Source organism: Bos taurus, chromosome 1, assembly GCF_002263795.3.
Source record: "Bos taurus isolate L1 Dominette 01449 registration number 42190680 breed Hereford chromosome 1, ARS-UCD2.0, whole genome shotgun sequence".
Lineage (NCBI taxonomy): Eukaryota > Metazoa > Chordata > Mammalia > Artiodactyla > Bovidae > Bos > Bos taurus.
In genome coordinates this window covers 143830636-143900662 of record NC_037328.1, presented here as the reverse complement: position 1 = coordinate 143900662, position 70027 = coordinate 143830636, and the positions used below count along the sequence as shown (strand labels likewise).

The 70027-nt window shown below is 52.3% G+C and overlaps 2 protein-coding genes across 4 annotated transcripts; one reads left to right on the top strand and one right to left on the bottom strand.

Annotated features, from left to right (window-relative positions):
* Positions 1 to 25890: 25890 nt before the first annotated feature.
* Positions 25891 to 49921, bottom strand: RRP1 (ribosomal RNA processing 1). 3 transcript variants are annotated; one of them, XM_059880332.1, is made up of 13 exons: positions 49520 to 49921; positions 37912 to 37994; positions 36460 to 36517; positions 34874 to 34959; positions 34390 to 34451; positions 32687 to 32816; positions 32527 to 32591; positions 32178 to 32359; positions 29208 to 29287; positions 28464 to 28561; positions 28331 to 28350; positions 27347 to 27457; positions 25891 to 26411 (listed from the first exon to the last, which is right to left on the bottom strand). In XM_059880332.1, exons 1-13 carry the CDS (start codon positions 49560 to 49562, stop codon positions 26179 to 26181), a joined length of 1251 nt encoding a protein of 416 aa, XP_059736315.1. In that variant the 5' UTR covers positions 49563 to 49921; the 3' UTR covers positions 25891 to 26178.
* Positions 49922 to 50276: 355 nt separating this feature from the next.
* Positions 50277 to 53728, top strand: LOC512805 (cystatin B (stefin B)). The gene is made up of 3 exons (NM_001037461.2): positions 50277 to 50453; positions 52868 to 52969; positions 53393 to 53728. Exons 1-3 carry the CDS (start codon positions 50388 to 50390, stop codon positions 53519 to 53521), a joined length of 297 nt encoding a protein of 98 aa, NP_001032538.1. The 5' UTR covers positions 50277 to 50387; the 3' UTR covers positions 53522 to 53728.
* The last annotated feature ends 16299 nt before the right edge of the window (positions 53729 to 70027 follow it).

Here is a 70027-nt window from a genome sequence, read left to right as displayed (position 1 = left end):
CCTCTGTCGTCCCCTTCTCCTCCTGCCCTCAATCTTTCCCAGAATCAGGGTCTTTTCCAATCAGTCAGCTCTTCGCATCAGGTGGCCAAAGGACTGGAGTTTCAGCTTCAACATTAGTCCTTCCAATGAACACCCAGAACTGATCTCCTTTAGGATGGACTGGTTGGATCTCCTTGCAGTCCAAGGGACTCTCAAGAGTTTTCTCCAACACCACAGTTCAAAAGCATCATTCTTCGGCACTCAGCTTTCTTCACAGTCCAACTCTCACATCCATATGACCACTGGAAAAACCATAGCCTTGACTAGATGGACCTTTGTTGGCAAAGTAATGTCTCTGCTTTTTCATATGATTTCTTTAGCCGACCAATAACGTGACATTAAGCGCCTACTGAGCACAAAGCCTGCTGGTCACTGTCTCCGCCAGTGCAGGGCCGTTTAGGGAGCCTGAAACACGAGTCACACTGCCAATACCTCGACTGAATTTCTGCTCTATTTTTTTTTACTTTCTTTAAAAATTGGTTTTCATTGGAGGTTCGTGGCATTGTACAGGAGACAGGGATCAAGACCATCCCCATGGAAAAGAAATGCGAAAAAGCAAAATGGCTGCCTGGGGAGGCCTTACAAATAGCTGTGAAAAGAAGAGAAGCGAAAAGCAAAGGAAAAACGGAAAGATATAAGCATCTGAATGCAGAGTTCCAAAGAATAGCAAGGAGAGATAAGAAAGCCTTCCTCAGCGATCAATGCAAAGAAATAAAGGAAAACAACAGAATGGGAAAGACTAGAGGTCTCTTCAAGAAAATTAGAGATACCAAGGGAACATTTCATGCAAAGATGGGCTAGATAAAGGACAGAAATGGTATGGACCTAACAGAAGCAGAAGATATTAAGAAGAGGTTGCAAGAATACCCAGAAGAACTATACAAAAAAGATCTTCACGACCAAGATAATCGCGATGGTGTGATCACTCACCTAGAGCCAGACATCCTGGAATGTGAAGTCAAGTGGGCCTTAGAAAGCATCACTACAAATAAAGCTAGTGGAGGTGATGGAACTCCAGTTGAGCTATGTCAAATCCTGAAAGATGATGCTGTGAAAGTGCTGCACTCAATATGTCAGCAAATTTGGAGAACTCAGCAGTGGCCACAGGACTGGAAAAGGTCAGTTTTCATTCCAATTCCAAAGAAAGGCAATGCCAAAGAATGCTCAAACTACTGCACAATTGCACTCATCTCGACTGAAGCGGCTTAGCAGCAGCAGCAGCAGCACACACTAGTAAAGTAATGCTCAAAATTCTCCAAGCCAGGAAATATCAATAACCTCAGATATGCAGATGACACCATCCTTATGGCAGAAAGTGAAGAGGAACTCAAAAGCCTCTTGATGAAAGTGAAAGTGGAGAGTGAAAAAGTTGGCCTAAAGCTCAACATTCAGAAAACGAAGATCATGGCATCCTGTCCCATCACTTCATAGGAAATAGATGGGGAAACAGTGGAAACAGTGTCAGACTTTATTTTGGGGGGCTCCAAAATCACTGCATATGGTGACTGCAGCCATGAAATTAAAAGACGCTTACTCCTTGGAAGGAAAGTTATGACCAAACTAGATAGCATGTTGAAAAGCAGAGACATTACTTTGCCAACAAAGGTTCGTCTAGTCAAGGCTATGGTTTTTCCTGTGGTCATGTATGGATGTGAGAGTTGGACTGTGAAGAAAGCTGAGTGCCAAAGAATTGATGCTTTTGAACTGTGGTGTTGGAGAAGACTCTTGAGAGTCCCTTGGACTGCAAGGAGATCCAACCAGTCCATTCTGAAGGAGATCAGCCCTGGGATTTCTTTGGAAGGAATGATGCTAAAGCTGAAACTCCAGTACTTTGGCCATCTTATGGGAAGAGTTGACTCATTGGAAAAGACTCTGATGCTGGGAGGGATTGGGGGCAGGAGGAGAAGGGGACGACAGAGGATGAGATGGCTGGATGGCATCACTGACTTGATGGATGTGAGTCTGAGTGAACTCCGGGAGTTGGTGATGGACAGGGAGGCCTGGCATGCTGCGATTCATGGGGTCACAAAGAGTCGGACATGACTGAGTGACTGAACTGAACTGAACTGAATACTTGCTTTACAAAGTTGGGTTAGTTTCTGCTGTGCAACAAAATGAATCGGGTACATGTTTATATATATCCACTCTTGTTCTTTTTTTTTTTTTTTTTTAAATAAGCTTTAAATTTCCTGAGGTCTGACCTGGCCCCCAGGTCTTTGTGGAAATGAACTCGTCAGGTGGGAGGACAGAGCTGCTGTTGTCCGTGGCTGGTTGGCTCGGTTATGACTCAAATATCGAGGCACAGCCGCCTGGCCTGTGTGTGTCGCATCCCCCAGGCAGGCCCATGACTGTGGGGGGCTGGAGGAGGGGGGCCGATGCTCAGGGCCCTCGACCATTCACACTGTTCCTCTCCCTGTGTCCCAGATGAGCTAGGATCAGAGGGACGTTCCTGGGCCCCAGAGACAATAATGGAGCCACAGAGCCAGCAGGATGAGCAACTGGGAGGCACTCGGACTCTGGGGAGGCAAAAGGCGCTGCACACATTGAGTGCCTGCTGTGTGCCCTTGGTGAGTCACCTCCAAACAGTCCCTTTAAAATGATCCCCAAAGATAAGCCTTATTGTGCTAAGGTACTGTTGTTCCCACTGCCCTGTGAGAACACTGGAATAGCTTGGAGGATGGGGCTGGAAGACCCCTCCTCCCTAGAGCTGAGTGACTGCTCTGAGATAGAAATGACCACAGGTGCGGGCCTGCAAAGGCGCTGAACCCAGAGCATGCACGGCCCCCCGAGACAGTGCAGAAGGACAGGCTGCTGTTACTAATACTATTAGGACCTCCGTGCTCCAATCGCCTGTTTCACAAACTCTCAGGGCACAACTAAATGCGTAGGATACAAGGGCAGGGATGCTGAATGTGAAGGGGTTTGTCTCTGATCACTCGAAGCGCTTTGGCCTCCAGGGACGTGGCTGCAAATGGTCCGCCTTGAATCCGGGATGAGGGGGTGCCTCGCTCAGGCTTCCTGAGCACCACACACGATGACCAGGCTGGCCAGAAATAGGCCCGCGCGGGCGCGTGGGCTCGAGGCGGGGACGTGGTAGGAGGTGAGTCATCTAGAGCTCCTGGCGCCAGCGCTTCTAGAAAGAGACATTTCAGGGTCCTTCTGGAAAGCGGTTTCCAAAGAGGGCTTTTGACCTGCCGTCGTTTACCCAGGACAGAGAGGAGAGACACTCAGGGCTGAACTTGAGGTAGAGGGGAGGCAGGAGGGGGCTGAGCCCTCCTTCCCTGCTGGGGGCCGAGCGCCTGTGAGCCAGGTGGGGCCCTGGGGCGGGGCCTCCTTCCACAGCCACGTCGGGGCTCCCAACACTATTGAGAAAGGATCCCAAGGAAGAGGGGGACCTTACTGAGGGTGTGCTTCTAAGGTTCCACATGGGGTCTCCGCAAGGGTCTTCACCACCCTCTCACCAGATCCCAGCATGTTGTCCAAGATGAATCTGGCAGAGGTCACCGCAGGACAGACCCACAGCCTGGAGGCCTCAGAGCAGGGGATTCCTCACCCTCCTTGTGGGCAGCAGACCCGGCTGGAGCAGACTTGAGGAGCCGGAGCCAGGCAGCCCCTCTCTCTGGGCCTTTTTCCTTGTTTGCGTAAAAGGAGCAGCAAGAGGAAGTTTGGAGGGTTCTAGAAGATTCCAGCCACAAGACCCTCTGCGCAGGGGCCGTGGAGCCTGACCCCTCAGGGCTGAGCGCTCAGACCCTTTATCATCAGAGAGCAAGTCACCTCTTGGCACCCACTTTCCAGACACCTGGAGAGTCCCATGGACGGAGGAGCCTGGTGGGCTACAGTCCATGGGGTCGCAGGGAGTCGACACGACTGAGCGACTTCACTCACCCGCTTTCCAGACACCTGTCCCTGGAACAAAAGAGCTGATTCTGTCCAAAACAACCTGAAAACAGGTCAGCAGGGACAGGGATGCTGGGCAGCGCCCCTTCTGGAGCTTGACAGTCGAGAGGAAACTGCTTTTGGAGACATTCTCAAGCCCGAACACAACAGTGTGTGGGGAACGCCCACTGCTGACCCCAAGCTGGGGCCTGTGGGCCTGGGCCTTTGAGAGAGGATGGGCTCCTTTACCCCCAAGTCCTCCTGGACCCAGAGGGTCCTAGGAGCCTGCGTTCTCATGGTAGAAACCGCCGTCAGGAGGCTGTCTACCCGTTTCTGATGACAGTGTTATCTTGCCCAGTGTGGACGCCCTGCAGTGTGGGTTGGGTGGTCTATCGACTCGATGGACATGAGTTTGCGCAAGCTCCAGGAGTTGGTGATAGACAGGGAAGCCTGGCGTGCTGCAGTCTATGGGGTCGCAAAGAGTCGGACACGACTGAGCAACTGAGCAACCACTGGCAGGGTACATTCTTCATAAACAAGCCCTGACTCCCAGTGTGATGGCGTTAGGAGTGGGGACGCTGGGAGGATGACAATGGCCTGCCCCTATTTGGTTGACAGGGGACCGGGCCTCCGCCAGGGCACTCTGTCACCACAGCCCGTGCTGGAAAATGGGGCAGTCTTGTGCCCCTCTGCCCTCAGTCCTGTCCCCTCGCCCCCTGGCCTGGCTGCTATCCAAACAGCCGCGGCTTCTTGCCCTGTGACCATCTGCAGCTCTGCCCGGTGACAGAGGTCTGCCGGGTCACCCCACACCTCTCTGCTGCCACTGAGGCTCCCCGAGACTGAAGCTGCCTCCCCTCCAAGCCGTGCACCCCCCCATGTCCATCTGTGCCCCCCAACTCCTGCCAGTCCACAGGCACTGCCCCTCCTCAGGGGCGCCTGCCTGCTGCCCCTGCCCTGTGGAGCGGTCCTGGTAGCCTCTCCCTGTGCCCCTTGCCCCAGGGTGTGGGAACCCACAGCCCCCATCAGCCATGCCCCTGAGGAGGGGGCTTGCGTCCAGGCCCCAGCCTCCCTGGAGCCCAGCCCAGAGGCGGGTCAATGCTGAGACAGCAGGAGGCCAACAGGAGATGAAGACAAAATGAACACGGCTGTTTTTTCAGAATAGCAGTCACTCCTAGCAACTGAGAAGAGATGGGGCTTCCCTGGTGGCCCAGAGGTTAAGACTCTTCGCTTCCAATTCAAGGGGCTTAGGTCCCATCCCTGGTCAGGAAACTAAGATCCCACAAGCTACGCAGTGCGGCAAAAGGTAAAAATAAAGAAGAAGAAATAGAGGGGAGGATGGGTATTTTTATTAGTAAACATGGGTGAATTTACTTAAAAAAAAAATTGACGTTGACATTATTTGAAATGTGAAGTTCAGTTCTGTGACCAGACCAATCTGAGCTGTAAGATGCAGGCTGCTTCCCTCCCAACCGCTCCTACTGAGGGCCATGCCCCCGACACCCCAGGAGCATCCTGGCCTAAATGAGTCAGGAGTGATAAGCCCCCACTTTATTCCACATTCTCCTCCTTTAGAGTTGTGGACACTTGGGCTACATACACATTTTTACCACGAAGTATGAGTTTGTGATGGTCTCTGGGTTTCAGGGAGCCCTGCTCTCCTTCACTCCAACTTCTAAGACCATGGAGACTGATCCCAGTTGGAAACCTGACCCAGCGTGGGGAGGGAGGGGCGTGAGCAGGGGGCTGAGTAGGTGAGGTGCCGCCAGGGCTCAGACCCACCCTCCAGGAAAGACTCACACTGCACTCCTCTGTGAGGCGGTCAGGGCCGGGGCCAGGATTCGGGGACAAGTCAGCCCAGCCCCCACTCTCAGGGAGCTTGTGCCCTTATAGGGAGACAGACAAAGCCTGTACTGCAGACTGTGGTTAGTGCCATGCACACAGCAAACGGCTGAGATGAACAGGGCTTGGGGCGCCTCCTCCAGTGTTCCAGCGAGGGTGCCTGCCCCTCACTGCCTGTCCACTCTCCATTCACTCGGCCTCCTTTTTAACACAGCCCCAGTGTTGGTGGTGTGGCTATGATTACAGCTCTGAAAATGTTTCTCAGCTCCCCTTGCAACAGGGTTTGCCAATGAGATAGAAGCTGAGACTTCCAGAAAAGTTCCTTAAAGAGGGCAGCCTCCACTGAGAAATGCTCTCTTCCCTGTTCTGTTCTCTTTCCTTCTGTTTGGAATGTGATTGTGATGGTTGGGGTTCCAGTGGCCATTTTGTGACATGAAGTGATCTTCCCAAATAGTATTTGAGAATCCAAAGTTTAAACAGAAGGTAAGTTCTAGAGCCAAGCACTGGACTTTTGATTCTAAAACCTATATTCCTCATCCCTTCCAAACCCTTTCCTCTCAACACACACACCTGAGATGGAAAATGTTTTAAGGGGAGCTTCTTGTGGGAAGGAAGAAACCTGTGAGTGCAGAGAATGCTTCTACTCCTGTGAGTTCAGCTTCAGGCAGAAGGAGCAGACAGATCAGATGACAGCAATTCTTGTTCTCCTGAGAGCTCTAAAATCAAACTCTCAGTTCTCCTCTGTGACTACAACCAGATAGAATTACATGGTGCCAGCAACTTATAAATAGAATGAAATAAATGGGGAGAAACGAGCAGATTAAGCCGCAAGCCACCAGGCGAAATCAGGAGGAGGAATTTGCTTGGCTGCTTTTTCTCGCATCCCGCGACACCGTGGCTGGAGTGCTCCACCTCTGCGTCTGCTGTGTGGTCCGCCGTGCAGCTCTGGCTCCATCCCACTCTCACGTCAGCAGACCCTGAGGTGGCAGTGCAGAACGAGGTGCTCGGGAGCCCCGTCTGCACTCCTGGGTCTGCTGAGGACCCTGAGTCGGTAGAGTGAGACAGCCCTCAGGAGACACATGTTCAGCGCAGTAGTCTGTTTGGTGGCTCCACATTCCTGCAGGAGAGGGTCCCGCAGAGAGCAGCCCCAGGCTGATTCCAAGGCAAGCGAGGCGGGGGATCACCGGCTCCACGGCCAGGTCCGCCCAGGGATGCTTCCTCCTCCAGCATCTTCACCAGGAATCAGATGCTCACTTGACTTTCCAAACACGCCCAAAGTCCAAAGTCCGCATGAAACAAACTGAGGAGGAGAAAAGATTCAAAGTAAGATATGCAATGCTTTGTCTCCGAAGCTGCCAAACTCCTGGGATGTGCAGGAGAGGCACAGCTGTGATCTGCTCCTGATAGTGGTCCGCCACACAGCAGGCGATACTGAAATACGTCAGCTGGGACGGCAGGAGATGTGCTGAGAGGCAGGAGCAGCTCAGCCTCCCTGCGACAACCCCCGTCCCGCACCCAAGCTCTGCCCAGAGAGACGTCTGCTAGGGCGAGTCTCAAGGAGCCCAGCCTGTGTCTCTGGTCTGTGAGTTTTCTTTTTTTTCTTCATGGAAGAATGAGGACTATTTCCCTCTCTCTTTTTCCTTTTTTTTCGTTTTTGGTCTGTGAGCTTCTAAGCATGAGAGAGAGCCTGCTTCGTGGAAGCCTTGGGCATGGGTGCCAGGAAGATGTCCAGATGCCCATGTGCAGTGACACCTGTCCTGGCCCTTGCTGTCTGCTTTTTTTTGATTATTATCACATTTTAAACTTTGAGATGTAGTAGACTGACATGCAGTTGTAAGAAATAATACAGATTGTGCTTTTGTTCTGCTTCCCCCGTGGTGACATGCTGCAAACGGCAGAGCACTCACACCAGGATGGTGACATGGACAGACACAGAGCCTCCCATCCCCATGAGCTCCCTCCCGCCGCCCTCATCTCTTCACTCCCAACCCTCCAGCCCCACCAGCTGCCAATCTGTCCTCTCTCCACAGTTTTGTCATTTTAAGGATGTTCTCTAAAAGGAATTGTATGTATGTAACCTCTGGGGCTCGGCTTTTGCTTCCTCAGCTTAATTTTCTGGAGGTTCGTCCAGGGGGCCATCTTTGCCAACAGTCTGTTCCTTTTTGTCACCAGTGTCTTTTGAATGGCCCATCTGTGTTTGGGGACACACCGGGACATTCGCGCTCCGGTGTAGGAGCCAGAGCTCCCTCCCTACCTCTCCCAGCCCCAGCAGCCTGACCCAGGCTGAGCCGGGTGCCCCAGGTGAGGCTCAGGTGGAGGAGGGGGCCAGCATGTGACAGGCTGTTTCTAGGCGCAGGTGAGCTCGGACAGCTTTTAGGGCCTCAGCGTCCAGGGTCAGGGTGGGCGGCAGGCAGCCAGGAAGTTTCCTGGCACGAGTGTGCAGCGCCAAGGCAGAGGCTAGGGGTTCTGAGGGCCTGGTCTCAGGGTTTGGCGTGTTGCTTTTAGAAGCTTCCACCTGCTTCTCCGGTCTCCCCACCAGGCCCTGAGCCCCGCTGTCCCTTCAAACATCCCTTTCCAGCTGAACCAGCCCGAGAAATGTCGGCTGCTGTCAACTGAAGACACTAATTAGGGCACCCCCTTCTCCAGGAATGAGATGGGGTGCGGGCCCCTAAACACACAGCTGGGGACAGAGCCCCATATGCGAGCCCACCCGGGTGATGAGAGGGGAGCACTGGATAAGGAGGCCAGCCCAGCTGTGCAAGGGTCACACCCCCGCCTCTCCGGTCTCCGTCTCCTTGGCTGGAAGCCAACACGCATCACACAACACCTGTCATGACAACACCTCTGTTAGTGGCCGAGCCCTGGGTCTGGCTGCACAGCTGTCATTGGAACAGAGAGCTTCTCCCCACGAGACCTCTCATGGTGGGTCTAGCCCCTGGAGTCTCCTACTGGGAACCTTTCTCCTTTCTCTGCCATTCACCCCTCCCCTTGCACACTCACAGATACACACACTTGCACACCCAGGCTCACCATCACACTCACACATATTTGCATGCTCACACTCACAAGCCCACATTTGGGGTCTGAGTTCACTTTCTGGGACCTTTATGCTCAAGAATGAGCTTGAGACCAGGAAAAAGAAAGCTGGCAGTCTGCCTGCTGTTTAACTGCTTCGTTTTTGTTTCTTATGCTGCCCTGGTGAGGCATCCGTCTGGTTTTTGTTTTGTTTTGATTTTACCTCTTAAGAAATGAAACCAATGACGCTGGGCAGGCATCTGGTGGCGGGAGGCACCACCCTTACCCTCCTCCAGCGGGGTTGGGGTGACTGCAGGCCTCTCCCCATCCACCCTGGGGGTCCAGACCCCACCGCGGGGTCCTTTCATCTTGCCCCTCCCATCCCACAAGGCCCAAGACCTTGCCAGGTCACTCCAGATTAGATGTACAAAGGACAAGAACCCCCAGATGCTGTGATGGGGGCAGGGGGGCTGCCCTGGGTCCCCCAAGGTCAGGAGAGGGCCCAGGGATCCTGCGGGCAGGGCCAGCCCAGGCAGGAGAGCCTTGCTCACTCAGGCAAAAGTATAAGTGGGTGCCCAAAACTCAGCAGCGGGTTAAACAATATTTTAATAAATCAAAATGGATCCCACCCCAATAACAATTATTATTGTTTATTAACAATAAACAAAATGTCAAAAGTTTAAGTAGGACATCTCAGTGGGGCAGTGGCTAAGAATCCGCCTGCCAATGCAGGGGGCGTGGGTTCAATCTCTGGTCCGGGAGAATCCCACATGCTGAGGGACAACTAAGCCCCTGTACCACGGCTACTGAGCCTGTGCTCTAGAGCCCGGGAGCCGCGCCTGCGGAAGCCGCTGCACCACAGCTACTGAGCCTGTGCTCTAGAGCCCCAGAGCCGCACCTGCGGGAGCCCCTGCACCGCGGCCTCTGAGCCTGTGCTCTAGAGCCCCGGAGCCGCGCCTTTGGGAGCCCCTGCACCTTAGAGCCTGTGCGCCGAAACAGAGGAGCCACCCCAGTGAGAGGCCCACGCACCCCAGAGAGGAGAAGTCCCCGTCTGTTGCAACTTGAGAAAAGCCCCCACAGCAACGAAGATGCAGCATAGGCAAAAGTAAATTGATTAATTTTTAAAATTTTTAAATAAAAGCAGAATCTGGCCCTAGCTTCACCAACCTTTTCACTCACCTCTCCTGACCCCAGCCCCAATCGTGGGCAGCTTGACCCCCAAAGCAGAAGAGGAAGGGTGACTCAGGGGCCCACGCGTGGCTCAGGGCTCTCTGGGCTTTGCAGCTGGTCAGGTCCTCCTGTCACCCACGTGGCAGAGGGCTTTGAGAAGTGAGTCAGGGTCGTCCCCTGGAGTCCTACAGCCGTTGCTCTGGGCATCACCAATACAGATGCACATGTGTGCACACACACACACATTCGCATCCACACATGAACACGTGTGCTCAACAGCCGGCCTCCAGGGAGCCCCTCCTCGCTGCCTGTGGGCTGGAGCAGGGGCTGCCAAGTCCTCATTAGCCAGAGCAGATTTCTGAATCCGGGTCAAAAGTCATCTAGGCAAGAACTGATGGAGGCCCAGGCCGCCCATGGGGCTTAGTCAGTGACGCTCTCTAACTGAGGTGTCAGCTATGGGCACTGACCTTCCGGCAGGGACACTTCTACATGTGTGTGTGTGTGCACGTGTAGGTGTGTGTTCAGCGTCTACTTCCCCGGCTGGACGTGATGTGCACAGGGCACAGCCTCTCATGCCACCCACCCCTCCACTCTGCAGCACAGAGTCGCTCACTCTGCTGGAGTGAAGGAAGGCATGACGTGGGCAGGGGTCAGCGGGGGTGTGCCTTTCTGTGCATTCCGTCCTGTGAAGCCCCCATGTTGCAGGGTGGACTACGGTCTACTGCTGGCTCTGCAAGACCTCCTGTCAACCTTGTGGCTCTTCAGGGCCGGGGGGGAAGGCAGGTGGGCTCCAGGGCCAGGGGTGCGATTCCCACTGGCCCCAGGGAAGGACGGCACAGACAGCACCACCCACATTGGCTGGGCTGCGAGCCCGTCTCGAGGCGGGAGCAAGGCAGAGACGGGGCTCTGTCCTTCTTCCCTCCCAGCCGCGATCCTCCGGGCCTGACCCAACCCGTCATGCACATTCATTACCATTGCCTTCTCACAGCTTCCAGCTCCGTCCACCGCACTGTTTATAGTTGACTGTTCTGGAGACACAAATGGCCACTGTGACTTGGCCTTTAAAATCCACTGAAGACACTGGGCTGAAACATTTGCCGGCGGACTTGGAGTCTGGAGGGAGGGCAGTAAAACTGTCTCTCTTCTCTGCAGCGCTGAGTGTGCTTTCATGTCCCAAGAGGCTTCTCCAAAAACACAGCGTATTTTAAATAAACCGCCCGCTCCTCCTCCTAACCCAGCATCCATGGGAGAGAAGCATCTTTTCCATCTGCGAGTTTAGGAAGGTCCCGGCTATTCCCACGTGGCCCCAGTTTCCCAATTTCACAGCCTCTCCTTTGTCCTTGGAGGGCAACCTCTGTTCAGCACAAGCAGAGTGAAAAAAAAATGATAAAACTTATCCACAATTGATCCATTATCCACAACTGCTCTGGGCCCGTGTGCCTCTAAGTACTTTACATGCATCAGTTCACAAATCCTCAGACGACCCTGAGCCGGCGCGTTGCCAATTCCCAGGTGAGAGACGGGAAACGGGGCTGGCTGTCAGTGCACTGCATCCCGAAGCTGCTCTGGGCTCGATGGTCCTGAGGGCCCTGGGCCTGAGCCCTGCCCCCTCGTTGCTTGTTAGGAGGCACCGGGGGCTGCGGGCTTCTGACCAGGTGAGTGTGTGAAGTGTGGGGGGTGAGGTGGGGAAGACCCCACGTCCTGGGGGCTGCTCACCAGGGACACTTTCATGAGCGTCCAGCCAAGCCATCCTAAGTGCCCGCGGGACTGGTCCAGAGGCAGAGAGGGTCTCTGGGAGAGCCAGCTCACCTGGCCTCTCAGCCGGCCCCTCACCCCAGGGCGAGGGGACCCCCATCAGCGGGTCTCCCCCTCCCTCTGGGTTGCCGTGGCTGCCGGACACTGCCCCCTCCTGCACTACTGGCTGGATCAGGCTGCCATCAGCCTGCTGAGCAGCCAGGCAGGTGGCAGGTGGGAAGTGTGGCTGCCGGCGGCTCTCTAGCCCAAGAAAGTACTGAGCGGACCTGCCGAGGCTCGTGCCCTAGGTCTGCGGGGCCAGCGCCCGAGAAGCACAGGGAGACAGGCACCCTCGCCTGAGCCGGGCGTCAGCCTGTCCGCCTCTTGGAGACCGTCACCCAGCCCTCTCCAGGAAGGAGCTGGCAGATACCCAGGCAGGAGACAGCAAAAGGGAAAGTCCAGTGAGACAGCAAGTTGGACGAGGACGGCAGAGCCTCAGTGCTGGCCAGGGAGCAGGGGCTACCTCCTCCCTCCAGGACAGACGGGCCAGCTTTCCTGTACACACACACGTGCACATGCACACACACACCACACCACACACACACACACACATTCACTCTCATGCATACACACCACACCACACACACACACACATTCACTCTCATGCATGCACACACACCCAGGTTCACACATGTGTGCATACACACAGCACAGATACACACTCACATGTGCATGTGCTCCCCTGACCTGAGCTGTGTGTCCTGTGGACCCATGCCAACTATGAACACAAGAGTGCATGTGGACATGGGTAACAGCCCCGCCCCCATCATGGTCACATTGAGGACCTGGGACAGCAGCCCAGAGTCTGCTAGGCCCTAGGGGGCCCCAAGCTGAGACCCTGATCACACACACACACACACCGGCACTGATGCAGCGAGAATGTGTCCCGGAGGTTCGTGGCAGTGCAGTCGGGGGTGTGGGCAGCCCAGGCCATCCAGGGGGCTTCCCAGGTGGGGAAGGGGCTCCACGTGGCCATGAGCCATGGAGGAAGGGATGTCCCCACCACACAGGGGAAGCCTCACAGTCAGTGTGGGAGTTAACAACGAAGGGGGATGAAGTCCCCACACAATGACATACACGTGGACCCAATAGGCAGCCCTGCAGCAGAGGACCCACCAGCAAAGTCCAGGAGTGGACAATTGAGGTCAGAGGGAAAGAAAGGGATGGAAGAGGGGCTCTGGGTGAAGAGGTGTAGGTATTTCAATCTAAAAACAAACGAGCAAGCCTGGCAGCCCTGCAGTGGTTAAATGGAGTTTAAATAGAATTGAAAAGAGGTGTTCAGGACTTCCCTGGAGGCTCAGTGGTAAAGAACCTGCCTGCCAATGCAGGAGACACAGGTTCCCTTCCTGGTCCAGGAAGATCCCACATGCTGCAGAGTATTTAAGCTCACGCTCCACAGCCACTGAGCCTGCGCTCCAGAGCCCATGCTGCACAACAGGAGGAGGACAGCAGAGAGAAGCCCGCACACCACAACTAGAGAGGAGCCCGCACTCCCCGCAGCCAGGGGAAAGACTGGGAGCAACAAAGAGGCAGCAAAGCCAAAATAAATATTTAAAAAACTGTGTCAATAATCTAAAAAAATAGATGTTCAAACAAAAACGTGTCCTCCCAGGAGAGGGATGAAGATGGACCTGCTCCCACAACCATGCTGAAATCACAGCTATTCACAGAGCAACTATTGGTGAGAGAGACTGGAAGCTGAGCCGAAAACACCCAGAGTAACACACCCACGGAGATAAGAGTAGCTTAGTGGGTGTCAGGGGCTGAGGCTGGGTGGGGTGATAGGTAATGGTGCAGGGCTCCTTTGGGGTGACAGAATGTTCCAGAACTAGGTAAAGCGGAGGGTGGCACCAGCCCGGGGATGTATGAAATGCTGCTGACAGTAAATGTGACGTGATGTGTGTTTCCCTGCAATAAAAACTGCTTAGGAAAACAAGAGCCAGACCAGAGTAAACTATTGGCTCTCAGGAAGCAGGCACACTTGGGCCGTGACCTGTTCAAACACACAGGCGGTGATAACTGTGATGAAACCAGGTTTGTAGGTGAAGGCAGGACAAGAAACATTAAACACGAGATCCTCTCTGTGTTCTCGCTTGGGCCTCTGCCTCACACATGAACCTGACCTCCTTCAAGGTGGGAAGTCCTGCAGCCCACAAAGATGGATTCATGCTCTCCCTTCCAATGCTGGCGATGACACTTCTTAGAGGAATGGCTGTAGAGGGTCACAGTGGCCGGCCACGCTCTGCGTACATGCTACCTGGACTCTCCACCCCTGGTGACCTTGAAGTAAAATGCCAGACCCTCATTCTGATGGATGATCCTTTGTCTCAAAAACATCCCTGAGCTTTCAACTTTCAACTCCTAGCAGGTGGTCAGTGCTCAGAATTTCAGAGAATCTGCTTCCCGGGTTAGAATCCTCAGTTTGGAATAAAATTCCCTGTTTGATTCTTCCCATGGCCGTGAACTGAATTTTCCTGGCCCATCATGAGAAGCTGGGATGCTGGTTACCTGTGTGGCTGGGCGCGGCATGTGGAGGGGCCTTAAGGCAGGACGGGGCAGTTTCCGGTACTGCTGTCTGGCCTGGGTGGGCTCCCCCCATAAGCACGTTCCTCGTGGTTTCTATGTCTGGTTTCTAGGACCACAGGCTTCTGGATGCACCCTGATGGCTGTGAGCCTTACACAGGGCAGCTGCTTGTCCCCTCCAACACATACCTGCCGCCCCACACCTGCTCCCTCCCCATGGCTTCCCCGAGGGCTTGCCCATCTGTGGGTGCCTCTAAGCGTCTGTGTAACCCCCAGAGGAACAGCCAGCTGGCTCCTCTGAGCCCACAGACACGTCAGAAACAGGAGGAGGCAGGGCCGGCCCCTGCTCCCAGCCTCCTGTGTCCATGGGCGCTTGTGGGCAGAGCCAGCAGGAAGCTGGCCAGTGAGGAAGCCGGCAGGGATGGAGCGGTCCTTCAGAGAGACGCCTGTCCTGAGCTGAGGACACAGGCAGGGGGCAGCCAGGCTGAGGGGGGAGCACTGTTCCACGCCCAGAGCCTGGCCAGTTCCTCAGCACCCCTGCCCCCAGGTTCCCACGTGGGTGTCGTGGTGGGAGGGCGGTCAGTGGAGGGGTCAGGGTGAGTGGTGGCTGTGGAGGCTGTGACTGTGGTGCTAATACTGAGGGTGGGGTGACCTCGGTGAGCCGAGGAGGGAGCTCAGATGATTAAACTTGAGAGTGCACATATTTCTCTCTGACCCATATCCCAGAAGGGCCTCCTGTGTAGACAGTGGGTTCGTAAGTAAGCAAGGGGCTGGCCTCACACAGGACATGGACTTTTCATCTAGATTTAGGCTTTCTGTTTATAAACCAGAACAGGATGATTTAAAGCAAAATGATTTTAATTTTACAACATAATATAACCAATTGATCTACTTTGTTTTCATGTAAATGCTTGGCTTTTTAAACACATCCCATTTCCAAACGTGGCAATAAAAGAGAAATCACGAAAATGATGTTTTCCAAAGCTTTCTTTTCCTTCTCACGGAGAAGCAGGTAAATCTCAAACAGATGAAAGAAGAAAGAATCGTACAATAAACCCCGATGACCTCAGTGTTTCCCCACTTGAAGACTTGCATGTATCCTTCCCACAAGGATGCTCTTGACTTTCCCTGGTCAGCCTGGAGGTCAGGAGACACGGGGGCGGGTGGCGTCCAGCCTTTGCTCCTGCTCGAGTCCTCTGGGGTCCTGTGATGTCCTTAGGATCAAATCGGGTTCCCTGAGATCATCACTCTTCCAGCACAGTCCTGGCAACATCTGCGTTTTCCTAGTGTGTTTACTGGCATCATAGATTCGGTCTATAGATGGAGACCAGCTGGTGTCTCCACTGTGCTTCTGCAGCACCCCACCCCCAACCCCACTTCTTTTCCTATAGAGTTTCTGTAAAACCAGGCTGCTTGTCCTGTGGCGTTTTCCCTGGACTAAAGGACACGTTTCTATAAACAGGTGTCCGCTCTGCAGACCTAATCCATCCTGGATTCCTCTTCTTTCTTTCTAGACGTCCTTGCAGGCAGGGGTAGGGTCTCTGCCAGGAGGCACTACGGCCACTTGTTTCTCCTTTCACATCCATTGGTTTCCATCCCCCACACCCCTTAATTCATCAGGGGCTGCACGATTCTTGGGTTCTATCCTCCTGTCTTTGTCTAACTCTCTGTAGTCATCTCTCGACTGCCCTTGGGCAGGGGAGGGTCTGGGGGGTCTGGACAGGAGGGGTGAAGTTGGCGTGGAATCCTCAGTGGGCCCCCAGTTCAGTTCAGTTCAGTCGCTCCTGACCCCCTAGACTGCAGCACGCCAGGTTTCCCTGTCCATCGTCATCTCCCGGAGCTTGCTCAAACTCATGTCCATCGAGTCGCTGATGCCATCCAACCATCTCATCCTCTGTCATCCCCTTCTCCTCCTGCCTTCAATCTTTCTCAGCATCAGAGTCTTTCCTAATGAGTCAGTTCTTTGCATCAAGTGGCCAAAGGATTGGAGCTTCCGCTTCAGAATCAGTCCTTCCAATGATATTCAGGACTGATTTCCTTTAGGATTGACTGGTTTGATCTAGTTGCAGTCCAAGGGACTCTCAAGAGTCTTCTCCAACATCACAGTTCAAAAGTATCAATTCTTCAGCACTCAGCTTTCTTTATGGTCCAACTCTCACATCCATACATGACTACTGGAAAAACCATAGCTTTGACTAGATAGACCTTTGTTGGCAAAGTAATGTCTCTGTTTTGTAATATGCTGTCTAAGTTAGTCATAGCTTTTCTTCCAAGGAGCAAGTGTCTTTTAATTTCATGGCTGCAGCCACCATCTGCAGTGATACTGGAGTCCAAGAAAATAAAGTCTCACACTATTTCCATTGTTTCCCCATCTATTTGCCCTGAAGTGATGGGACGGGATGCCATGATCTTCATTTTTTGAATGTTGAGTTTTAGACCAGCTTTTTCACTCTCCTCTTTCACTTTCATCAAGAGGCTCTTTAGTTCCTCTTTGTTTTCTGCCATAAGGGTGGTGTCATCTGTGTATCTGAGATTATTGATATTTTCCCCAGCAATCCTGATAACAACTTGTGCTTCATCCAGCCCAGCATTTCACATGATGTACTCTGCATAGAAGTTAAATAAGCAAGGTGACAATATACAGCCTTGACATACTCCTTTCTCAAGTTGGAACCATTCCATTGTTCCATGTCCAGTTCGAACTGTTGCTTCTTGACCTGTATACAGATTTCTCAGGAGGCAGGTAAGGTGGTCTAGTATTTCCATCTCTTGAAGAATTTTCCACAGTTTGTTGTGATCCACACAGTCAAAGGCTTTAGCATAGTCAATAAAGTAGAAGTAGATGCTTTTCTGGAATTCTCTTGCTTTTTCTATGATCCAACAGATGTTAGCAATTTGATCTCTGGTTCTTCTGCCTTTTCTAAATCCAGCTTGAACATCTGGAAGTTCTCAGTTTGTGTACTGTTGAAGTCTAGCTTGGAGAATTTTGAGCATTACTTTGCTAGCATGTGAGAGGAGTGCAATTGTGCAGTAGTTTGAACATTCTTTGGCATTGCCTTTCTTTGGGATTGGAGTGAAAACTGACCTTTCCCGGTCCTGTGGCCACTGCCGAGTTTCAGCCCCATCCAAAGCCCACAGGTGTGTTTGCACAGCCCCGTCCACAGAGCTGACGTCTGACCCGTTAACCCAATGGCAACGTCCATCCTGGTGGATCTTCTCCATCACCTCTCACCTTGTGCCATCAAGAGCTGGGTGAGTTAGTGACACGGCACCAAGAGCGGAAGGACGCTGACATTACACTGGGGTCAGAGTTTGCACGCTGGGCATGACCTCAGGCTCAGTGTGACAAGAATGGAGGGAGAATGAGTGGGCAGGCTGGGGGGCCGTCCCCTCCCCGCCCTCCTTTCTGAGCTGACTTCAACACAAAGCTAGCGTCTACCGCCATTTCGTCTCGTGCTGCCTGCGCTGGGACGGAGCTGCTGGGGGCTTCTGAGAAGTAGGGAGACTCTCCCCACCTTCCACCTCATGCAAACACTGGCTGATGTTTGGAAATAAAATCTGAGCTTGGCAGAGATTAAAACAGGCCACGAATTTCACAAGATGCCTTGTGGTCTGGGGACACGTGAGTTTCACAAAATAAACTGGCTTCTGTTTTCTGTTAGAATCTACAAGTGTCCATCTGGTTCCTACCATGAAGGAAAAAAGACAATCAACAGAAGGATATTGAGAAATACTTTAAGATTATTAATTACATTCAAAATCACTGCCAAGGCAGGAGAGACCCTCTCTCTCTTATTAAGGCTTGGTTACTGCACACCTCTGGGCACACTCCTTAGATACCACCAGCTGCCACCAGCTGAATGTGTCCCCCCAAATTCACGTGTTGACATCCTGACTCCCAGCATTTCAGAGTGTGACTATGTGGAAAGAGGCAACTGAGGTCAGATGAGGTCACCAGGGTGGGTGTTCACTCCAGATGAGTGTGTCCTTATGGGAAGGAGGTCAGGACATGGACAGGCACAGAGGGATGGCCTCACGAGGAACCAGCCCTGCACACACCATGGTCTTGGATGTCCAGCCTCCAGGCTGTGAGAAGATAAATCCCTGTCATCCGAGCCCCTGTCTGCTGTACTTGTTAAGGTGGCCCTGTGACTGCCCCGTTACCACCCACCTCACCCTCCAGCCCTCCAGCCTCCTTGCTGTTCCACCAGCAGGCACAGTCCCCACTCAGGGTCTCTGCTCCTAATGTCCACTCAACTCCTGGCTTTGCCCAAAGGTGGCCTCAGAAGACCACCCTTCACCCTCCACACCTGATCCTTCTCCTCCCTCTACTGTCTCAAGACCCACGGTCTCTACCTCTAGAGTGTGGTTCCATGAGGACAGAGTCTGGCTGTATGAGGAGCCCCATCTGGGGAGCCCACGGCAGTGATACCAGGATCCCTGGGGGCAGGGGCCTGACTCCACTGCTGAAGCCTGGGTGGTCACTTGGGCCACTGGGCTCATGTCCTGTTTGAAATTCTGAATGATTATAAACAGGGGCTGTAATCATTCATAGTCTGCCCCACTGATTCATTCTTTAGACAGGATCCTGCAAACTGTGGGCCTTGAGGACCCCTCCACATTCTAGACTCGTGGGAACAGGCTACCAGACACCAACACCTTGAATGTTCTCATCAAGGTTGTACCCCAGCTCCACAGTCAATGTCAGATTTGGCGGCCTCCCCCAACCAGCTGGCCTGGCCTCAGGACAGTCCAACTCCGTAGCTGCCCTGCTCCAGGGCTCCCATGGAGCCAGGTGGGAGCAGGTCCCCAGCCAAACCAACGAGCAGCCACTCCTTCCCAGCCCAGCCCGCCTCCCTCCTTTCTCCCATCAGTCACACAGATGAGAAACCACTCCAAGCCATCAATGTCCCCCAGACCCCCTACAGGCAAACTTGGGGTCCACAGTCCCCTGGGCTGCGTATGCCTCAAGTTCAAGCAGAAACAGGCGCTTTCACAGTTCCCAGAGACCTGAGTGCAGCCGCCTCACTGCCTCAGGGACCCATCTGGCCTGAAGCTGGCTTCTGGCCAAGAGCCTTTTCTCCAGAGTCAGTTCACCGCCTCCTTCCTGGAACCTTCTGGAACGTGCTCAGACTCCACAGGGTCGTTACTCAGAGGGAGACAGGCAGGGACTTTGCTCTCATTTAGAGAGAAATGCATGAATGTCACCAGGACTTTCTGAAAAGGAATTCTTTGAAAAGGAAAAATAACAACAAAATAATAAAATCTCACCAGGCCTCTCAGCTGCTTCCAGCCAGAGAGGAAAATGCTCACGTCAAATAGGCAGGAACATAGCCCAGAAGGAGCAGGCCCCCGACTGATCACAGTCACCGCGCTGCCCACACGGGGAGGTGGGTGAGTCAGAAAACCTACCTGAGTCCTGGACTGGGGGCCTCGGGAGAGGGAGGGACAGTCAGGCCTGATGTGTCCTCAACAACACTCAGCTGCAGAGCTGACGGCCCTGACTGCACTGTGTTTCTTCGCTTTGTTGCGAGTGCTGACCCTTTAGAGAGGGAGCCTGTAGGTGTTCTTCACTCAGCCCGCTCGATGCCTCCATCACTGCTGTGGTCCCAGAGGCTCTGCGGCCTGTGGGTGTCAGGGTGAGGCCCTTCCTCTGGCCAGCAGAGGGTCAGGGCAGCAAGAGACTCGGGGCCTGGGCTGCAAGCTCGAGACCTTCCCCAGTGGGGGTTGTCAAGGGCGCGGGAACCCTGGTATGAGGGGACACCAACCACACAGGTCTGAGGACAAAGGACTTGACCATTGGTGACCTCACCTGAGGCCAGACAATTCCCAGAATCCTCAGGGGCAAGCCTGGGAACCCCTCCCTTGTGTAAGCCCGCATGTGTCTAGGTTCTGGAGTTAATGCATTCTGAATCCAAAAGCCCCCCACTTCTGAAATTTAACCACATCTTCAATTCACATCAAGGTAGAATTTACTTAGTTATTAAAAGGCCAGGGGCACTTCCCTGGTGGCCCAGTGGTTAGGACTCCACACTTCCATTGCAGGAGGCAAGTTCACTCCCTGGTTGGGGAACTAAGATCCTGCATGCCACATGGCAGGCAACCAACCCCTCCACCAAAAAAAATTTAAAAGAACAGACACAGACTGCGATGCCAAAAGCCCAAAGCATAAACTCCTTGGCCTGAGAGCAGCTGAGGCCACTCTCCCCAGGGAAAGGGGCTGGAGGCAGAGGCCCAGACTTGGACTGGGGTCCTGGTGAATCTGCTTGGCGCCAAGTCGAAGGAGCTGTGAGAAAGTGAGAGCTGGTCGGGCTGACCTGGAAGGCTCGTTTCCTTAGAAACCGTGTTGCTGAGAGAAGTGCAGCCAAGCTGAGTGCCCTGGGCACAGAAAGCCGCACGCCGACGGCTGCAGCAGAGTTAGGGTTTACTGCAGGCGCCAAGCCAGTGAGGGGAGACAAGCTGGGATCCACCTCCACTGGGTCTCTGGGTTGAGGGATGTGTTTAGGGGAAGAGCAGAGCAGCTGGGGTGAATCACTGTCTCGAGACATTTCTGAGACGTGGTTTCGGGAGGCAGGAGGTTTCAGGTGGTCCATGGCTCAGGTGTCTGTGAGCTCATCTTGCCCTGGCGAAACTGCCTGGATGATGTGTACATTAAAGACCATGTTACAGTAGCAATTTAAGTACCTGCACGATGTTATCGCCAAGAGTACTCTGTCACCTGACTGGCTGACTAGGGTAGTTAGTGCAGGATTGCGGTCAGAGGGGACAGAAAGGGGGTAAAGTTTTGGATGAGAGATGAATCATAAACTCAGTATGGGAACTTGGCTTTAGGGGACGGGGTTCCAGAAGAAGGACCTGGCCTGGAGGGTAGGGAGCCTGCTCTCGGGGGGTTCACGGAGTGCTTAGGTGAGAGCAAGAGCAAGACGTTCTGTCCTCACAGTGGGAGGGCTGTCAAGGTGGGCACCAGCCAGCCAGTCCTCCACCCCCTCCCTGGAGGGACTCACCCCAAGGCAAGGCCCAGGCTGCTCAAGTGCCGGGAAGCACGAAGGGCGCCTCCCCAGCACTGCAGTGTTCTCTAATCCTTTCACTCTCTGGCAAAGCTCCCAGGGCAAGCAGCTCTCTAGGGGCAGGAATCTTCTGCTCCTGGGTCAGGCTGAGGGTAAGACTTAGGAGAGAAAGAGGACATGGGGCCTATGGCATTGGATCTCAGGCGACCCAGGATGCTACCCTGGTCGCGACCTCCTCCCCACTGCCCCAGGGTGTGCACACCTGCAGATCCCTCCCCCAGCACGGTGGGCCTGACCTCATCAGATGAGCTGGGGTTCGGGATGAAGTCAGAACGTGAGGCTTTCTCCTGCCAGCCACCAGTACGTGGCCAGGAACTGTGGGCCCATGGTCAGGAGCTGTGGGTGCGTGGCCAGGAGCTGTGGGCAGTGGAGGAGCTCAGAGCCAGTCTGGCTGACAGCCAGCAAGAAAATGTGAAGGAACCTCAACCTCAGTCTTGGGTGCAAAGGATTGAATTCTGCCAGCAAGAAGCGAGCTGGACAGAGCTCGGCAGCCCAGAGACCCCCGACCTACGAGGCTGCTGTTTTCATGCCACACTCGCAGTAATTCATGAGGGAGTGCGGCTGTCTCTTGCAGGACTGAGTAAACATTTAGGCAGGAAAAGGGCAAGGGGACAGGGCAGGAAACAGGCAGGAAGGGTGGCTGTGGAGAGGGGTGGGGAGCTGGGCTGCCAGGGGCACCTCAAGGCCTTGGGTCCAGCTGGGGAGCACAGCTTCCCAAAACACTGAACGTCAAAACTGGAAATCACATAGCTTAGACCCCCCCAAGTGAGGTGAAGGAGGGGAAAGGGTGACCTAGGTCACCAGGTGGCATGCGGGCGCCGCATAGCCAAGGCCCCGGGGGCGGGGTGGCCACTTCACAGGAGAACCACTGTGCAGACCGCCCAGTTCCCATCCTCGGTGTGGCTTGGTGATCCAGCGCTGGAGCAGCTGCGCCACACTGGGCAAACCCTGACTAGGGTGACCGCCTCCCGGGAAAGGACAGAGGTAAAGCTGGTTTCCATCGCCTCTCCCTCAGGACCAGCCAGTCCACGAATCAGGGACGCTCTGTGAAGTCACCTGAGATCAGCAGCCCCACCCCGCGTACAGAGGACACAGGCCCAGAGCAAATGGGGATACTCCAGGGCGGACCAGGACCCAGGCTTGGCTGCTGGCGGGTCTGTCCCCAAGCCCACTCCATCCCATTGCAGCGGGGGTGGGGGTGGGGTTGGGGGGGTGGAGGGTGTGTGTCCCAAACAGCTCTGGCTGGTCCCTCCCCTGGGATGCAGACCCAGCCTCATCCCCCCTCCTCCCCGCCTTTAGACTCAGCCCGGGCCAGAGCTCCCCACTGCTCGCTGCTCCTGTTACAGTATTACTTTGCCTGGCTCCAGCTACAACACAGGGAGTTTTGGGAGAGTCTGACGCGCAAGCCATGGGCTGATGTAAGCACTTTAAGAACTCTGGGCTGTTGTTTTGGACCCTCCTTAGCAGGCCAGGAGGAGAACAGACTTCAACCCGGGTGAACTGGGTGGCAGCTGAGAACCCACACGGCTGCCACCCTTGCCTAGCAGGACAAAGTTCCAGGTGCGTCCACAGGTACTGACACACAAAGGGGGTCCCGGAGACACCACTAGTGAACATGCTCCAGAGCCTGTCCAACCTCCCGGGGAGAGAACCGTAATGGGGCTGTTTAACCACAAAGCTGTAAAACACGCTTGCTACCTGACACTCTCAGGTCACTCAGACACAGGGCTGTTTGTTCTAGACCCCGGCTGCTCCAAAAAACTGTTAAGTGAACTTCCTAGTCTGGTGATCATAATAACCACTGGACCTAAAGCCTCCCCAAGGGTAAGGAAACCCTGAGCACAGGGTTCCTTTGGGGGTCGATGAAGATGTCCTAAGAGGGGCCGAGGTGGTGACGTACAACCTTATAAATATACTAAGAACTGCTGGATTGCATCCTTTAACTGGTTATAAAGTAAATCTCAAAAAAATAGAAGCGGCCCCAGTAGACCCTCATCCACAGCAGTTCCTCCCAGGGCTGGGGCTTCCTGCCGAAATGAGGGGTAGGGAGCGAGCACCTGGGAAAGGGTCTCAGGAGCCGGCCTCAAGTTTCCCACTGGAGACTGAGCTCAGGATTAACATTCCTGACATCAATGGAGTACATATAATCCACTGGATTAGACAGGGAACCAGGAGCCCCTGACACAGGAGATCAGTGAGTAAGTAGCAGTTTGATGAGAAACAGTACCAGAATTTCAGAGCCCCTTCTACACACTGTCAGCCCCAGGGGGAAGGCCACTTTCTCAAGATCCGCCCCTCTCTCCACACACACACACACACACACACACACACACAAACGCAGGCAGGCAGGTGGAAACTCTGCAGACTGGACACACGCACACACAGGCGGGTAGAAACTCTGCAGACTGGGCAGGATCCGGGGAGAAAGCACATGAGATCTGGGATGCTCCCACCCGACGGCGGATCTGCACAGAAGTATTTACTACTCAGCCCCAAAGGGAATGAAGTTCTGACACACGTCCCAGTGTGCGTGAACGACACGCACACTGCAGGAAGCCACACACTGAAGGATCCCCCGCATCTGAAAATCCAAAATGGAGAAATCAGCACAAGAAGTAGGTCGGGGTCGGGGTGGGGGTGGGGTGGGGGCTGGGAGGGGACCAGGCGTCCTCAGGGGCAAAAATATTTGATGGTGCGTTCATCACGTCTCAATAAAGTGCTTTAAAGGGGGGCGGGGGGGAATGATACATGGGGAAAATAAAAACAATGCCCCCTTTTGAACACAAGTTTTCCAGGAACAATGGTTGGCATCTTTACCCATCTTGCCCAATGGGAATGTTTCCCAACACTGGAGAAACACTGCCCTTCAGAAAGACAGTGACCCACCGCCCACCAGCGCCCACAGCGAGGTAACGTGGTTAAAGTTGAAGGATCCTGAAGACACAGGAGGCGGTGGTACAGCTTGGCCTGGAACAGTGACAGGAGCAGGGTGCTGACAGAGTTACGGAGGGCCGGGGTTTGAGAACTGCAATCAGGCATGACGCTTTTTCTCCCCCCCCAGAAACTTCTGCAGGGATGATGGTTGCTTCCTTACTTTTTGATCAAAGGAATTCCACTGAACAGAAACCCATACCCGCCTGCACCCACAAAACAGCCAAGAGCAGCAGGACCTCCCTCCCTCCCAGGGTCCCTGCTGAGGAAGTGACACCTGAGGGCGTCAGTCGGGCAGCCCCTTAGCCAGCCCTGCTGCCAGCGCTGTGTCTCTTGAAGCTGCTCTGTGGAGATGACAGGAATGTTCACCCACTGAGGTGAGGGGAGGACATTCTGGCTTGTACAGGAGTTGACCTGTGTCTTATGCTAACTGCAGCAGTCTGATAGTGGCCTATCCAACACACACCATGACTGCGCTTTAATGATCGAAGAGAACAGCAGTCACGAGAAGTAAAAATTAAAGATTAAGCGCCTCTTTTCCTGGGACACCAGTCCTTCCCTAAGACTCCTGCCCAGGTGCCAAGGCCCTGCTGACTCACTGTGCACCTGTGGGCCTGGTTCTGAAACCGTGAAGGCAAGTGTCCCTGACTTGGTACTTTTTGTTCTGACAAGACATAAACCTGTGCGGAAGACTTCCCTGGTGGTCCGGTGGTTAGGACTCTGAGCTCCCAACACACAGGGCACAGGTTCAGTTCCTGGTCGGGGAAGACCCCGCAGGCCAGGTGGGGCAGCCAAAAAAACAAATTGTGCTGAAAACCTTGCTTCTCTGGGGCAGTGCCTCAGCCCTCTGAGAGGCTGTACTCTGGGTTCCAGTCCTCAGTCTGGCTCAGATAAAACTCTTCTATTCCTATCACAGACTGTTGACTACTTCTGTCAACAGGGGAGAGAAGCACCGTGAACTTGGGGACTTAACACTCCCCTCCCCTCCAATCTCCCCACCGCCTGCCCCGACATGGACTGGAAGGGGGCCCCTGGGGACCTCCTCCTGGGGGCACGAGCCTGTACACAGCTGGGCTTTGTAAACTGAAGTTCAGCTCCAGCCTCAATGGGCTCTCCCGAAGCTGGGCCTCTCGCTGGGCTCAGCCTCACACCTCGGCCCGGCAGAGGCCAGCCTGGCTGGAGACACCCACCTGAAACCCAGGCAGCCCTCTGCTGCGGGCACAGCTCCACCTGGAAGCCCCCCCGAGCCCATACTGCACTGCATCCCGTTTCTATTTCCTGTCTAGTCAGGGCTCGGGCCAGGAGCTGAACCCCAGGGGAAAGGAGCAGGGGGCCTGGTGGGCAGATGCCCGTGGGACCTCAGGCCCGGCTCTGCCTCCAGGTCACAGAGAAGGGGTGGGTGGGGAGCTGACCCTCCCACCCACGTGACAAGGTTGGCGCAAAGCACAGAGCACTATCAGCTCTCACCCCGAGCTGATGAAGTACACGTGCAGACGACACTGTTAACACTTGGCATCGTCTCCAGGGTCTGAGGAAGACGCAAACAGGCTCTGGGGGCACACCACCAAAACCGCCGGGCACCTGCCAGGCCATGCGACTGGACATCCCGTGAAACCACACCAAGGCAGGACCGGCGTGTAGGCACCACGTGGCACGTTTATTTATCGACACCAGCCGAGTCGCCAGTCTCCTGCCCAAGGAAGGTGTCTGTGGGGGCCTCCAGTCCCAGGTTTTGCAGGCCTGGCTGAGGTCAGCACAGCCGCAGTGTTTCTGGAACGTGGGCACCAAGTGAGGGCCTGACCCCGTGAGTCCTGGCCTCGGCTGCCTCTTGACACAGTAAGTTGGGGAGCAGTCAGTTTCTGGAGTCTCGGGGACCCGGCCCAACTGTCTTGTCCCCTCATTTTCCCAGGGGGCCTGGGAGATGTCACTTCTGGCCCTCTGGGGTCCGCTTCCTTTTTGCCTTTGGCTCCTGGCAACCGGCTATCTTTGCTTTGGCCCCCACCCGAGGCCGCCGCTGCCTCCTGGGGGCCCCTCTCCCGCCATGGCCCCCAGGCCGCTCCCGGGGCACAGGGGGGTCACCGCCTGCTCTCTGCTGCCGCCTCCTCCTCGTGGATCCTGGGCTCGAGTCTGAATGTAAGGCCTCCTTTGCATGTCTCCCTGAAACACAAGGCTGAATGAACGAAGCATCAAGAAGGTCGGCTCTGACTCCTGAGATTGTCTGGGGTGCTGGGCCCGGGTGGCAGGGACACAGTGTTCAGCATGACGGCGCTGGGAATGGACCTGAGTCAGCCACCCAGGGGCCTGCATCAGTGAGACTGGGAGGTCCACAGCCACCAGGTGGGCACACAACCTACGGAGACTGGCCGGGAAGTGGGCCTTTAGGACGACCCGAGTGAGGACAGGACCGGGAGAGAGGGACGTGGGCGAAGACGAGATGGACAGGGGGCCCAGGCTCAGTGCACAGGGGCGGGGGTGCTGCTGAGAAGGTGGGGCTGGAGCTCAGTCAACGCGACAGCTGTGAGTGGCATCCAGGGCCCAGCCTGGCGTGGGTGCATAAGACGTTCAGACTGCAGAGCAGCCTGGCACCAACGGACCCGGACAGGACTGGCCTGGGCTGGTGCAGGGGTGAATGGAGGCCCTTCACAGGGCGGGTCACATTCCAGCCACTGGCCTGTGTACAGCTGGTAGGGAGGGGAGGAGGGAGGGAAAGGGGCAGGGGAAAGGAGCAAGAAGGGTGGGAAGGAGAGAGCACGGGGGAGGGGGGGGAGCCTCTAAAATCAAGGGAGTTCCTAAGGATGCTGCAGAGGAGCAAGGGGAGGCGTGGAGCAGGTCAAACCAAAGACGGAAAAGGGTCAGGAAGAGGCACCAGACCAGGCCGCAGGGAAGGAGAATGGGGAGGACTGCGAGGGCGTCTGGGCCAGGGTGCCACATCTCCAGGACATGTGGGCAGTCGGGGGTGGGGCAGGAGGCTTGCAGCAGGCTGGGGAGGGAGGCAGGGAGTCACGTCTAGAGGGAGACAGGCTGCAGTCACACGAGCAGGGGAGCGGGGGGGAATAGAACACGGGTAACGAAGCCAGCACCACCAGGACTACCTGTCTTGTCCTGCAGCTGGGATCCGGACAAGCGCTTCTTCATTCTCACCCGCCTCCCGCCCCGCGGATTCCGGTATGCTTCTTCTGGGATGTCAGGTTCAGGGAAGAGGCCTGCGGACCAAGGCAGGCGCTCAGGAGGCTGCAGGCCAGGGTGCTTATGGTCCGTGCCTCCACGGCCTCCAGCACCCCACGAGCACCGCAGCCATGAGCTTTGGGCAAGGAGCCCTGGTCTGATTCCCACACGGCCAAGGGCAGCTCACAGGGCATTGCCAGACACTGTCTGGCAGAGCCCACGTGGAGCGCTGAACGCGTTGCGCTCTGCCTCACGTACACTTAGCTGGGGAGAGGCAGAAGATCCTTCAGAATACTGACGGGTTTGGGTCACACAAGCGTATGTCAGTCAAAACCCACCAGACGAACCCCATGTTCACGTGGTCTGTAACTTCACCTAGAAAGTACTGCCCCAGCATGGAGTATTTAGAAAGTATGCTCTGACTGAGGGGTGGGGGTAGACACATGATAAATCAAAGATGAGAAAACGCTGATAGTAGAATCTAACTACTCACCGTAGAATCCCTGAGACTTTGCACGTATTTAAAATTTTTCATAATGAAATGTTGGGGGAAACACTTACATCTTCAATCTTACGCTTTCTAGGAAGCTGTCTTTCAGAACAAGCCATACAGCTCCACCAACCACACCCCGAGAAGTGGAGCCGTATGTTGCACCACAGGCAGCAGCGTGGCCGGCCCGGGGAGCTTGCTAGAAATTCAGGTTCTCGGGCCAGCCACCCCTCACCCCGAATACTCAGCCCTGAGAACCCCTGGGCTTCACCAGGACGAGAGCTGCACAGGCCTGCAGCAGCCTCCCCGAAATTAGCACCGCTGGCCTCCCCACAGCCACCGGTGCCGGGGGGTGAGCACGCATGGCCCGATCCACTCCCGGGAGGACGAGATGCCGTCGCGCCTGGCGCCCAGTGCTCACCTTCTGCGAGGGCCTGCAACCTGGAGGGACGAGAGAGTCACTCACCACGCGCCTGACGAGGAGGGGTCGCCCCTAGGGAAGGCCCTCCCAACCATCTCTGAAGATGGGTGGAGCAGAGGGCCAGGGCACTCACTTCCGGATCACTTTGTAGAGGCGCTTCCTGTTCTGCGGAGGGGTGTCCTGGCGACTGGCCATCTCAAACAGTGTGTCGGCAACAGCCTTGTAGTCGAACTGTTCAACAGAGAGATGCCGCAGAGGCTGTCAGCCCCCAGGGGATCCCAGGAGGAGACCCACAGGGAACAAGCAGGAGGACCAACGCTCAGCCGCCCGATGCCCCCGCTGTGCCCCCACACCCGCCTCCACCCGGCAGACGCCGGCCCCAGCGGACATGAGGGGCCGCATGGTGAGCCTCTGCACAACTGTAAGTCCTCCGGGAGCCACGTCAAAACGAGCAGGATGGAACAAGCAAAATTAATCTGGTGAATTTAGCCCAAGACATCTAAAATCTTATTAACTCATCAAGTAATCAACATCTGACACTGACTAGGAAAGCCCCTACGGGTCCAATCCACCTGAAGTCCCCGATCTTGTCTGCTGAGCTCAGGCTCCGATGGGGACCTGGAAGGGCCCCACTCAGCACGTCCCACCCCAGTGGCCCCAGCACCCGAAGGGGCCGGGAGCAGAGGCGGGGTGACTGCCGAGCGGGGAAACCTGGGCTCAGCCTCCTGGGGCCCAGTCCCCAACTCCCCTTTCAACCAGTCTGTGTTCTACAGTCGAGCCTCCGGGGTCCCTGCCTCCCACCCAGTCCCAGGCGGACAGATGCTGCCCTGCCTGACGTCCAGAGCTGAGAGCTCAGCCCACAGACCCAGCCACACACCTGCAGGACAGTGCTGGTGCCGTCCTCATCGTCATCTCCTGCCTGCTGGTCCAGGGGGCGCTGAGTCCTGCAGACCGAACCTAGAACAGAAGGGCCCCACGGACTTAGACACGCCTAGTACCGCGGGAGCTACAGGCCCAACCTGGGGCCCAGGCACTCTGCCTGCCAGGGCCACAGCTGGGCTCAGGAGCTCACAGTGGGATGGCAGGAGCGCCGAGGGCCTTGCCCCAGGGCAGCAGTGCCTCCACAGACAGGGAACCAAAGAGCCGTCCCAGAGGCGGTGGGGCCTGATCACTTCCAGTGAAACCGGGAGGGGCTGACAAAACAAGGGGCACCTCAGGCAGGATTGGCAGGCCAGGAGCCCCAGGAGGAGGAGGAGGAAGGGGGCTGTCTGGCCACGGGGCGGCCTGGACTAAGAGGCGAGCAGGGAGAGCCGTTTCGGGTGAGGGAGCGGACACCAGACACTTGGGGCCCTGCCGTCTCCACCTACAGAGGACAGCTTCGATCACCAGCTGGCCTGAGGGGCGAGCACGTGTGGCAAAGAATGACAACAGCAGGGCTGTGGGCAGGCCCTGGGCCACCGTGGGCCCCTGGGTCCATCTGCGCTGGTCACTCAGGCTACTGAGGACAAGGAGGAGGGGAAGGAGGGCCAGGAAGGACGTCCAAGACGGCTGGAGAGTGTTGAGGGGGATGGCTGACCAATGGGAAAGCCAGGGGCGCCAGCAAGGACATTGGCCTCAGAGGCTGCAGCAATCAACTCTTGCTCCTGCCATCCAATGACCTCCCCCCAAGGCACAGGACCATCCAGGGGCCAAAGGACGGTCCCTTCAACAAACGTGCCAGTATACCTGACATCAACACACAGAGAAAGAAGCTAGACCAAATTAACTCAACACGGACCAAAGACGTAAAGAAAGAAACAAACAGCGAAACTCAGATGCAAACATAGGGCAAAAGCCTCAGGAGACTGGATCTGGCCACAATTTTTTAGACTAAAGGCACAGGTAACATGGAAAATTAAGACAACCAGACTTGATGAGAACTTTCAAATCTGTACATCAAGGGACCATGAATAGCGTTAAGAAGACCGCCCGCACAGCAGGAGACTCCTGCACATCGTAACCTGGGGAGGAGCTGCAGCCAGAACACGGCAAAGAGCAAGCGTCCGACTCTCCGCGATCCCACGGACTGCAGCCCGCCAGGGCCTCTGTGCATGGGGTTCCCCAGGCAAGCGTACTGGAGTGGCGTGCCATTTCGTCTCCAGGGTCTCCTGCATTGCAGGCAAATTCTTTCACCAACTGAGCTACTAGGGAAGATGCCAGAACATATGAAGGCCTCCTAAAACACAATGAAAGAACAATGACTCAAAAAATGGGCCAAGGGCTTAAGTAAACATTCCTCCAAAAATACGTGAAGAGCCAACAAGCGCATGAAAAGGTGCCGGACACCCACGGTCACTAGGGAAACGAAACCGCAACCCCGGCGACAGCACTGCACTCAGGAGGAGCACCGCTATCAAAGGCGGCCTATCAAAGGCGGCAGGAGACGAGCGCGGGGGAACCGCAGCCCTCTCGACAGCACTGCACTCAGGAGGAGCACCACCGCTATCAAAGGCGGCAGGAGACGGAGCGCGGGGCCGCAGCCCTCTCGCACTGCCGCCCGGGACGCACACGAGGCCGCCGCTGTGCGAGCAGGGTGGCGGTTCCTAGAAAGTTAAGCACGGCTTACCCGAGGACCCAGCGATCCCACTCTGGGCACAGACCAAAAAGGATCGAAAGCAGGGTCTCAAACAGATATTCGTACACCCGTGTTCGTAATAGCATTAACCACAACAGAGAAACACGAAGCAACCCCAAACTCCACCTACCAACGCAGGACAAAACACGGACTTCACGTTCAATGCTGCATCGCTCAGCCTCAAGCATTCCCACACACGATACGGCGCGGCTCGGGGAGCTAAGCCAGACACAGAGACACAGGCTGTGAGAGCCCGCTGCTACAGACACAGATGCCGACAGGCAGGCTCACAGGACTGACAGCAGGGCGCCCGGTGCCAGGAGCTGAGCTGGGCAGGGGCAGGCACGGCGACAGCTTCGGTCTGGGAAGATGAGAAGTTCCAGAGATGGACAGTGATGACAGCTGTACAATGCGAACACACTTAGTGCCACTGAGCTGTGCACTTACACACAGCTAAGCTGGTAGACCTCACGTCACGTGTGTTCCACAACAAAACGCCGGGGTGGAAAAGTCTGAAGCTGGTGGAGGACACGTACCCCTAAAGGCACGAGGACCCACCACACAGTTCCCCCGAGGACACGGCCATGAGCCTAGCTGGCGCCCCCCGAGGACCCACTTAGCACAAGGTGGACGGGCTGGACCGGACACTGTCGACGCAGGCCCACGGGCCCGGCCTCCAAGGGGGACGCTCACTCGAGCTGCCTGCTACTCTTCGTTCATACCCTCTCCCTCGTCCAGCTTGATCCACCAGGCCCCACTCCCAACATCAGGGACACACAGCTCCCACCCTGGTGGGTGGGGCTGGGCACCCAGTGGTGGGAGACAGGCCAGAAAGATGAGCAAGTGACTTATGTAATTTTAAGTGATTTATTCCAAAAAGTGATCCACCATGGAAATGCCCATTGAGCAAGCTGGGTAGGGACTGGGAGGCTGCACTCTAAATGGTGGGCAGGGCAGGGCAGGAGTGACGGAGGGCAGAGACCCCACAGGGGCGGGGCGGATACCCAGTGACAGGAACAGAGCCTGGGAGTTGTGAGGAGGCGGGGGCCATGGAGTGGGCGCCAGGAGAGCGACCGGCACATGGGTTTATTCCAAGGTCAGCCCAGCTGCCACACTGAGAACAGACTTCAGGGGTAAGAGCAGAAGCAGGGGGGTGGGACAGGAGAGGAAGGTGGGGGTCCACCGCAGGCTGGGACCAGGACAGGCTGTCACCCTGGGGCGTGCGGTCCTCACCTTTAGGGGGCTCTCTGGACAGGAGGCCCGGCTCCTGCGCCGCCTCCTCCTCCTCCGACAGCTCCTCCTCCTCTGACAGCTCCTCCTCCTCCAGTTCATTCATGAGCTCTTCAATGGCCAGTGGGGCCTGCTCCACGATTGTTTCAAAGATGCCTTGAGCAATGTTGTGCAAAACCAGGGAGCTGAGGGGAAACACAGAGCCGCCGTCAGGATGGACCATGCTTGAGCCCGCCCCTCCCCATGCTGGCCTCTGGACCTCGCTGGACTGTTGTGAGCACACGGCATCTTCCAAGGGCAGCTCCTCAGGGACTCAACAGAACAGAGGAGGCAGGCGGGAGACAGCACTCACTCCTGAGTCTGGGCAGCGATCGTGCAGAAGGGCCCGATGAGCCTGAGGTTCTGGTCCGCGGTCAGCTGCAGGGAGAGGGCTGGGGCTCAGCTCCCAGGCCACAGGCACCGAGCAGCCTGGCTACTGCCCGCCTCGCCCTGCCCAGCTGCCGACCACCTACCTCGTGGGCGCCCACTTTGGTCAGCTCCTCCAGGAAGATCTCGATGAAGTGGCTCTTCACCCCGTTGGGGGCTTCACTGTCCGGGTGCAGGATCTCTGTCGTTAGCAGCTCCAGCAGCCGTTCGGTTTGTCTGGGGAAGAAGCGGCAAGTCAGGCAGCAGCACCAGGGGCCGCTGACACCAGCAACACCAGGGTGCTGTCCCTGGACCAGAAGTGACCCAGGCCGGGGCCGGAGACCTCTCCTCCAGGCCATGACACACACATACTTACCGAATGTCACCCTCAGTCTATTACATGTGTGAGAATGGAAAAGAGCCAGAAAAGCAGATAAACTAGCTGTTTACACAGGGCAACGGGAGGCTACCAGCTTCTTCATTAAGGATCTGAGGCTGAATTACCAGCAACGACGAGGATGGAACTACCTTCCTAACAACACCCCCCAAGTCAACACAAGTAATACCATCGCTTCCACTGAGCCCACTGCAAACCCTGCACCACCCCCTCCCCTCGACCAAGACAGCAGAGCCCTATACCTGATATGAGGGACACTGCCAGCCTCAGGCCTTCACAGGATTTTTAAGGATGAAGATCACTAAAAACCAGAGGCAGCCTGGCCCTAAACGTGGAGTCAAGTTACCCACAGCCATTCTCAATGTAGAAAAACAGCTCCAGTAACTACAGTCCAACTCCTGGTGATTTTTTATTGGCTGGAGGTTAGGCCAGGGCTAAGACTTGAACTCTGTAATCCAGAAGATGGAAAAGTCCTACAGCGATGCGGGCCGTAAGCTGCCCTTTCCAGTCTGGCAGCTGTTTTGACATCTGGGTCCTAGATTTATTATCCTTATGCTTAAAAATAAATTACTTTACCATCACTTTTTAAACACAAATCAATTCAAAATCTGCTGTTTCTAAGCCCTTTCCCCTAGCACCCGCCCTCCCCAAATTTGGTGGCGGCAGGACACTCAGGTGGGATGTGTGGACACACTTTCAGTAAAATAAAAAAGCAGTCTCTATAAATTCCACACCCAACTCCACACCCCTTTTGTACCAAACACAGACCACCACCATATTTTAAGAGTAATTGTCAGAGTCTCCTGGTGGCCTAGTGGATTCCGGCTTTCATGCCATGGCCAGGGTTCAAACTGGGGTTCAAACCCTGGTTGGGGAACTGAGGCCCCACGACCCATGCAGCACAGCCAAAAAAAAAAATTTTTTTAAATACTTGTCTGCTGGAATTAAAATTGCTTTTCAATGTTTTTAAAAAGTTTTTCTGGGTTCTTTATACTGAGCACACATCCCCCCTATCATTAAAAAAAAAGTTTTTTAAAAAATTTAATTTCAAAAACTTTAAAACATGAATCTGCAGAAACTCACTTTATGTTGTGATGTCAGACCGCCCCCTGGAGGTTTGGAAACCTGCTGGCTGGCGGAACCAGGACGCAGGGCCGCGGGTGACAGACAGGTCCAGGCAGCAGTAGCCCCGCCCATCTGCCCAGGGAGCCCTGCCCACCTGTCTCCAGGAGGGACTAGCGGGGAGGGATAGCTAAGACCAGCAGAGCCCTGTCCAGCCCTACTGGAGGAGCCCACCCAGCTGCCAGTTGCTAGGGAGGCCTAAGGTGAGCCAGGAAACACAGACCCTCAGTCTGGAAGGATACAGACCACCCAGCAATGGGTGTGAGCAGCACGGGCGGCTGCGGCACCCACCTCTCGTCCCATCCCTGCGTCTGCAGCACCATCAGGGCCTCGCGTAGGACCATCCGCATGAGCTGTGGCACAGGAGGAGACGCCGTGAGCAGCCCAGCCCAGACATCCCCGCTGCCTGCCATCTGTGTGCCCACTGTGCACCATGGGCCCTCCAGAGTGGCTGGGGGCTGGGCCCCGGGCCGGGATGCCAGCCTCCCAGGAGCAGCAGGATGGACGCTGGGGAGTGACCGTAGCACCAGGACTGATGGCTATGATGGATGTTCCCAGAGTGAAAATAGGACGAGAAGAAGCCCCTCTGCGGGAGCGAAGCCTCCAGACACACAGGTCTGTGCCACGCGGTGCTCACCCCTCAGGGGCCTTGCCCTCGCCACTATTGGGCAGGGGCACCAAGACCAGGTGACTGGACGCCGAGCTCGGCTCCCGGAGCGCTGTTCCCCAGCCCAGCACTGTGGGGCCCCTTGCGGGGAGCGGGCCACATCCTCACCATGTAAAACTTGTCCAGACGCAGCCTGTCGATGCCCGGCCACTCACGGTTCATGGTCTGCCAGAAGGTCTGAAGGAACAGGTGCTCTGGGGGAGGGACAAGACCAGAAGGGTTGGGGGGAAGCGGCAGCCACCTCTGGAGGGCAGGGGAGAGCAGAGACCGTGAAGAAACCTGGTCAGGAGGTCCCACGGCAGTGGCCTTGGGGCTCCTCGGCCTGAGTGCGCTAAGAGCAGTGCTGCGGATCTGCCTTAAAAATGGGACTTTCAGGAACCTCAGAAAGAAAAGTACAGCCCAGCCACAAGCCTGAACCATAGCCACATCCTCTGAACATCAAGCGTAAAGAGAAGGTGAGGCCTGGCAGGAGAGGTGCTGCCCAGGCCGCACCTCCCCACGCAAGCACTGCCACTGCCCCTGCCCCATCACCTACACCCCACCCCACCACTTACCCCACTGGATCCACTGACCTGATCAAACACAAAACCCTGCCAATAACAGGTATGTTAGGACCAGGGGGCTGTGGGTTCAACCAGGTCCCCAAAGTCCTAATCCTCAACCCTCAGTATATAACTATACTTGGGAGACAGGTCTTTAAAGAGGCGATGAAGAGAAAAGGCCACTGGTGATTCAAGACACAGATATGCACAGCCAGACGGCCACGTGAGGACACAGGAAGAGACGGCCATCCACACTCCCAGAGAAGAGGCCTGAAGGGATCCTGGCCTGCTGATGCCCTGACTCAGGACACGAAGGCCACCACTATCGCCTGCTGCAGAGCATCCCCAGAGAGAGGGCTGGTCAGACAGCCCAGGGAAGGACAGAACTGCGTCCATTACCTCGCTCAAGCGTCACCAACTGAACGCTCTGTACCCGCCCTCGTGCTGAGCACGGAAACGTTTCTGCATGTTCTTAAAAGGTGAAACTTACAGAGACTGGACTTCCTCACATGCAGTACAGACAGTCTCCCGAGAGAAGAAAGTAGTGTCTGTAACTGCACAACCCCTGCTTCTGATGACTTTGGCTACTTAACCATAACCGAACTACACCTACCCACACAGCCAGGGCACCACCAGCAATGGTCCCAGTGGTCCCAAGGTCCAGGCCAGGGAGACCGCCCAGCCTTGGCTGCCCTTGGAGCAGGGTAGGGAGGTCACAGATGCTGGCACACGGGCCCCATCCCCACAGCTCGGCTCAACAGGACCAGGGTCTACATACACATCAGGATTTCTAAAGACACAAGTGATGCCAAAGGGCAGGCGACAGGGCTGAGGATCCCTGATGCTGGTCCAAAGAAGACTCAGGAAGACACACTGCAGGGAGCACACGCCGTCAGCTGCGGACACTCCACAGCTTCCACCAAGATTCTAAATGGAAGGCATTAGCCCTCCAGATCTTGGACAGCTCCAGACCTCTGTCCTGGGTGAGTGAGGAACACATGCTGGAAAGCAGAATAGCCTCTCCCGCACCAGCAAACACTGGCCGGGATGGGGCCCTCGCTCCCAGCCTCAGAACGCAGGCCTCGTGTTCAGGGGCTGGGTCTCTGCGGATCCAGCCTCACTGCTGGGGCTCACCGTGGCAAGGATACTTACGTGCCTCTGTGGTCTGGAAAGCATGGACAAGCTGGGAAATGGTCCGGCCAAGTTCCTCCTGCACAGGAAACAAGACAAATGCCCTCAGTCCCCGAACAAATGGGCTTCTGTGCGACAAGCAGTGGCAGGAAGAAACTTAACTGTCCTCACTCATCGTGCGATCCGGCTCCACAGGGCCCCACAGCCCAGCGAGCCTGGAGTCTGGAAGTCTCACACCACTAGAAGAGGCCTCCCCTGAACGCCATGCCCATCTAGCCCCACAAAAAGCAGGGGCAGGGACTGCCCTCCTGACCAAAGCCCAACACTCAGTAAAGGAGACTGACAGTCAAAGCGGGGAGGGGAGCAGGAGCCTGAGAGCACACAGCCACCCGAGAGGGGGCTGAGGAGACCCCCAGGTTAGCAGCTGCCTACCGCCTCGGTGTACAAGCCCACCTCGTGCACTGGGCCCCAGTGTAGCCTCTGAACTTCACTAAGTACCCTCACCACGCAGGGTGTTCCGAAGCGTGAACAATTCCCACTGAGACACCCCCAAGAAAGGCGTGTCTTGAGGGCAGTGACACCACTTTGTAAGGTACACAGCGATGGACACGCGCCATGATACACGTACTCAACCCACGGATGGTACAACAGGGCAACCCTCACGGACTCTGGGTGCTGATGATGTGCTGGGTGGGTCCATGGATTGTGAGAAAGGGCCCACTCCCGTGGGGGTGTTGAGTACGGGGGGAGGTGGCAGGTGAGAAATCGCAGTACCTTCTCCTCTCGTGTTGCTGTGAAACTAAAACTGCTCTAAAACATAAGGCCTATTTTTATAAAAGACAATTAAGAAAAAAAGCCTAGGGACTTCCCTGGTGGTCCAGTGGCTAAGACCATTCCATGCTCCCAATGCAGGGGGCCCAGGCTTGATCCAGGTCAGGGAACTAGATCCCACACGCCGCAACTAGGACCTGGTGCGGCCAAACAATTAGAAAAAAGGAAAAAATACTTGTCTCAGAAGACTTGGATGCTGTCCCCTCGTTTCCAGCATTTTTGCACTCAGCTCATCATCTCTGACAAACACAAAACAGGCAACCCAGGGACTTCTCCAGTGGTCCAGTGGTTAGGACGCTAAGCTTCCTCTGCAGGACAATGGGTTCAATCCCTGGTCCTGATCAGGGTACTAAGAGCCCACAATCGCTCCCACCCCCGGCCAAAAAAAGCCAGAAAACCCAATTTTCAGCCACAATGTACCCTGGCATTCACCAGCATCGCTATGGTGCCCAACTCACCAAGTGTGAGACCCTCCCTAACCCAAGGCCATGGCCCTCCAGGCCTTAAGGAAAAATAGTATCAAAGCTATAAAACTGCGCTCAGTACGTCTGCTGGAGCAAAATGAGGGCTGACAACAATGCTCGTCCACCCTCCCACTGATACTGTGGCCCCGGTGCCTTCTGTAGCCTCCTGGGCGCTCACCTGCAGCAGTGGCTTGTCCTGCATCCACATGCAATAGAACAGCCCTTTCCACACCTTCAGCAGCTCATCATGAGTGAAACCACCTGCGCCAGAAACAGGACCATTCAGACTAAAGGAACACCATCTTTCAGTGCCAGAACAGCCAGAGAACTGTGACTGCCTGAATCAGACCAAAGTCCTCTTACTGTACAGGCGCCTGGCCCTCGCTCTCAACCAATCCTCCCAACCCAGAACCTGCTGGGCCAGTGGCTGCAAGGTCTCCTGCAGGTAACTGTTCTTTGATTCATTCAATAAATGTTTACCGAGAATCTCCAAGTATCAGAGACTGTGCTCCATTTTTCAGATTCAAAATTGAATGAGTCACAGTTTCTTGGGCTGGATGGTGGCTACGCATGGGAACCTGTTGGCCACAGGTCACCCAGTGTTACACCCGGGCTTTGCACACTTTTCAAATTTTAAAGTTACACATTTCCTCATTCAGGCTCGTTATGACAAAACTAGACAGCATATTAAAAATCAGAGACATTACTTTGCCGACAAACATCCATCTAATCAAAGCTATGGTTTTTCCAGTAGTCATGTACAGATGTGAGAGTTGGACCGTGAAGAAGCTGAGCACCAAAGAATTGATGCTTTTGAACTGTGGTGTTGGAGAAGACTCTGAGAGTCCCTTGGATTGCAAGAAGATCAAACGAATCAATCCTAAAGGAAATCAGTCCTGAATATTTATTGGAAGGACTCATGCTGAAGCTGAAGCTCCAATACTTTGACCACCTGATTAGAAGAACTGACTCATTGCAAAAGACCCTGATGTTGTGAAAGATTGAAGGCAGGAGAAGGGGACGACAGAGGATGAGATGGTTGGATGGCATCATTGACTCGATGGACGTGAGTTTGAGCAAGCTCTGGGAGTTGGCCATGGGGTTACGAAGAGTCAGACACAACTGAGCAACTGAACTGAATGACAAGTATATAAACTGACTGATGAAGACAGATACATAAAATCAGCCAACAGGTATAGACTGAGCTCTTAACTATGTGCTGGCAGTTTCAGAGCAGTGCTTCTCAGACTTTACTAATAGGATGGCATCACCTGGCGGGTTTCTTTAAAGATTGCTGGACTTCCCAGGTGGCATGAGTGATAAAGAACTTGCCTGCCAATGCAGGAGACATAAGAGACATGGGCTCCATCCCTGTTGGTAAGATCCCCTGGAGGAGGAAATGGCAACCCACTCCAGTATTCTTGTCTGGAGAATCCCATGGAGAGAGGAGCCTGGTGGGCTATGGCCCATAGGGTCACAAAGAGTAGAAGATGGCTGACAAGACTAAGCACATACACAGCCCATCTGCCAGAGCTTCTGATTCAGCAGGGCTTGGATGGGACTCACAAATTTACATGTCTAGCAAATGTCCAGGTGATGCTGAAGTTGCTGATGGAGCCACATTCTGAGAACCACTAAGGAGCGTGATTTCTGACAGCTGTATGCTGCATGAAACTCAGACGACAATCCAACAATTACACAAGAAAACACTACCAACAGCGACAAACGCCGCTCTGAGAGAAAAAACATGGTGCCCAACAGTGGGGAGCAGGGGTAGCGGGATATACGGGTTGACAGGATCCTGCTCCCAGAGTAGGCAAGTCTGAACTGGAAATAGATTAGGGGCTTGGCTGGGGCGGGGGGTGGCCCTCCGCAGAGGGACATATAGCGGCCGAGAACGCCAAGCACCTTCAAATCAGTCAGCGTGGATAAGGGGATCAGAGCCAAGCGTTCGAACAGGCGGGAGCGCTAGCGGTGGGGTAGGCGGAAGCATCGCCACGGCCCGGCCGGGCGGACCACGTGGAGGCTCCACGCGGTTGGAAAGTCAGCTAACTCGGGCCACCGGCCCCCAATCCGGGCCCCCGCGCCCCCAGCCCGGCCTGGTTCGCGAGACACCCCCCGCCCACATCCCGCCAACCCCGCGCCAACCTTCGGCCCGCTGAGTTCTGGCGACGATGTATTTCCGGAGCTTCCTCACCGCCCGGTCCCGGGTCACCTGCTCGTTCCCCGCCAGCCGCTGCGCCAGCTGGATTTCGGGCGGGAGTTTTACTCGCGGACCCATGGCGACCCTGCCGAGACCCCACGATACCAGTTACCTCGCCGCTATGCCTGGGCGCGTTGCGTGACGTCACACGCCCGCGCCAGCCTCTCCAGCACTCGGTGTGACGTCACATGTCCGCGCCAAATTCTCCCGGGTCGCACGCCTCCGTCTCCTAGTGGCAAGGCCCCGTAATGACAAGTGCGTGGGGCTCTGGCTCCATTCATTCTGCTGCTGCTGCTGCTGCTGCTGCTGCTGCTGCTGCTGCTGCTAAGTCGCGTACGACTCTGTGCGACCCCATAGACGCAGCCCACCAGGCTTCCCCGTCCCTGGGATTCTCCAGGCAAGAACAATGGACTAGGTTGCCATTTCCTTCTCCAATGCATGAAACTGTAAAGTGAAAGTGAAGTCCCTCAGTCGTGTCCAACTCGTAGGGACCTCATAGACTGCAGCCTACCAGGCTCCTCCGTCCATGGGATTTTCCAGGCAAGGGTACTGGAGTGGGTTGCCATTGCCTTCTCCCCATTCATTCTCAGTTCAGTTCAGTCGCTCAGTCGTGTCCGACTCTTTGCGACTCCATGAACCGCAGCACGCCAGGCCTCCCTGTCCATCACCAACTCCCGGAGTCCACCCAAACCCATGTCCACTGAGTTGGTGATGCCATCCAACCATCTCATCCTCTGTCGTCCCCTTCTCCTCCTGCCCTCAATCTTTCCCAGCATCAGGGTCTTTTCAAATGAGTCAGCTGTTCGCATCAGGTGGCCAAAGTATTGGAGTTTCAGCTTCAACGTCAGTCCTTCCAACGAACGCCCAGGACTGATCTCCTTTAGGATGGACTGGTTGGATCTCCTTGCAGTTCGAGGGATTCTCAAGAGTCTTGTCCAACACCACAGTTCAAATGCATCAATTCTTCAGCACTCAGCTTTCTTTATAGTCCAACTCTCACATCCATACATGACCACTGGAAAAACCACAGCCTTGACTAGATGGACCTTTGTTGGCAAAGTAATGTCTCTGCTTTTGAATATGCTGTCTAGGTTGGTTATAACTTTCCTTCCAAGGAGTAAGCGTCTTTTAATTTCATGGCTGCAGTCACCATCTGCAGTGATTTTGGAGCCCCAAAAAATAAAGTCAGCCACTGTTTCTACTGTTTCCCCATCTATTTGCCATGAAGTGATGGGACCAGATGCCATGATGTTAGTTTTCTGAATGTTGAGCTTTAAGCCAACTTTTCCACTCTCCTCTTTCACTTTCATCGAGAGGCTCTTTAGTTCTTCTTCACTTTCTGCCATAAGGGTGGTGTCATCTGCATATCTGAGGTTATTGATATTTCTCCCGGCAATCTTGATTCCAGCTTGTGTTTCTTCCAGTCCAGCGTTTCTCATGATGTACTCTGCATATAAGTTAAATAAGCAGGGTGACAATATACAGCCTTGATGTTCTCCTTTTCCTATTTGGAACCAGTCTGTTGCTCCATGTGCAGTTCTAACTGTTGCTTCCTGATCTGCATACATATTTCTCAAGAGGCAGGTCAGGTGGTCTGATATTCCCATCTCTTTAAGAATTTTCCACAGTTGATTGTGATTCACACAGTCAAAGGCTTTGGCATAGTCAATAAAGCAGAAATAGATGTTTTTCTGGAAATCTCTTGCTTTTTCAATGACCCAGCAGATGTTGGCAATTTGATCTCTGGTTCCTCTGCCTTTTCTAAAACCAGCTTGAACATCTGCAAGTTCATGGTTCACGTATTGCTGAAGCCTGGCTTGGAGAATTTTAAGCATTACTTTATTAGCGTGTGAGATGAGTGCAATTGTGCGGTGGTTTGAGCATTCTTTGGCATTGCCTTTCCTTGGGATTGGAATGAAAACTGACATTTTCCAGTCCTGTGGCCACTGCTGAGTTTTCCAAATTTGCTGGCATATTGAGTGCAGCACTTTCACAGCATCATCTTTCAGGATTTACTGACAAGTAAAAGGAGGCCAGCATTTGCCCGCCTTTTGGGAGGCGGAGAGGTGCTGTAGCTCACCCTTGGCTGCTGAGGGAAGGCTCTTCTTTAGCAAAGAATGCCAGCAAGCACTGACAGAGGAGTGGTGGAATTGTAGAAAGCCCCCAGTGAATGTTGGTTCAGGCCAGGGGCATCAGAAAACGCCATGATGCCAGGGGAGGGTAGTCACAGTGGGGTTTGCGCGAGTATCACCTACACCTGCAGTGGCCTGCTGCCCTGGCGGGGCCCCCCAGCTACAGCACCCTCACCCTTGGGGCACGCTGCACTGACCTCGTTCACCCTGTAGGTCTGCGACCGGCCTGGAACACAGAAAGGCGGAGGCAGCACACAGAGCAGGGGGAGGCAGTCGCGAACCTGTTCCGGGACAGCGCCCCTCAGTAGCCTTTTTCAGTAAGGGTCATATGTCAGGGGGCCCCAGGATCCCCAGATTCGTTGATTCACTAGGAAGGCTCTTGGCTGTGATTTATTATGGCAAAAGGATTCAAAGCACAGGGAAAGGTTTAAAGAGCACGTGTTCCCCTAACTTCCCAGCAAACAGCTATGACAACACATTGAATGTCAGAAGGAGCTTGTTAGAGGTCAGAGTCTGGAGCTTTTAGGGGACTTCCCTGGTGGTCCAGTAGTCAACACTGTCCACTTCCACTGCAGAGATCCCTGGTCTCCCGAATGACCTGAAACACTGCTAAAAAGTTAAAACAAAAAGCCCAGAGTTGTTACTATGAGCTGGTCACAGCACCCTCTACCAGACACACCCAAATTCCAGACTCCCACAGGGAGAGCAGATGTTCAGCACCTGCTGTGTTGTTGGCCCAAACGCCTTAGGCCCATGAGTCACTCTTATCACAATTAGGGTGATGGGGTTGTTGTTGTTCACTCACTAAGTAGAGTCTGACTTTTTGCGACCTCATGGAGAGCAGCATGCCAGGCTTCCCTGTCCTTCACTATCATCCGGGGTTAGCTCAGACTCATGTCTATTGAGTTGGATGCCATCCAACCATATTATCCTCTATCTCCCCCTTCTCCTCCTACCCTCAGTCTTTCCCAGTATCAGGGTCTTTTCCAGTGAGTTGGCTGTTTGCATCAGGTAGCCAAAGGACTGGAGCTTCACTTTCAGCATCAGTCCTTCCAAGGAATATTCAGGATTGATTTCCTTTAGGATTGACTAATTTGATCTCCTTGCAGTCTAAGGGAGTCCAAGACAAGAGTCTCCTCCAGCACCACAGTTCAAAATCATCAACTCTTCAGTGCTCAGCCTTCTTTATGGCCCAACTCTCACATGCATACATGACTACGGGAAAAACCATAGTTCTGACTATACAGACATATGTCAGCAAAATGATGTCTCCGCTTTTTAATACACTGTGTATGTTTGTCATAGTTTTACTTCCAAGGAGCAAGCATCTTTTAATTTCCTGGTTGCAGTTGAAACAGAGCAGGACCCTGTGGTCCTTGCCCCCTGCCTCCCCTCCATGTCTTCTGCCTGCCTTTTGTATGTGGAAAACTTTAGTCAAAGAATAAGTTTAATCAGAGAAATGAGAACATGTGAAAACAAAGAAAAACAGTCTAAGGAGACTAAGTAATAATAGTGTAGTTGTTAAGCATAGTCATGGACCTGTAGTTCTTTCTCAAGGGCTATAGATAACATTCTGAATCATATCCTGTGAGCTGTCGTGTAGATACCAAAACACCAGGTGAAAAAGTTAAGTACATGATGACCAGGCTGTACCCAGGACGTGAGCTGCCACATGTCTGAGAACTGGCTGCAAAGAAATGGGAACAAATGGACCCTGGAACTGAAGATTAACTGCACCTAAAACAACCAAGATGATGCTGGTCAGACCACTGACGACCAATTTGAAGATGACTGTGCTCTTTCTGCATGTAAGCTCTCCACCCCAACTCTGTATATAAAACCTCTCAACCCCTGCTTTTCAGGGAGTAGCAGTTGGCCTTTGGACAAATGTCTGCCACCCTACCCCCCAGACAGTTGTCAACATTTGAAATAAAGCAAACTCTCCTTTCCACCAACCTGGCCTGTGTATTGGCTTTTGAGCGGTGAGCAGCCCGACCCACACACTATTCAGTACCATAGTGACCATCTTCGGTGATTTTGGAGCCTAAGAAAATAAAATCTGCTTTACTTCCACTTTTTCCCCATCTATCTGCCATGACGTGATGGGCCTGGAGGCCATGACCTTAAGTTTTTGAATGTTGAGTTTTAAGGGCGATGAGGAAAATCCCCAAATCCAGGTTCCCAGCTAAGGGTCAAACTCATTTGCTGGACTCCCTAAGGATAGCAGTCAGGCCTTATATTAATGCTTTTCTGCACAGGCAGGGTAGTCAATATTTCCATCTTTGTGGGCCAAAACAATTGCTCCTTTGGTGCCTAAAGCAGCTACAGGCAACATGTAAATGAATGGATGCGACTCTAATAAAAATTTATTTACAAAAACAAGTGATGGGCCAGGATTAGGCCCAGTGATTATAGTTTGCCAGCACATGGTGGAGAAGAATGTCTCAACTTTTAGGAAATAACGGTGACGTGTTCGGTGAGAGTTAAATGTCGTGATATCAATAAATGGATAAATGATCACATACATGTAGTACACAAGCAGATACAGCAAAATGGTAACAAGGATTGACTCCAGGGGAGGAATACAAGTGTTCATTGCCCTATTCATCCAGCTTTTTCTGTTTGAAAAAGCTATTTAAGTTTTTCACCAGCAGTGGCAATGTTGAGCAGGACAAGATCCCTGCCTCACCAGCCAGGACTCAGCAGAGATGCCAGGCAGTAAAGTAACAAATCCTTGCACTCCAGAGAGGACAGTGCTCTGGGAAAAGCCAAAAGAGGAAAGGGACAACAAAACCCAAAGAAAAGGGCAATTTTAATAGACATTCAGTGAACTTCCAACACAGAATTTCACCAAAATAATATAATGAAATGGAGCAACATATACTTTAAAAATATTGGGTTGGCCAAAGAGTTCAATTGGGTTTTCCCCTAAGATGTTACGGAAAAAGCTAAATGAACTTTTGGTACAACTCAAGATACTTGACAGTGTATACAGCTACTAGATGCTGACAGCTGATGAAGGATTTCTTGCATATTCAGTGGAACTAAAAAATGCATGTCTTTGTTCAGATGAAATGAAATTTATATTTTAAGGCAGGATGAGAAAATGAAGCATAAAATTCTGTCCATTCAGGCCTCCTTCTGCCTTTGATGGCCAAGTGCATCCAAATTATACATTAACCAGACCTCCTCAAAGGTGGGAATGCCTGTTCAATCATAAAGATCATTTTTGTTTTGTTTTGTTTTGTTTTCTGACACTGGCAATGTGACTTCTTAGAAGAATAGTATTCTTTCCCAACTTCGTAGGGGGTCATGGTGACTGGCTGCTGGCTTTGCTGCCTGGACTATGTATTCTTGGTGAACTGTATCTAAAATGCCAGTATGTCATTTTGATGGATGGTTCTTTGTCTCAAAAATGTATATGACCATGCCTTTGACTTCTAACAGCCAGAAGAGTCTTCAGAATTTTCTATAAGACTTTTTCCTGGCTTATAGTCCTCAATTTGGCTCAAATAAAATTCTCTTTTTTCTTCTTGTCAGCTGAATTTTCCTTGACAATTCTACATACCAAATTATCCTTCTTTAGGAGACTTTCCAAAATCTGCTATGCTTCGCAGGCAAGAACCACCCATGGATATCAATCAGTGGCAAAAGGGTGATGACCAACATGATATTCTTATAGCCTCAAAGGACTTATTGGTTAATGGGAAAATTAGTAACGTTACAATGGAGAAACCCCACAGACACACCTTCACTCAAGATTGCCGGGGTCCAGCCCCGGCTGATCCAGGGTATTCAAAGGGGAGACGGCATCGGCGACTATTTATTTATTTATTCATCAAAGATATAAAGAATAATAGAATGAGGATAGCTCAGTAGGAAAATTCAGTGGAGAAAAGAAGCTGAGTAGCTTGGTTTACGCGGAAAATCAATATGACCCGTGACACCAGGTTAGCTCTGACCATGGAGGCCGCAGGCACCCTCTCGAATAGCGGAAGGTGCCCTACCTTAGACACCTTCTCGAGTGGGTCTTAGAAGCCCAGGCAATGTCAGAGCTGTTCCAGATATCTGAAATATGGTTTTTAATCTTTTCCCAGTCAAAATCTGTCTCATTTAGTTTCGGGGGTGTTACACATATCCACCGGTAGTCAGCATGACAGGACAATGCCATTTTCACTTTTAAAGCCTGCAATTCAGTCCCAATATGTATTACTGCTTCCTCTAGGGCATCTACCCTCATTTCTAATTTTCTGTCTATAGCTTCCTGTGTTGCCAATGCTAAAGAAACATTTTTGGACATAGAATCAACATATTGAGCAGTATGTACTTGTTGAGTCAATGATATTGCTGCCACAGTAACAGAAGTAATTGCACTTATCAAAGCTGCTATTCCCAAGATAAGTAAGCCCACAAATCGTCGTGTTTGCATTAAATCCTGCAGTTGTTGTAATACAGCAAGAGCATAACTCAATAAGTGGTTACATCATAAGATAAGGTGGACGTTGTAACATTACAAAGGAGCAAACATTATATTGAGGATTTAAACAAGATGAGAGCATACATTGTTCACAACACCACCACAAAGGAGCAAACATTATATTGAGGGTTTAAACAAGATGAACCAGGGAGCAGCTGTAGGCATCGGCCGGGCAAGTTGGAATGGGCTCTAATATGTCCCACAATATATTTTTTATCTCTGTGTTTAATCTCCTTTTGTAAATCAGATAACAAGGAGAAGATAGTAGTTTTATTTTTTGGAATATTAGCAGTTTCAATATGAGGAAACAACCCTACAATATATCTGGAGTCAGTCAAAAGATTAAAGGTGTGGTCTCCTAAATGTTGAAAAGCCTAAATAACTGCTTGTAACTCAGCCCTGACATTTTATTCCCTTGAATTAAAAGATCTTTTAAAGGCCTTGGAGCTGTAATTTCCTGTACCCAAAAGGCTAGACCACTAGATCTAAATGCATTGTGGCTCTTAGCTTGAGAAGTCAAGTTTTTTCTTGTCTGATAATAAGGTAAAAGCAAAAGCTGTGTTACTCTTTGACCTTTATTAATTTGTACAGTTTTGGTAGGCGGTGAGATCAAGACTTTAATTTTTCGAATATAATCAGAATCTACTACACCATGCACCACCGAAATTTCTTTTCTTTTTTTTTTTATTTTTTGAAAAGAAAGCGAGCTACGCCCCAGGACAAATCTTACAATGTCCTCAGGTAGGGGGCCAGCCACTCCCATTGGAATTGGAGTAAGCGGCATGTCAGGGGTTAATATTGTTGCTAAATCCCCTTGCCGGTTCCGCTTTTCTCCTAGCCTGGGTGAGACCCCCCTGAAGGGGTTTTCTCTAAGGAGCACGCTCTGCATATTGTGCACGCAGTCTGCTTTAAAAGCTCCACTGTTCAAAAAACTTTTTATCTTCCTCAGGCTTAGGCAACGCTTTGGGAGGGTTTGGGGGCAAAGTGGGGAATTCCTGGGCCCTGGGAGGCACAAACGGAGGCGGTGGCGATCACCTTAAATCAGAAAGTGGTGGATAAGTTTTTTAAAGGTTTGCGCAGAGAGGGAGGGAGCTCGCCAGGGCGCTCGGCCGCAGCGTCCTGTAAGCCCTCTCCTTCCTCAAGAGGTAAAGCACTTTCTCCCTCTCTTTTTTTTTTTTTTTTCAATAGCAGAAATTATGATCTGTGCAGAAAGTGGAGACTCACCACCATCCACCGCTATAGCCTCTCCCATAGGCTATTTAACAGCCTCATGACAAGGGTCCAGGACATTTCTAATCATATTTCACAGAGCCAATAAACATTTGTCTATTCTTAGATGCAGAGAAACTCATTTTTTTTTTTTATTTTAGAGAAGATTTTTATTTATTTTGTACCCTCTTTACCCTATCTAAACTGCAGAGGGGACTAGAAAAGAAGCCTCAAGGTGAGGATCAAATTCATCCTTGGGACTAGAGAAAACCCTTTTCCGGGAAACTCCTAGCGGAGGCCCTTAACCCCCACATGAAGGAGGAGGCATGGGGGGATGGGAGCGTCCCCTATTTGTCCTCTCCTGTTCCGGAGATCCTTTAACTGTTTGGTGACTAAATCTTACGGACGGTGTGATCGGGGATGTTTCCCTCAAGATCCTAGGAGCGGATGGTCTGATTAGGGATGTTTTTCTTAAACTTTTAGGAGCATCTTTAGCTAAAAAAGACCAATCCTCATCAGAATGGCATCGAGCTGCTGTTTCCTCTAAATCTTTCTCATCTTGAGGGGAGGTCTGATCTTTCCTTTCATCCCTATCTTTTACATGTTCATTGGCAGTCATAGTGGCTAGCCATTCGTTTAGCTGCCAATAGCTAGGTATAGCCTCTTCATTTTCACTTTTCTTTATAACAGGTAGATTCGCTTTTTTGTTTAACAGGTACTTTTCCAACTTTACTTTTCTCTTTAACAGGTACTTTTTAAATTCATGAGCTGGATCTAAAGCATCTCTAATCATATTCCACAGAGGAAGGGTGTAAGTAGGGATTTTCTCCAAGCCGTGCTGAACACAATAAGCTCTTAGCTGTTTCCCTACTTTTTCCCAGATATCTAGGTTAACAGTGCCCTGTTGTAGAAACCAAGGGCAGTGGTCTTGTACAAATGTAAAAAATGATTGAATGGTAGATTTTTTAACTTTGATTCCTCTTTTACTTAATAACTGTAAAATTACTCCTATAAAGAGCTGTCTTTCATTTGATTCAGTGTTACCCATGTCAGAAAATTAAGTATAGTAAAAGATTTTGCTTTTAGCTATCAAAAGATTAGGCCTTTTTTGTCAGTCTTTTTAGAAACCGTTTTTTCTAACTCTTTAACACTTTCAACACTTTCCCACTCCTCTTGCCCTGTCTATTCTACAGGGGGGTCTGCAGCACAACAGAAAGGAAAAATTGCTCACTCAGACCGAGGAGGGTGGACCTGGGGCTATCTCCCCCTCCCTTGCTTTGCTGCAGTTCCTGCTGTCAAAGTGCAGCTCTCTGAGCTTGGGCCTTTGCTGGGTGTCCGTTTCTCCTTCCTACCTCCCCAGGGCTCAACCTCACCTGACCTCCCATGCTTCCCTGAATTTACAGACCAGGCTCTGCCCTGGCACTTCCCAGTGAGGCTCCTCTCCCCACACACCTGTTCACTAGCGACTCCCACTGAGGTTCCACGCTGGGCCCCCATGAGGCAGGACTGGCCTGCACCTGCAGAGTCAGCCCCCAGGGGTGGCAGAGGCCCAGCGCCCACTGAGGGGCAGCTGGACCTTTCTGATAGGCCAGTCCTGTCCAGACAGCTCCCAGCACAGCCCCACCCTGCCCCAAAAAGACAGGGACCCTTTCTTTCCTGGATATTACACATACTCTAAATCCTAAGGCTAACGGCCAGAACCAAACCCTTTATTAACGCCCTCCCCATGACCCCAACCCGGGCCTGAGGCCCTGGGAGTCATCACCTCGCAGCCACTGGACTCCTTTGTGCTTCTTCTGTCCGTCCATGTCAGCCCTTCACCCTGTCCTCGGGTCACACGCCCATGGTGTGCACAGCAGACCAGCACAGGCAGGGCGCTGAGCCAGGGCTAGAGATGAGGGTCGCCGGGCAGGGGATTCTATTCCCCCCGGCCCTGGGCAGCTTTCAGGGCCAGCTACCCCCTACTCTGCGAACCCAAACACCTCTCATTTCAAGACCCATCACTGTCATCCTGTCTGCAGTGTGGGCACCTGGACGCCAGCACAGGAGAGAGGGTCTGGGGGCCCTGAGTGGCCCGGGACGCCGGAAGGGGGCAGGCTGGACCACCTCCACTCCGCGTCCTGCCCAGCTCGGGACGCGGAAACCTAGACAAGACGCACAGCTCAGCGCCCAACCCCGCGGGGCGTGGACCACCCCTCTCCCCGGACCCTGCAGACCGCGCCCCCGCCCACACCTTCCGACTCCGCCGCCCGGGAGGACGACACCAAACCCCGGGAGGGGGAACAGCCCTACAGCACACGACCCTTGGTCCCGAGACGGTACCCATCGGGGGTCCCGGGCTGCGGCCGTGCTCCTGTCCTCCTCAGTCCGCACTGACCAGGACGGCCCGCGCTCCATTCCCTTCCGGGACGCCCCGCACCCATTTCCAGTCCCGGTCCCCCCCCCACCCGCCGCGCGCTGTGGTTTCGCCCGCATGGCACATGACCGCCGCGCCAGGTCTGGGCGCTCGACTCCGCTCGACCACTCCCGCGAGTGTCCGCTGCTCCGGCGAGTGTCCGCTGCTTCCGCGTGACTGCCGCTCCCGCGTGACCGCCGCCCGGTGTCCGCACGCTCCCGCCCCGCTTGCCGCCAAGATGATGTGCGGAGGGACTTCCGCCACGCAGCCGGCCACAGCCGAGACCCAGGCCATCGCCGACAAGGTTCGGGCTGTGTGGGGCGGTTGGGGTACTGGGGGCCGGGGGCGTCCGCAGGCAGCCCCGCTGGGACGGAGGCTCTGCGCCCGAGCGCATCCCTCCCTGAGTCGGGCTGGACGCAAGTGGATGCACCTCCCTGCCTGCGAAGCTCTCTGGTGCGGAGGTGTCCACTGGGTTAGGGGGCGCGAGGTGACAGAGAATAGCACTTAAAGAGCAAAGGATACGGCAGGCGGGGTGAGGTCCCCATGCGTGAATCTGGGGTCCGGGTCCCAGGCGTCCGAGACTCGGGCTGGACTGAGTGTAGCCCTTTTTGTATTTGGAGTGGTCTCCAATAAAAAGTTTAGAAACAGGAAGTAGCTGGGTCGAGGAGGCAGAGCCCGGTTCAGACCCTGGTCAGCTGTCCAGCCCTGCTTCCAGAAAAACACACCGGAGGATCAGGTTGGGGTGGGACGAGCTGGGCCTGTCCTGCCTGTCATCACAAGTAGGGCCCAGGAGGCTCGAGTTCTGATAAGAAGAAGAGACTGAAGACAAGCTTTTGTCCTTTAACCTTCCTTCCTGGCTGCTTTTTCCTAACGTCGGCCATGAGCTCAGCCCTGTTCCTCTCCTGTGGTTGGGACCATCTGACTGTGGTAAAGGAAGGGGCTGAGTCAGTCTCCTGAGACCTGTGAAAAGTAGGAATTTGCTGGGACTCCCAGGAGAGCCAGACAGAAGGAGATTCCTAGCTTTTCCCCTGTGGCCACTCAGAGAGCCCAGCCCTCTCGGCCTTTTCTTGGGTCTCCAGGCTGGAGAATTCCTGCTGGTCACCTGAGCTTTGAATGAGTGTGAGTTCCCTTGGGAGACGAGAGTCTCTGTCACTATGGCCTGCATTTGGGGTCCAGCCCTTGAGAGTGGACCGTCCTCACTGCCCCTGGGAACAAGGAGGCCGCCCGTGTGCTGGGTGGGCTCTGTGAGGGGCAGGGGCACCATCCGGTCACCTTCTGAAGTTTTCATCAACAGGTGAGGAGAAGTGAGGCCAGAGACAGACCTGTACCCACCACATCCAGTCCTATCCTAGGGCCCTCCCTGGCCCTCTGCACACCTAGTCACTCTGGTCTGGCAACTGACAGCTTCCTAGTGACCCGGGGCCTTCTGAGCTTTCCTTGGCTCCAGTCCAGCTCATCTTTCTCCTGGTCGGAGCTGTGTCAGTGACCTGCCGTCCTGCAGGCCTCCACCTCCGCTGCTCCACCACCTCCACCTGGGCTTCTCCCCAGTCCTTGCACAGGGTGGGGTTCTCCTGCCTCCACTCCTGAAACAGGTGATTCCATCCCAGACCCCCAGGAGGGTCTGTGGGTGTCACTTGGCCCTCCCTGGTCAGGTAAACTGTCTGAGGGTCAATTCCCTGCACACCTAGCAGGAACAGGGGCTACACAGGGGAGTGTTCAGTCAAAGGTGGGCACTGGCCCAGGGGGACACACCCAGCTGATCACCTGAGGACCCTGGCAAACTCGGAGGGAGCAGGCGGCCAGATTCTCACTACCTGACCCTCCCTCTGATCCTTCCCTCCACTTCATTCACAGGGAGGGCCCCTCCCTGAAGGCCTTTGTCAAGTGACTCACTGGCATTTATGATGGTGATCCTCTCGGCTGTCCGAGCAGCACACTCCTGGTCTTAACTGAACTCCTCCAAGCCCCACAACTGGTCTGAGGATTCCAGCGCAGTCAGCAAGCTCCTGTGGCTGCCAGTGGTCCAGACAGCAGCCTGAGCACTCGGAAACTAGCTTAGGTTTTCAAGTCAAGACAAAACAACCTGCTCTCCCCTTCTTCCTTAAAAATTCTCAGTTCCCCAAAGGCCAAGACCCTGGAAAACATGACTGATCTGAGAGTAAAGATCTGACACCAAAGATCACAAAACAGTCTCTGCCCAAAGGCCCTGCAACCTAGAGAGACCATCTAAAGATGCAGCAAAGCATTTTTTTCCCTACAAAAGTGCTTTATCTGCTGCATATTTTGTCACAGAAGAAATTGGGATTACGTAAGAGAATTAAGGCACGTCAATAAGATGGAAGATTAAATTTAATATTAAATTTTAACATTTTAAAATGTTTTAGCTTTCAAAGTAATTAAAAACTACATACTCTGTCAAATGAAGGTTTGAGTGAAAATGGTAAGGTACGAACTCATATACACTTTGTAACCATGAGAATAGAAACTATCTGTGTCTGGAAAAGAAAGGGCTAATGATACAGGCAAATGATTACCATTGAAACCTCAGCAGAATTAAAAAACTTTTCTGTACTTGAAATCAGGGCAAGCATTTTAATGTCTGCTCAGCTGTAAAGAACAAATGTGCTCTAGAAAGTATGTAGAATGTGGGCCTTAGAGTTCAGCTGTAACCTCTAATACAGGTGAGCTTACCTGTCTCTCCCTTCTCCCCTTCCCCAGGTCAAGTCCCAGCTGGAGGAGAAGGAGAACAAGAAGTTCCCAGTGTTCAAGGCTCTGGAGTTCAAAAGCCAGTTGGTTGCTGGGAAGAACTACTTCATCAAGGTGGGGTGTCCCCCTCAAAGGAAGGTTGAGCCTGAAGTGGGAGCTCACAGGTGTCCAGGGCAGGAGTGCTCAGCAGGGTCCTGTGGGAGCCCTCAGCTTCAGGGAGTTGGTGGCTGTCTAAAATGAGCATGTGTGTGCAGGCATGTGTGTACACGTGTGTCCTGCGGCTGCCTTGGAGGAGAGGACCAAGCCTCTTGAGGCCCGCAGGGCTCTGCTGGAGTAAGTGTGGGTGAGGGGTGCTGGCTGGGCACCCCCTGTACTTGAAGGAGGAAGATGGGAGTGTCCTCAGCCCAGTCTCTGGGGACATGAAGGGACGCAGCCTCCGGGCATCCAAGGCCTTCCTGCCTGTCCAGCCAAGTCCAGCGGAGCAGGGGGACTTGGGGTCAGAGGCCCCACCTGCTCCTCACTGGACTCTCCTTTCAGGTTCAAGTGGACGAGGATGACTTCGTGCACATCCGAGTGTTTGAAAGCCTCCCGCATGAGAACAAGCCCGTGGCCTTGACCAGCTACCAGACCAACAAAAGCAGGCACGACGAGCTGACCTACTTCTAGGCCCGATTTTGCAGAGTCCATTGCCCATGTGGGTCTCTCCTCTGCAGACCTGTCTGGGACCAGATGCGGTGTCCCTCGGGATGGGGTGGTGTCCCTGTTCCCTGCTTTCGCTGTGTTCATTTTTTTCTCCCAATCCATGATTTTAACTAAATTTCTTTCGAGGGGGGCTTGTGTTATCTTTAAATAAACATCTGTTTTCTGTTTTCACAAATTGTCTCTGTTGGGGTTTTTTTCTTCATCTGAAGCTATAATCACAGTAGAGAAGTGTCAGCAGGTGAGAGGTGTCCTGGGTGGAGCCCCCGCTGGGCCTCCTGCCGCCTGAGCCCCCTTCTCTGAGGAGCCGAGGAAGGGAGAGGGTGGCCCAGGTGGCAGTAGGCAGGTGGTACATCCAGGGTTCCGGGAACGTGTGCTCTAACCACAGCTCCACAGGCTGTCCTGGTGACTCTGTGTCGTGTCTCCAGGTCTCAGAACCCCCCACCCCATCGTGTACAGTAAGAGGGGGTGAGAAAATCTGACCCTAGAGCATTAGTTCTAGATGGACTCAGATACATTCACGCATTTCTGCTCGGGTAGAGATGCACAGATGTGTGCAGGGAGGCTGTGACCCGCAGGGCCCGCTGAGTGCCATGTCCTGCGAGTCCGGCCCCAACTACCCACTGACTGCCTGGGGTATGCGCTGGGTCTGTCTCAAGGCTTCCTGGTTTCAGCAGCAGGTTACTACCGTTAGTGAAGTCAGTCCAGTGATGTGTTTGCCGTGTGTGTGTATTCGTGTGCAGTAGAATGGAAAAGTGCACCCTGCGTTGTAAGACTAAACGCTGGGGACAGTTCTGTGTGGCTCAGGGTCCAGGTGGACAGCCTGTTCCTGAGGGCAGAGTCTGCCCCCTTCCTGTCTCCACTTCGTCTCTGGGGCAGGTGGTGTTCTGTGTCAGGCCTGCTGCTGATGGATCGGAGGTGCAGGTCATGAGGGCTGAATGCAGAGCAGGTAAACAGTCCTTGGGGAGCAAACAGACCTGTGAGAGCAGGAGAAGGAGACTCAGGAGCTGTGTGTGTCCTGCCCTATCCTGAGCTCTAGGACAGAAAACTTGCATCTTGGGCTCTTGGTTTGGTGAAACAGAAGCCAGGGAGCACATTTACATTGACTTGAAATCAGCTGTATTTCCACCTAGAAACTTCGAGTGAAAGGTGGGGGATAGGGGATGCTATGTAGGTGCCTGGACAAGGCCGAAAGCCCACGTCATAGCAGGGAGCGTCTCATAGCAGGGAACATGGAGCACAGGGACAGAAGCAGTTCTGATCACCAGGTTCAGACAGAGGGTCCCCCAGGTGTGTGCTGGGGGTGACAAGGTTTTGACACTAGAAGAGGTGGTTGCACACCACTGTGAATACACTGAACACCAGTGAAGTGCACATTGTCGTGGTAAGCAGACTTGCCTGCCAGTCCACAGGTCAGACTACACACTTCTACTGTAGGGACCACAGGTTTGATCCCTGGTCAGAGAACTAAGTTCCCGCATGTCACACAGGGCTGCCAAAACTAATCTATTTTTTAAAAAAAGGAAACCTACTTCAAAAAATAAATAGAATAAAAGAATAAATGAAACAGCAAAGTGTATGTTGTAAGAATTTAACCTCAGTTGAAAATTGACTCAGATGCAGACAGGACACCAAAGGCAGTTTGGGGCGGGGTGGCAGAGGGTTTGGGGGACTGCAGGGGGGAGCCCTGTCACTGTCCCTAGACCCAGTGTCCCCTTCAGCCATGGGTGCTGGCTCGGTGCACACCGCTGCTCTCCGGCCTTTGTGGTCATAAACTTGACTCTGGTTTGGAAGGCATTTGCTGAGAGATCTGGAGATAACCAAGCCTCGGAAAGTAGGCCAGGTGAAGACACGGGGGATGGAGAGCTGTCTCTATGAGCCGAGGACCCCCACAGGGCAGGAAGAGATGGGGTGGGGGGGGCTTCCTGCTGAGCCTGGGAGGGAGCGTGGCCCTGCTGACACCTTGACTTGGGTCTCTGGCCTCCAGAACCGGGAGTAAGGATATTTCTGTTGCCTGACACCCCCAGTGTGTGAGACTTTGTGCTGGCTGTCCCAGGAGACCCCTCAGCAGTGGGGCTGGTGTGCTGGGTGGGTGGCGTCTTCCCCTCGCCCGACTCATCCTCTCTCAGCAGCCCTAAGGGGGTTCTTCCTCTCCTGTGGGTTCCTCTGTTAAGTTGAGGATTAATCTCTCTATCTGAAACTTTATTCCTTTTGGTGTTCTGCACCTGTTCCTCCTCAGGACTGAGGAGTATAAGAGAAAACGGGAGTCAGGATAGAGCAGAACCTTGGAGCACACCCCCACACCCGCCATCCAAGTAAGAAAGCAAGCAGTTAACGATCAGATGGAGTCACAGACTCGGTGCCTGGTTCACATTCCGGAGTTGTATCACAGATGCCACGTTGTTGTTCGGTGGCTCAGTCCTGTCTGGCTCTTTGCAACCCCATGGGCTGCTGTATGCCAGGCTTCCCTGCCCCTTATACCATCTCCTAAAGTTCGCCCAAGTTCATGTCTATTACATCGGGGATAACCATCCAACCATCTCATCCTCTGATGCCCCCTTCTCCTTCTGCCTTCATTCTTTCCCAGCAGCAGAGACTTTTCCAGTGAGTCGCCTGTTTGCAGCATGTGTCCAAAGTAGTAGAGCTTCCGTTTCAGCATCAGTCCTTCCAATGAGTATTCAGGGTTGATTTCCCTTAACATTGTCTAGTTTTTATCTCTTCCCTGTCCAAGGGAGTCTTCTACGGCGCCACAGTTTGAAGGCATCAATTCTATGGCTCTCTGCCTTCTTTATGGTCCAGTTCTCAAAACTGTGTGTGATCACTGGGAAGGCCATAACCTTGACTATATGGACCATTGTTGGCAGAGTAACGTCTGCTTTTCAACACACCGTCTTGGTTTGTCATAGCTCTCCTGCCAGGAAGCAATCATCTTCTGATTTCATGGCTGCCATCACTGTCCACATTTTGGAGCCCAAGAAGAGGAAATCTGTCACTACTTCCGCCTTTTAACCCTCTTATTTGCCATAAAGTGATGGGGCCAGATGCCATGATCTTAGTTTTCTTAATATTTAGTTTGAAGCTGGCTGTTTCACTCTCCTCCTTAACGCTCATCAAGAGGTTCTTTAGTTCCTCTTTGCTCTCTGCCATTAGAGTAGTATCATCCACATTTCTGAGGTTGTTGATGTTTCTCCCTCCTATCTTGATTTAGCTTGCAACTCATCCAGCTCAGCATTTCTCATGATGGGCTCCATCTCTTCTTGATCTCTTCAGTGTCTAAGAGATCTGTCCTTTATAATGTCGATCTTTGGGCAAAATATTCCCTTGATATTTCCCATTTTCCTGAAGAGATTTCTAGTCTTTCCCCTCCTGTTGTTTTGCTCTATTTACATACACTGTTCGTTGAAAAAGACCATCTTGTATCTCCCTGCTATTCTTTAGAGTTCTGCATTTCTCCCTTGATTTTTGCTTCTCTTCTTTCTTTAGCTATTTATAAAGCCTCTTCAGATCACCACTTTGCCTTCTTGCATTTTGTCAGGCGAGTGTAGTCTCCTCGGTTCTGTCTCATCTCAACAAAAATTTGAAGCGATGGACATTAAAGCCCTTGGCGCATCACAGCTCCTGGACAGACCGTGTTATAGCTCTTAGACAGATCAGTGTTACAGCTCCTTGTTACAGCTCAGTTTTATTTAGAAAATAGCAGGAAAATACATCCTCAAGGCGTGAGGGCGTCCTGGCCCAAAGACGAGAAGAGAAAGGAGAGAGAAAGAGAGAGAGTGTGTTCGTGGGAAAAAGACAGAGACCTGGCCCTTTGGCTCGTCTTTTTATAGGTTTTTCCCTCCCCCTGAGCCTGCCCTGTGTAAATTAGGCTAGCCAGTAGTGCTGTTTGTTCTACCTGAGGTCCTCACTCCGGTCCTCAAACCTTCCTTTGACCTTCCTTTCTGCTATTTTTGCGGGCTTTTCCCTTCCTTGCCTTTTAGCCACTGCCATTTTGGACTCCTGTTTCCTATTCTAACTACCTAACACTCCCCCTCAAGAGATAGGAGGCCCAATTCTCTGGGAACAGGGGCGTCGAGGTCTTTCCGGCTACTTCCTGCTGAACTGGGATGGCGAGGGGCATTGGGCCTCCCCTCTTACTGGTCTCAAGCCTCAGAGTCCTTATATCAGTGTCCATCTAAGGGTGAGTGATATTTTCCGTGGTCAGCTGTAGTTTTATATATCTTTGTTGAACTGGCACCACATGTTATAGCTTGTTGACCTGGGCAGAGACAAAACAGGTTGACAATTGATAATATATGGAACAATCATAAGCAGCATCAATATGGCATAACAAGGCCTAGTAGGGGCATTAGCCAATTCCAAATTCCCGTCGCCAGGATGGCTCAAGTTCCTCCCTGTTCAGGGATCAGAAGATCTATCTTCTGTCTGTTTTGGAGTACAATCTCTACCAAGATGTGTTGGCACTTTAGAACTGTCCTGAGAAATCTTCTCTCCAGAAACTAGATTTCGTTTCATTAGAATGATGGTGTTTGTTTCATTAGAATTATTTGTTTGATTCATTAGATTCGTTTGCTTCATTGATTCGTTTCATTAGAGTTAGGGTGTCCATTAGAACGGCACTCATTTGCAGTCCTGAATAGGCATCTGAGATCCCCCAGAGGCTCACAGGTGTATTGAGTGTCCTCTTCTGTTTTCTTCCACGGCTTGACTCGTGAGTAGTGAATCCAGGAGTCATGTCCTGGCACCTTGACTGCTGTGGGGGCAGAAGTTTTTCAGGGTAGGGGCTCTTCCATGTGGGCTGAAGTTGAGCCTTTAGGGACCCATCTTTTCAGGCTTTAATTAGGACTTGAGTCCCTGGAGCATATAGTGGTGACTCCTTAGGATCTTTTGGGTCCTGGTTCATACCCCACAAGCGTATATCCTGTTGGAATTGCCCAATGGCCATGATATAAGATTGGAGGGTCTGAGCCTCTGGATCTAGGAAGAGGTCATTGACATAAACAAAAGGTCTCCCGTATAGCATCACATAAGGACTAAGACCAACCTGTTCCTTAGGGGAAATACGGGTGCAGAGGAGAGCTATTGGTAAAACCTCCTTCCATCCCAGGGAGGTCTCCTGGGTTATCTTTTTTATCACTGATCTTAAGAATTGGTTGGCTCTTTCTACTTTTCCTGAAGACTGAGGCCTCCAGGCACAATGGAGATAATAAGTAATGCCCAATGCTTTCGAGACCCCTTGGGTGACCTTAGAAGTAAATGATGTCCCATTGTCACTTTGTAATGACCTGGGCAGACCAAACCTCAGAATGATTTCATGAAGCCGTGTTTTTACCACCTCTTCAGCCTTCTCAGTCCGAGTGGGAAAGCCTTCAATCCATCCTGTGAATGTATCTATCATGACTAATAAGTATTTATACCCTTGAGAAATTGGCATCTGGGTGAAGTCCATCTGCCAGTCCTCTCCTGGGTATGTTCCACATTGTTGGACAGGCTGGGCCAGCTGGGGTCTTTGAGCTCCTAGGGGTTGTTTAATTGGCAAGTGGGACAAGAGGAGACCACTTGCCTTATAGTCATTTGGAGGCCTATTTTCCCCCTAAATGAGTGGTGGCAAGTAAGGAGTTAACCAACTTCCATTGGAAGTTTCCAGGCAGAAAAAGGATTCCCTCCTTTTGCAACCACCCCATGTGATCTTCTTGAAAGCCCTCACTCTTAGCTTTAAGAGTCTCACCTTCAGTATATGAAGGAGTTTCTGGCAAATTAGTCTGTGGAACTAAGGTGGCAATCTCTATTAGGTCATGGTTCTGTAACGCTGCTCTCCTAGCTGCCTGATCAGCTGCTTGGTTCCCTCGTGCCACTTCCGTGTTCCCTTTTTGGTGTCCTTTACAGTGGGAAACTGAAACTGCAGTGGGCAGATGGACTGCCTCCAAGAGTCGAAGAATCTGATCACCATATTTGATTGGGGACCCTCGGGTGGTCAAGTGGCCCCTTTCTTTCCAAACAGCCGCATGTGCATGTAGCACCAGAAAGGCATCTGGAGTGAGTGTAAATGGTTATTCTTTTTCCTTTTCCCAGCTCTAAAGCTCGAGTCAGGGCTATGAGCTCAGCTAATTGGGCTGAAGTACCTGGTGGCAGAGGCTTAGCCTCTGGTCTCAAAATTGGAGACTACTGCATACCCGGCTCTTCTTTTTCCATCCAAGACAAAGCTGCTTCCATCAGTGTACCAGATTTCCTCAGGATTGGTCAGAGGATCTTCCGACAATCCCTCTCGGGGTTTTGTCCAGTGGTCCAAGGTTTCTAGGCAAGAGTGAAAGGGGAGAGAGCCCTCAGGGGTAGGCAGGAAGGTGGCTGGATTAAGAACCTCACAAGGGGATATATTGAGGCCTGAATTTTCCATAAGCACTGCTTGATATCTGAGGATTTTTTTTGATCAGACATCCCTAAATGGCCTCTCCCATCTAGGAGTTGTTTTACTTGGGGGTTGGTAAAAATAGTTAGTTTGCCCCCAGAGGAGAGTTTTAAAGCATCTTCTATCAGGACTGCGATAGCTGCAAGATTTCAAAGGCAAGGAGGCCAGCCTTGGGCTGTTGGGTCGAGCCTCTTGGATAAGTAAGCTACAAGCTGGGGCTCAGATCCCAACCTTTGAGTTAACACTCCCAAGGCTATTCCCTCTCTTTCATGGACATAAAGTCGGAATGTTTTTTGTGGGTCTGGCAACCTCAAGGCAGGTGCCTGAGTTCAGGCCTGTTTTAGTGTAGCCTCTGCTGCCAGGGTTTCCCTGGTGGCTCAGAGGTTAAAGTGTCTGCCTCCATTGTGGGAGACCTGGGTTCAATCCCTGTGTTGGGAAGACCCGCTGGAGAAGGAAATGGCAACCCACTCCAGTATTCTTGCCTGGAGAATCCCATGGATAGAGGAGCCTGGTAGGCTACAGTCCACTGGGTCACAAAGAGTTGGACATGACTGAGCGACTTCACTTTCTTTCTTTCGCTTTCTGCCTTCTTTTGAGAAGTTCCCCACATCAGTGAGATTGAATCATCCTGTCCTTTTAAGCTTTCATATAGGGGCTGGGCAATCAGACCATAGTTGGGTATCCAGATTCTACAATACCAAGTTAGTCCCAGGAAAGCTTGCAATTGTTTCTGAGTTGTGGGGGAGGGCAACTGGAGGACTCCTCGTACCTGATCAGAGGACAGCCTCCTGGACCCGTGTGTAATCTGAACTCCTAGGTAAGTGACTTTTGTCTCAACCATATGCGCCTTAGCACAGGAGACTTTATATCCCCCTTCTGCCAAAAATTTTAGAACCTGAATTGCATGTTGGGCATTTTTCTCATCTGGAGAGCAAATTAGTAGGTCATCTACTTATTGTAATATTTTCCCATTAGGTCCCACGTCCAGATCTAGGAGATCCCGGCTAAGGGCCTGTCCAAATAGGTGGGGGCTATCTCTGAACCCCTGAGGTAATACTGTCCAAGTCATCTGTTGGCGTTTTTCTCCTGGGGCCTCCCACTCAAAGGCAAAAAGATATTGGAATTCTTTAGCCAGTGGTATGCAAAAAAAATGCATCCTTGAGATCCAAGACTGTAAACCACTTGGCACTGGGTGGGATTTCTCCCAAGATTACATAGGGATTGGGTACTGTGGGATGGAGGGGGACTACAGCTCTTGATGAAAGTGAAAGAGGAGAGTGAAAAAGTTGGTTTAAAGCTCAACATTCAGAAAACTAACATCATGGCATCCGGTCCCATCACTTCATGGCAAATAGATGGGGAAACAGTAGAAACAGTGGCTGACTTTATTTTTCTGGGCTCCAAAATCACTGCAGATGCTGACTGTAGCCATGAAATTAAAAGACGCTTACTCCTTGGAAGGTAAGTTATGACTAACCTAGACAGCATATTCAAAAGCAGAGACGTTACTTTGCCAACAAAGGTCCATCTAGTCAAGGCTGTGGTTTTTCCAGTGGTCATGTATGGATGTGAGAGTTGGACTATAAAGAAAGCTGAGAATTGAAGAATTGATGTTTTTGAACTGTGGTGTTGGAGAAGTCTCTTGAGAGTCCCTTGGACTGCAAGGAGATCCAACCAGTCCATCCTAAAGGAGATCAGTCCTGGGTGTTCATTGGAAGGACTGATGTTGAAGCTGAAACTCCAATCCTTTGGCCACCTGATGCGCAGAGCTGACTCATTGGAAAAGACCCTAATGCTGGGAAAGATTGAGGGCAGGAGGAGAAGGGGACGACAGAGGATGAGACGGTTGGATGGCATCACCGACTCAATGGACATGGGTTTGAGTGAACTCCAGGAGTTGGTGGTGGACAAGGAGACCTGGCGTGCTGCGGTTCATGGCATTGCAAAGAGTCAGACACAACTGAACTAAACTGAACTGAACAGCTTCATTTATGATCCGGAGATCTTGGGCCATTTACCAGGTTCCATCCTTTTTCTTTACTGAGAGGATTGGGGTGTTATATGGCGAATTGTGGGGACCAATAGTCCACAAGCAAGGAATTTGTTTACTAAAGTCTGTAGTCCCTCCTGAGCCTCTCTCTTGAGGGGATATTGTTTCCGGTTGGGAAACCGAGTGGGATCTCGGAGGACAATGATGGCCAGTTCAGCTTGGTGGGCTCGTCCAAGAGTCCTCTGGTCCCACACCTGGGGGTTAATTTTGTCCTCCCATAGTTTTTGGTCCCTCTCTATTGGAGAGGGTGTAATGGGTTCTTAAGTAGTAACCAGAAGCTGTAGGGCTCTAGGGGCTGAAAAGCTTCCCATCACAAGCGTGGTCCCCAGTTTAGTGAGTATATCTCTTCCCAGTAAGGGAGTAGGACACTCGGAGACCACCAGAAACTGGTGGGAAAATATTTGTCCATCCCAGCAACAAAGAAGTGCTTGGGTGAATCTTTTAGTAGTTGCTTTTCCTGTAGCACCCAAAATGGTACAGGTTTGGGAGAAGGCTCCGGAGTAGGAGGTCAGGACAGACTAGGTAGCCCCCGTGTCAACCAAGAAATTCTCAGACCTACCTGCCACATCCAGTTGCACCCTTGGCTCCAGCCCCGTGATGGTTATCTGTGACAGGCGGGCTGGCTGGAGCAGGCTGCTTCAATCTTCTCGAACCATCGTGAGGGAAGGCTTGGTGCTTGACCTTGAGGCTCTTGGGTCCTGAGGGCAGAGTGCCACCCAATGTCCCAGTTGATGGCATTTGTAGCAAGCCATTTGAGGAGACTTGTCAGGTTTGGATACTCTTTGGCCCGATGCCCCACCTGTCTACAGATTAGGCTTTTGCCTAGTGCCTTATCCTTCAGGGACTTGGGGTTTGCCATAGGGCTTCCCAGGAGGGTGGCTAGCATCTGGGCATGCCTGGTCTCTCCTTCTCTGCCTCTCCTGGGCCTTGGCCTCCTTCTCCTGTTCTCTGTTATAAAAGGTATTGGTGGCTGTCTGGACCATCTCATCTAAAGAGGAAGCAGGGTCCCGCTGCTGTAGCTGTTGTAACTTAATTCTGATATCTGATGCACATTGGGACAGGAATTTGTCCTTTAAAATCACCTGTCCCACGTAAGAGTCTAAGTCCAGATTGGTAAACTTTTGGAGAGCCTCTTTTAGCCTTTTCAGAAAGGCAATGGAGTTCTCATCGGGCTCCTGAGTTACTGCTGTGACCTGGGCATAGCTGATTACTTTTTCCTAGGCTGCTTTCAGTCCTGCCTTCACACATATTAGAAAATGATCCCTTTCCCAGATGTGTTCACGGTCATTATAATTCCAGTTAGGATGGGAGGAGGGGACTGTAGTTTTCCCTGCTGGGTATTTGTCACTTGACATGTGAAGGCCCATTGCATACCTTTGAGCTTCCTTTAAGACCCTAGTATGCTCAGGGTCAGATAAAGTTTGACTAAATATAACCATAATGTCCTTCCATGTCAAGTCAAAGGCCAAGGTAATATGCTGGAATGTATCTATATATTTGCCTGGGTCATTTGTATAGCTTTCCACGTCTTGTTTGATCTGTCTTAGTTCTAAGAGGGAGAAGGGCTTATGGACCCGGATTGGTCTGAATTCTCTTCCAGTTTCAACTAAGGGACATACTCAAGCTAGCTTTTGTGGAGCGGGTGCTCCCCGATATGGGGGCACGTTTGGGTACGAGGAAGGAGCACTAGGCAACTCAGGAGCTGTGGGAGGCTCCAGTCTCTTTGGGGGCATGGGAGATGAGCCCTCACTCGGGTTTCCTTCTCTTGGTTGCCTGTGCCTAACACCATTTGTCTAGCAGGCTCACTTTTAGCGCATACAACAATCCCATACTCAAGACAGAATTCCTTCATATCTCTTAGTTGGAAGAAAATTTGGACATAGGGCATCTCTGTCCATTTCCCTTGTCTTTTGCAGAATACTTCTAGTTGCAGGATGGTATTGTAATTTAAATTCTTATCCTCAGGCCAGTGTTCTTGGTCCCTCAGTGGATACTGTGGCCACGCAGTGGCACAAAAGAATTTTAAGCGACTTCTCCTTAGAGTTAGAGGATCGAACGGCTTCCAGTTATCAAGGATGCATCTCAAGGGCGTCTGCTGGGAAGTGGATTGGTTATTTCCCATCTGAAAGACAGTCATGACAGGGAGAAAAAGAAAAAACTAATAGGCCTCCTTCAGTTTCCATGGGTGGACTTCCTTAGGGGTGAGTCTTTCTGAAGCTTATACTACCCAGTACTGTTGCAATCTGAGAGCCAGGCGTCCCCGGGTCAGAGTGCAGATCCCCGCAGGCTGAGGTGTGACAGCCTCCTGCAGATAGAATCCCCAGGCAGGTCAAGGCAGGTCGGCCTCCCGAGAATTCCGGTCCCTGGGCAGGTTGAGGCGTGACGACCTCTTGGGTCCCTGGACTGGCGGATTCCCAAACAGGTTGAAGTGTTACAACTTTTCAAGGACCAGATCCCTAGTCAGGTCAAGGCAGGTTGACCTCCTGGGACCCCCGGACTGAAGTTGGGCATCCCCAAGGTCTCCAGCATGAGCAGTGCTAGGTAGGATTAAGGGGTTGTAATTTTAACTCATTGCCAGTTTGTTCACTGCCGATGGGAATATATACCCTGATGTAAAGCAATCCAAGCCTGTGCCTTGAGACTGGGAAACACTGTAATAGTCATAGCCTTATCCTCTTACTGCTCTAAGGGATTTAAGTCATTGATTTCTTCCCCTATCCTCCATAAGAGCAGGTTAGGGTGTCTCCGATGGTAAGCATTTTGTTGTCATAGACCCACTTTAGAAGTAATGACAAAGGAGTTGGTTATCTGGCCCTGTTAGGGGCATTAAGGTATTTTAATAATAGACCGGGTGGAGCCTACAAGCGGGCAGGGTCCTGATTGTAGGAGTTAGTAATTGGCTTAAGAACAAAATTGTTAAGAGGCAACAAACCAGATGTTCCATAACAGTGGAGTGGAGATTTGATCCAGGGGTATGTTTGTAACTTTAGGAGAAGGGTGGTAAGGGTTTGGGCCCAAACGGCTTGTGGGGCTAACTCCCAAAGTGGCAAATATTATCCCTGGAAGCCCAGTTGTCTTTGAAAGGATGCCAGCTGTTGGACTTTTAGCAGGCACTGTGTGCCTGTCGCCCGCCCTAGCGGGCCCACTGAGAGATGCTGATGTTGCACATGTTGTAGGAAACATGGAAGATGAAGGCCTGAATATCTAGAGGGGCTGGATATTATACAGTATTTGCCTCCCAAGGGCCATCTATTTTCTGATTGTCCCTCCAGAAGATTGTAGAGGCAACATTATGGACCCGGACAGGGCTCAGGAAAGGAGCATGAAACAGGAGGGAAGGGGGCAGAGCACAACCATTGAAAGAATGACATAGCACAGCATCAGTTCAGTTCAGTTCAGTCGCTCAGTCATGTCCGACTCTTTGCCATCCCATGGACTGCAGCATGCCAGGCCTCCCTGTCCATCACCAACTCCCGGAGTTCACTCAGACTCACGTCCATCAAGTCAGTGATGCCATCCAGCCATCTCATCCTCTGTCGTCCCCGTTTCTTTTGCCCACAATCCCTCCCAGCATCAGAGTCTTTTCCAATGAGTCAACTCTTCGCGTGAGGTGCCCAAACTACTGGAGTTTCAGCTTTAGCATCATTCCTTCCAAGGAACACCCAGGGCTGATCTCCTTCAGAATGGACTGGTTGGATCTCCATGCTGTCCAGGGGACTCTCAGGAGTCTTCTCCAATACCACAGTTCAAAAGCATCAATTCTTTGGCACTCAGCTTTCTTCACAGTCCAACTCTCACATCCATACATGACCACAGGAAAAACCATAGCCTTGACTAGATGAACCTTTGTTGGCAAAGTAATGTCTCTGTTTTTGAATATGCTATCTAGGTTGGTCATAACTTTCCTTCCAAGGAGTAAGCATCTTTTAATTTCATGGCTGCAGTCACCATCTGCAGTGATTTTGGAGCCCCAAAAAATAAAGTCTGACACTGTTTCCACTGTTTCCCCATCTATTTGCCATGAAGTGATGGGACGAGATGCCATGATCTTCATTTTCTGAATGTTGAGCTTTAAGCCAACTTTTTCACTCTCCTCTTTCACTTTCATCAAGAGGCTTTTTAGTTCCTCTTCACTTTCTGCCATAAGGGTGGTGTGATCTGCATATCTGAGATTACTGATATTTCTCCTGGCAATCTTGATTCCAGCTTGTGCTTCCTCCAGCCCGGTGTTTCTCATGATGTACTCTGCATAGAAGTTAAATAAGCAGAGTGACAATATACAACCTTGACGTACTCCTTTTCCTATTTGGAACCAGTCTGTTGTTCCATGTCCAGTTCTAACTGTTGTTTCCTGACCTGCATACAGGTTTCTCAAGAGGAATGTCAGGTGGTCTGGAATTCCCATCTGTTGAAGAATTTAGCACAGCATAACGTAAACCAAATAAAATCAGTTGGGTCCAAGATGACAGGTCAAATTCAAGGAAACATTAATCCCCAATCTGTAAGCCAAAAGACACACCCAGAGGTGGCAGGACAGCTCCAAGGCAGGGTCAAAAGACAGAGGAGTGGGTGATTCCCCAATGGTTGGGATGATCCTCTCATTAGCATATGAATTCACCCTGCTCACAAAACCTAGCCAGGCCTCATTCCTTGGCCTGAGAGCCCTTGTCCTCTGCAAATGCCCATACCCTGCAGAGTGTGTTTCTCTCTGAATCCTAACAAATCCACCTCTTACCTATCGCTTTGTCTCTCACTGAATTTTTGCAATGAGACATCAGAGCCTGAGCTTCATGGGTTTTGGTCAGGCTCGAGGCCCGGGAGAGACAGCTGAAGGACAGGAGGAAAAAGCAGTAGGAAAAACATGCCAAGGAATCCCCTTCACAGCCTGCTATGAAAATCTGCTAAATACCTGACCTGTGCTCACAGTTTTCATTGTCTTGATCCTTGGCACAAAGAAGATTAAGGACAGAAGAACCCCCACTGGCTTGGGCAACAGCTACTGGGGCTCAGCAGATAGTGGAACCTTCGGGACACACTGAGGAGTAGCCTCTCCAGAGTCCCTCAATTGCACCCACTGCTGCCTGCCTGTTCCCGGGGGGTTTGAGGAAACAAGAAACAAAAGATTGTAAAGGAATTAAGATTTCGTTAGGCATATGTCCCTCCAGTCATGGGAGCAAGGACCTCCTATCTTAACCGGAGGTCTTCTGGAATCTGAGACTGAGCCGCGTGAGCTTTCTGCTGAGTTCGTTTTTCGCTGTCCCGGTTCCTAGCACACTGGGCTTCTTGTCACTTCCCCTGAGCTGGGTTTTCTTGGTGTTCTGCTTCTACTGTGGGAGCTTCACAGAGTTGGGCTCCTGTTGTGCTTGGCCTCCTCATTGTGGGGCCGCACCGAGGTTGTTTCAGCCAGGTTAAATCCGAGTCACGGCACCATAGATGTCAGGCAAATGTAGTCTCCTCGGTTCTGTCTTGTCTCAACAAAAATTTGAAGTGAGGGACATTAAAACCCCTGGCACCTCACAGCTCTTGGATAGATAGTGTTATAGCTCTCGGGTCTCAAACAGACCTTATTATAGCTCTTAGATCAGTGTTACAGCTCCGTGTTACAGCTCAGTTTTATTTAGAAAATAGCAAGAAAATACATCCTCAAGGGGTGAGGGCATGCCAACCCAAAGACACGAAGAGAGAGAGACATAAAGACAGAGTGTGCCCGTGGGAAAAAAAGACAGACCTGGCCCTTTGGCTCCTCTTTTTATATGTTTTTCCTCACCCTCCCTGGGCCTGTCCTATGTAAATTGGGCTAGCCAGGAGTGCTGTTTGTTCTACCTGAGGTCCTCACTCCAGTCCTCGGACCTTCCTTTGTCCTATTTTGTGGGCTTTTCCCTTCCTTGTCTTTTAGCCACCACCATTTTGGACTCCTGTTTCCTATTCGAACTACCTAACACATTTCTTTTTCTCTGGGATGGTTTTGTTCGCTTCCTCCTGTACAATATTATGGACCTCTGTACGTAGTTCTTCAGTCACAATCTTTACTAGATCTAATCCTTTGAGTCTATTTGTCACCTCCACTGCATATTCATAGGGAGTTTGATTTAGTCATACCTGGCTGGCCTAGAGGTTTTCCCCACTTTCCCCTTATGCCCCACTCCCCACTTACTCCTGAGAGAGTAACAGGCAAGAAGGCCAGGGGTCTCCAAACAGAGGAAATAGGCTGCAAGTGTCAGAAATTTTTTTCTCCTCTCTCTTAAGTGGCAGGAGGAAACAAACTAGTGTTGTATTTTATCCCCTTCTCTATACAAATTTAAAAAGAGGTTTCTCTTAAAACACTGTGTTGCCATAATGACACCTGGTTCCACGTGAACTTAACTTTTCTCAAATCTTGAGCTAACCAACACATTTTCCTATGGAAATGTTTGTCTTAAGCTATGCTAATGTACTATACATTTACCCTAGACTCTGTCTTCAAGTCAGTTCTGCCCGAGAGCTCAAATTTAGGCTCAGAACTGACTTGACAAACCAGTATGTTATCTTCATACATTGTTCTCCTAATCTATGTAAACGAAACTATTTGTATAGTAATCTGCTTTCTTAAAGATTCCAGTCAATCCTTTTATGGCCTGAGATGACTCACTTGGTGCCAAGATTATCTGAAAATGCATCGTGTGGATGAGGGGCCTGGTGCCATTCTCTGAGTTTTGAGACATTTCTTTCTTTCATAAACAGACTGCTAGGTGGCTCAGACGGTAAAGCATCTGCCTGCATGCGGGAGACTCAGGTTCGATTCCTGGGTCAGGAAGATCCCCTGGAGAAGTAAATGGCAATCCACTCCAGCACTCTTGCCTGGAAAATCCCATGGACGGAGGAGCCTGATAGGCTACAGTCCATGGGGTTGCAAAGAGTCGGACACGACTGAGAGACTTCACTTTCACTTTCAGTAACTATATAACATCCAGCTAAAGACTAGCAGGCGGGCACTCTTTCTGCCCCCTTTTGATGTCTATGTCAGAAGCTTTCTCTATCCCTTTTATACTTTAATAAAACTTTATTACACAAAAGCTCTGAGCGACCAAGCCTCGTCTCTGGCCCCGGATTGAATTCCTCTCCTCCGGAGGCCAAGAATCCTGGTGTCTTTCATGGTTCAGCAACAACCTTTCATTCCCCTTAGTATAAGCATGAATTTTGCTGTGAGAAGCTGCTTGTCTGAGCCACAGACAGTTTCAGGTCTTGTTTTTGCTGACTGTTCTCCATCTTGGGCTACAAAGAATGTAATCAACTTGATTTTGGTATTGACTACTTGGTGATGTCCATGTGGAAAGTCATCTCTTGTGCTGTTGAAAAAGGGTATTTGCTATGATCATTACATTCTCTTGGCAAAATTCAGTTAGCCTTTGCCATGCCTCATTTTTTTCCCCAAGGTCAAACTTGCCTGTTATTCCAGGTATCTCTTGACTTTCCACTTCTGCATTCCAAGCCCTAAAGATGAATAAAACATCTGTTTTAGGTGTTAGTTTTGGGAGGTCTTCTAGGTCTTCATCAGTTCAGTTCAGTTCAGTCCAGTCGCTCAGTTGTGTCCGACTCTTTGTGACCCCATGAACCGCAGCACACCAGGCCTCCCTGTCCATCACCAACTCCCGGAGTTCACCCAAACTCACGTCCATCGAGTCAGTGATGCCATCCAGCCATCTCATCCTCTGTCGTCCCCTTCTCCTCCTGCCCCCGATCCCTCCCAGCATCAGGGTCTTTTCCAATGAGTCAACTCTTCGCATGAGGTGGCCAAAGTACTGGAGTTTCAGCTTTAGCATCATTCCTTCCAAGGAACACCCAGGGCTGATCTCCTTCAGAATGGACTGGTTGGATCTCCTTGCAGTCCAAGGGACTCTCAAGAGTCTTCTCCAACACCACAGTTCAAAAGCATCAATTCTTTGGCGCTCAGCCTTCTTCACAGTCCAACTCTCACATCCATACATGACCACAGGAAAATCCATAGCCTTAGACTAGACAGACCTTTGTTGGCAAAGTAATG

Excerpts from the sequence above, each read along its gene's own strand:
- RRP1 (XM_059880332.1), bottom strand. The coding sequence starts at position 49,562 with ATGGACGGACAGAAGAAGCACAAAGGAGTCCAGTGGCTGCGAG. Across the intron at positions 28,562-29,207 it reads GCACCAGCACTGTCCTGCAG|TTCGACTACAAGGCTGTTGC; the intron begins GTGTGTGGCTGG and ends TCTGTTGAACAG. Across the intron at positions 28,351-28,463 it reads CTCTACAAAGTGATCCGGAA|GTTGCAGGCCCTCGCAGAAG; the intron begins GTGAGTGCCCTG and ends TCGTCCCTCCAG.
- LOC512805 (NM_001037461.2), top strand. The coding sequence starts at position 50,388 with ATGATGTGCGGAGGGACTTCCGCCACGCAGCCGGCCACAGCCGAGACC. Across the intron at positions 50,454-52,867 it reads CCCAGGCCATCGCCGACAAG|GTCAAGTCCCAGCTGGAGGA; the intron begins GTTCGGGCTGTG and ends CCCCTTCCCCAG. Across the intron at positions 52,970-53,392 it reads GGAAGAACTACTTCATCAAG|GTTCAAGTGGACGAGGATGA; the intron begins GTGGGGTGTCCC and ends CTCTCCTTTCAG.